This window comes from Rosa rugosa, chromosome 2 (assembly GCF_958449725.1).
Source record: "Rosa rugosa chromosome 2, drRosRugo1.1, whole genome shotgun sequence".
Lineage (NCBI taxonomy): Eukaryota > Viridiplantae > Streptophyta > Magnoliopsida > Rosales > Rosaceae > Rosa > Rosa rugosa.
This window is the reverse complement of record NC_084821.1, coordinates 48,121,714-48,192,487: the sequence shown is the minus strand read 5'-3', so window position 1 is coordinate 48,192,487 and position 70,774 is coordinate 48,121,714. Positions and strand designations below refer to the sequence as shown.

The 70,774-nt window shown below is 39.3% G+C and overlaps 6 protein-coding genes, 1 non-coding gene and 1 pseudogene across 7 annotated transcripts; 4 read left to right on the top strand and 4 right to left on the bottom strand.

Moving 5' to 3' along the window:
* The first annotated feature begins 13,141 nt into the window (after positions 1-13,141).
* On the top strand, positions 13,142-20,291 carry LOC133734847 (cyclic nucleotide-gated ion channel 4). Its single transcript, XM_062162447.1, has 7 exons — positions 13,142-13,881; positions 15,142-15,354; positions 16,312-16,625; positions 16,754-16,862; positions 17,062-17,298; positions 19,406-19,492; positions 19,573-20,291. The coding sequence occupies exons 1-7, from the start codon at positions 13,282-13,284 to the stop codon at positions 20,092-20,094; spliced, it is 2,082 nt and encodes a 693-aa protein (XP_062018431.1). The 5' UTR covers positions 13,142-13,281; the 3' UTR covers positions 20,095-20,291.
* Positions 20,292-20,746: 455 nt separating this feature from the next.
* Positions 20,747-24,104, top strand: LOC133730894 (F-box/kelch-repeat protein At3g06240-like; annotated as a pseudogene).
* Positions 24,105-28,986: 4,882 nt separating this feature from the next.
* Positions 28,987-29,903, bottom strand: LOC133733792 (uncharacterized). The gene is made up of 2 exons (XM_062161430.1): positions 29,605-29,903; positions 28,987-29,366 (listed from the first exon to the last, which is right to left on the bottom strand). The coding sequence occupies exons 1-2, from the start codon at positions 29,740-29,742 to the stop codon at positions 29,172-29,174; spliced, it is 333 nt and encodes a 110-aa protein (XP_062017414.1). The 5' UTR covers positions 29,743-29,903; the 3' UTR covers positions 28,987-29,171.
* A 7,350-nt stretch (positions 29,904-37,253) lies between these two features.
* LOC133730893 (uncharacterized) lies at positions 37,254-39,717 on the top strand. The gene is made up of 2 exons (XM_062158399.1): positions 37,254-38,331; positions 38,663-39,717. Exons 1-2 carry the CDS (start codon positions 37,254-37,256, stop codon positions 39,715-39,717), a joined length of 2,133 nt encoding a protein of 710 aa, XP_062014383.1.
* A 1,014-nt stretch (positions 39,718-40,731) lies between these two features.
* Positions 40,732-43,563, bottom strand: LOC133730892 (uncharacterized). The gene is made up of 7 exons (XM_062158398.1): positions 43,428-43,563; positions 43,082-43,309; positions 41,864-42,855; positions 41,690-41,780; positions 41,457-41,540; positions 41,078-41,374; positions 40,732-40,986 (listed from the first exon to the last, which is right to left on the bottom strand). The coding sequence occupies exons 2-7, from the start codon at positions 43,262-43,264 to the stop codon at positions 40,732-40,734; spliced, it is 1,902 nt and encodes a 633-aa protein (XP_062014382.1). The 5' UTR covers positions 43,265-43,309; positions 43,428-43,563.
* A 12,885-nt stretch (positions 43,564-56,448) lies between these two features.
* On the top strand, positions 56,449-58,380 carry LOC133734841 (uncharacterized). The gene is made up of 2 exons (XM_062162445.1): positions 56,449-57,204; positions 57,750-58,380. Exons 1-2 carry the CDS (start codon positions 56,731-56,733, stop codon positions 58,104-58,106), a joined length of 831 nt encoding a protein of 276 aa, XP_062018429.1. The 5' UTR covers positions 56,449-56,730; the 3' UTR covers positions 58,107-58,380.
* On the bottom strand, positions 57,560-57,631 carry TRNAQ-CUG (transfer RNA glutamine (anticodon CUG)). Its single transcript has one exon. It is a non-coding gene; the product is annotated as a tRNA-Gln (tRNA).
* Positions 58,381-58,655: 275 nt separating the features above from the next.
* On the bottom strand, positions 58,656-61,024 carry LOC133734840 (vesicle-associated protein 4-1-like). Its single transcript, XM_062162444.1, has 7 exons — positions 60,539-61,024; positions 60,178-60,248; positions 59,877-59,958; positions 59,624-59,742; positions 59,435-59,512; positions 59,233-59,352; positions 58,656-59,138 (listed from the first exon to the last, which is right to left on the bottom strand). Exons 1-7 carry the CDS (start codon positions 60,843-60,845, stop codon positions 59,085-59,087), a joined length of 831 nt encoding a protein of 276 aa, XP_062018428.1. The 5' UTR covers positions 60,846-61,024; the 3' UTR covers positions 58,656-59,084.
* Positions 61,025-70,774: the final 9,750 nt, after the last annotated feature.

The following is a 70,774-nucleotide window of genomic DNA, read 5'->3' as shown; positions in this document are numbered from 1 at the left end:
TTTGATCAGAGACGGGATTGGTTCTTTGTCTCGGAATCAGTTTGTGTGGGAGGAGGTTTTTTTTTTTCGGAGCGAATCGGCATCTTCTAGTTGCCAGAGGTGTGTGGATTTGTTTTGACTCTACAACACTCGTGTTGTAGCAGCGGCGGCGGTTGTGGAAGTAGGTTTGGTGCTCGAGTTGGCAGCCACAGTTTCTTGGCAAGGAAGACCGCCGGATTGATTCGGTGGTAACAGGCTTCAACAGTGACCTCGCAGGAGGTTATGTTCTTGCTAGCTAGTCCGGGTTGCAGGGATGAGGCTGTGGGTTGGGCCTTTGGGCTTCAGTCCATTTTCTCTCTCTCTCTCTCTAGCTTGGGCTGGGTTTGGACTAGGCCTTTGGGGGATATGTTGTAGGAGACCTAGTACGTAGTACGTACATTTTCCTTAGGTCAAAGTTGTTGCTGTTCTTGATGAGGGCAGATCTACACCATGAGAGTCTTAGGCGTCTTTACTTGTCAAGTTTGATTTTTGGTCTGTGGTAGTGTAAGAGAATTTACTTTCTTTTTTCTGCATTTTCTTTTTAGGATTTTAGTCGTTGAATAATTGAGCATTATGATGTATATTGAGCAGTCCTCATTGACAAGAATCTGGTCTGGCCTACTTTGGCTTTGACACCATGAAAGTTCTTGCTATTGTTGGATCCCTCTAGACTGATCTCATATGGTCGTATGATTATATATAAACAGAATACTCTTCCTTTCCCCTTAAAAAAAATAATAATAAAAAGATTATTGTTCGCAACTACTATTATCCTCAGTAAATTAGTCATTCATCAAACAAAGTTCTTTGATCGAGGATAAAAAGCTAGCTACACAAAGCACATTATTGTCCAAATTTTGGAATGCTCTCGCTGCGAGAGCTCCAAACCCTAGCCGCTTTGGCTTAGGGCTCCATCAATGGCGTACGGCGCCGACGTCAAGCAGATCACCCCTTTATGCCTCTCGCTGTCTCTTTACAGCAAGCCAAGGTCGAGTTTATTCGGCCAGTATTCAATCGAAGTTCCCTCTCGCTGAGGGGACATACTCTGGTTTCACCCCCACCGAGTCGCACCGGAATGGATTCAAAGTGGAGGGCGGTTTTGCCTTTGCCGGCCTACCATCTGAGCAGATTTCGAATAGGTTTCGACGGCGAAGAGATGACCCTATGCTTTCTGGAATGCGTCGAGATATTTGGGATCCGGGTCGGCCTCGATGGTTGGGTGCAAGACGCCGAGTGAGGCAGCATATGATGGTTGTTTCCTGGGTTTGGCTGAGGAGAATGGCAACGATGTGGAGTGGTGGCGGAACAGATCGGTGGTTCTTGACCTTGGGCCAGAATCAACATGTTCATGTCGGAGGTCCAAAAACAAGGTGCGGAGGTGGGCTTTGGGTACTCTGGTCAATGGGTGTGGTGAACAATGTCGCTACACACTATAATGGTTGTGCAGCAGTGGACATGGCGATGGTCGGCAAGGCCGGGTTTGCTGGTGCTGCAAGTGGATGGGTGCTCACCCCGTGGTGGGTGCCCAGATTAGTTGGGTGGCCCAAGTCCCAATGGAGGCCCAACCCAAATGGGGTGCAGATTTGGTGGCCCAAAACAAATTGGAAGCCCAAACCAGGAGGGATGCTAAGATCTGTTGGGTTAATGGGTGTAAAGTGGGTGTCCAAAGCATTTTGGAATGTGGGGACCAAACTAATGAACTTAGGTTCTATGGGGTTTCGTATTTGGGATCCCGGAGGATTAATCAAAATTACTACTCTTATGTTTATCATAGGTGCTTCGAGCTTGTATACTATGGGGTTGGTTTTACACCAAGTAAATGAATCTTCTGGAGTACCACAATTGCGTGCATTGGCAAAGGAGTATTCAAGCTATTTTATTTTCTGTGAAACGACTTTACATAGTCATATAGGCTCTTTGAATAATTGAGCAAGATCTATAACAGTGAATGGTACCGGGTGTCCATATGGACCGTTTGTATGTGCTGTTCTGGCCGTTCAATCAATGGAATTCTTTTGAACTCAAAAAAAAAAAAAAAAAGTTCTTTGATCGGAATCATTAGCACAGCTCTCGATCTTTGTTGTTTGTGTAGCAGCGTGCAATTTTCATTGCAGTAGAAATAACGCTATGGCAGCATCCTCCTCATTACTGGGTTGCTACTTGGGTGACCACGTTTGGGATCACCTGGTTTGGGCACGTAACCTCTTCCATTGGGTTGTTTGTTTTGACATTTTTTTTTTTGGTCTATAATGTTTGTCCATCGTTGAATCATTGTTGTATTTCTTTGCGGTTAATAATATTATGATTTGTTTGTCAAAAAATAAATAAATAAAGAGATCCAATATTGTACCAATAATTCAGAATCATGCTGAAGCATTACAATATGAATTGTCCAAAAACCAAAAAAGTTAGAATATGAGCTCGTTGCAGACGATTAAACTCGATTGCCAAGGCATGAACTGCCACAAGCTCAGAAACCACATGTATATTTATAGTCTCAAATTCTCCATTGACATATCTTAATATATATTTACATTTAGAAGATGCTATTGCATAGCTCATACCCATCAATGTGGTCCAAACCAGTGAAACCACATTGGACAGGCAACTGGTTCTCAATTATTCTCATTGATCATCTTCTTGCTTGGTTTTTTAAGTAAAAATCTCAGGACATGCATACAGAAACTCTTAGGACACAAATATGTAGCAAATTGCAGTTTACCACTTTGTGCGACCACTTTTATGACAATTTAGATCTCGACTTCTTACGTACTTATAGTTTTCACATAATTTTATTACTCTAAACTTTTTCAAAGATAACATCTTTGTCAAATTCTTTGTCCATTTTTGTCCACTTTCACTTTATAGATCGTATGCGATGAAATATGTTTTTTTTTTTAATTTATTTATTTATTTATTTATTTTTATGTGACAGAATGTTGGTTTGCCACAGCTAAGGTTTTATAAATATAGAAAATTACATAGTAGCACCTGACCAAATATATAAACACAGAAAACCCACCTTCAATTTGTTTTATACAAATAAGGACACAAGTTCAGGCCCAAAACCAAATGAAGCAGGCCTGGTTTTGAATTTTGATAGAAGATGACTAAAATGCTCAGTTTTTATTATAATTTACGATCATGCCACTGTCATAATCCTTAACGACCAAAACGTAAAATCCCAAAACGCAAAAAGCAAAACGTCCAAACCCAAATCAGAAACCCAGCGGCCAACGCAGTAGTAGCTACGATTCCGTGCTCAGCTTCAATGGAGGCCGATAACCCAAATACCCAGCGGCCAACGCAGTAGCAGCTACGATTCCGTGCTCAGCTTCAATGGAGGTCGATAAGGTAAGCCCTTTTTCTTTCGTGGGTTGGATGTGAAGATTTGAGTTGCAATCTTTGAGTTGGGTTTGGTTTTCAGCTGCATTTGGTAGTTTCAGAGTGAAAATTTGCTTGATTTTGCTCTTTTTCTTTCATGGGTACTTTCAATGGTGTCTAGAGAGCTATTGAATTCATGTATTGGGTTGGTTTCGAGTAGTTGATTAGCTGTTATTTCCTCATTTGATTCGTACCAATGAAATTGATCACGAAACTAGGGTACTGGTGGTAGCAGTATCACCTTTTTTTTAAAAAAAAAAAAAAAATCTTTCTACCTTCTGTTTCTTCTCATTCATATATGGTTGGATACTACTCTTGCCAACGGACCGACCATGAATTGTTGTTGTTAAGTTAGTAGGAATGGCACGGCCAATTGTCAAGTCTGACTCTCGATTAATTGCTATGACATTTGCAACTTGTGCTGGTTCCTTGATTATGATTCATTGTATTGCAGTACTAGTGCACTTGCCCACTCCTTGTAGTTTTATGGATAATATTGTTTGTTCCAGTTAGCATCATGTTATGTGAATATGGTCATTTCTGCTCTATACATCTTCTATTGCAGTTTTGGAACTTACCCCATTTTGGGTTATGGCTTTTTGTTGTTCTGGCTTCTGGTTTTGTTATATCAATGTTCTTATCTTGCAATATGTGAGACCTGAGATACACACACATTGAAAACCTCCTTATGCATAATATGTTTCTTGTTTTGTTTACTAGTAATGCCAATTTCATATCTCAGCTACTTTGCTATTACCTTTAAAAATTCATTGTTTTGATGCTCTATATTATATGTACATGTTTTGTTTAGATTAGTGATATTATTAATCATATTTACTTACGATATGCAGCATTGTCTTATCATATTGCAAAGGTTATGAAACTAGACATCTTGGATCCGTTTCTTTTGTTGGAGATTTTGTTTGAAACCAAACATGGAGCCTAAAATATGATTTTCACTTCTGCGGGATCTCTACTGTTTCACTATCCCATCACTCATAATGTGCATGAGTGAAGTACATATTATTGTTATGTGCTACTATGTGTGCAGTACATATTCCTCATGAATGTATTTGTGAAGTTTATTTGAAGGTTTTGGTCTTTTGTTAATCAAAGGTTATGTAGTTTACTTTGATATACATGAGGAGCAGATTCATGAGTTTAGTATCACTAAGGTTTTGTAGTTTACTTTGATATGATTGGCTACTATCAATGATATGATCTGCTACTGAATTGATCTGCTACTTTATAGTTTATGGTTTATGGTTTATGTTAATGATATGATATTCATTGTTTATGGTTCAAATTCTTCCGTAAGTTCTTGTTTTTATCTTTTAACGAGTGCAGTAGTAGAACACGAGTACGAGGGCAGTAGCAGGATTTGACGAGTACAGTAGCAGGATTGGACGATGATAAGTGCAGTAGCAGAACACAAGTACGAAGGTAGTAGCAGAACTGGATGAGTATGAATGCAGCGAGTGCAGTAGCAGGATTGGACGAGTGCAGTAGCAGGATTAGGCGATGACAAGTACAGTAGCAAAACTAGACGAATATGAGTTCAGCGAATGCAGTAGCAGGATTGGACGAGTGCAGTAGCAGAACTGGACGAGTATGAGTTCAGCGAGTGCAGTAGCAGAACTGGACGAGCATGAGTGCAGTAGCAGAACTGGACGAGTAGGAATGCATTAGCAGAATTGGACGAGTATGAGTGCAGCGAGTGCAGTAGCAGGATTAGGTGATGACGAGTGTAGTAGCAGAACACGAGTACAAGTGCAGTAGCAGAACTAGAAGAGTATGAGTGCAGCGAGTGCAGTAGCAGATTGGACGGGTGCAGTAGCAGGATTAGGCGATGACGAGTGCAGTAGCAGAACTGGACGAGTATGAGTGCAGCGAGTGCAGTAGCAGGATTAGGTGATGATGAGTGCAGTAGCAGAACTGGACACGAGTACAAGTGCAGTAGCAAAACTTGACGAGTATGAGTAGAAGTAATATAAAGGGATTAGAAGTCAAAATAAGTAGTGAAGGGGGAAAAAAGTAACATAAATGGATTATTCTCGGAAAAAAAAAAGTAATATAAAGGGATTAGAAGTCAAAATGAGTAGTTAAGGGTAAAAATGTAAATTAAATCATGACATGTGGCAAGTGGAGAGCAGATTGTCCTTATTTGTAAGATTTAATTCTTATAAAATGATTACAAGTCAAAATAAGTAGTTAAGGGTAAAAAAGTAAATTAACTCATGACATGTGGCAAGTGGAGAGCATATTGTCCTTAAGTGTAAACTTTTGTCCTTAAATGTTCAAAACCAAATGTTGTGGAGTTTTTTGTGTTTTGAAATCCTATCAAGGGGGTATATGTAGTTTGCTATTATAAATATTGGTTGACATAGTTATTGTTGGTACAAGTTTTAGCTCACACGTATTAGGCCAGTTATGCTAGAAATTTGAGAGCAAAACACAAGACTCTTATTAGAGCAAGTTCACCCACTATTCACTACTTTTTAGTGTTAATTTCACCATCTGGGTCACGGGCACAATGTATTTCGTGCCTTGTGTCACCCGGAGTCACTTTCTGGGTCACCATCGTGACCTGCAAAGTGACCTGGTGACCCAGGTCACCATGAAAACTGTGCCCGTGACCCAGATGGTGGAAATTAACATTAAAAAGCAGTGAATAGTGGGTGACCTGGTGACCCAACGGGTGAACTACATATTAGAGCGAGAATTCTATACTTGACAATAGTCAACTATAATTTCCTGATATTTCCACAAATATAGGGCATCAATTACACAAATAATTTTCCGTATACATAGTCATACAATATTATAGGACTCATATAGGAGCACAAGTATATATGTTCATGTGGTCATTCATCCATACGTGTAGTGGGTTATGTAATATTTTTGTTACGATATCCATAAAATTTAGCACGTTCAACTCAAAATAAACTAGTTATTAATATTATGGGACTAATTTTGACATGTACGTGAAACTATATTCTCAACAATAGATAGTGTACGTATAAGCACAGCAGTGAATATTTTTTTTTCTTCTAGCTAATTTTACAAGTGGATGAATGGAAAGCAAAAGCATATGGTAGTAATCAGTAAATAAATATGACATTCAAGTATAAATATCTAGCAAGGAATGCATTGTTTCATGCAAATAAGGGGTGCCATGGAAGCTAGCTAGATCCTATCGGCCGGACATTGATATGCAAATGCCAAAGTGAACAATAGACCACCAAACAATACAAATCTAATTAAGTCCCCGTCCTCCTTTCAATGGACCACATTCATGATTCATCTTTTCATCTCAAAACTCAGAAGAAGTACCAGAGACTCTACTATATATGTCAGTGTCCTTGTCTGGCTCTCTCCTACAGTACTCCACTACTCCTCATCCTCCTTGACGTCTCTCCATCATTTGTGAGTCTCAAAGTTATATGCATTGATCAAGCAACATGACAAGTCACTTCTGTCAATCTTCACGGCTACAAGGGATTGAAAGTACTTTATTTACAGAGAAATTAACTTCTAAATAAGAATGGTCCAAATATTGGGTGTGATTGAATTCTCAATCACATATATTACTACATCACATTCACGGGTAAAGCTATGGTATGTTAACATTTCTCATACATCAACTATTTTTACCACTTTAGGGACTCATGTTACCACTTTAAGGACTAATATTACTATTTTGAGGACTCATATGGTAAACTAAGAAAATTTACCACTTTAAGGACTCATATTACCACTTTGAGGACTAATATTACTATTTTGAGGACTCATGTGGTAACTAAGAAAATTTACCACTTTAAGGACTCATGTTACCACTTTGAGGACTAATATTACTATTTTAAGGACTCATTTTACCACTTTTAAGGCAATTGTATGCATGTCATACGTTAACACATTGTAGAATTTTCTCACATTCACATGTGTTGTATTGAATCTGTTATAAACTCTACTCATAGATGAATGATATGGAACTGAGTTTGTATGTGTGTATTATGGTGGCCTAAAGCTCCTCAACACATTAAATTTTTTTTTTTTTTTGATCAAGACTGAATTTAAATTCATTATATGATAAAATTCATTACATGAAAAGAATTTAATTTAGTGGTCATGTTAAAACCTTGTATCAAAACGATGAAGAGAAGAGTACCACACCCCTTAAGCAACTTAATGTAGATTATCTTCTAAGATTGAGCTAAGTCACACAAGGATAACCCAATCTAGACTTATTAATTATTGTATTTTCAATTTTCGTCACTGTGTTAATAAATTTATTTTATCAATTTGGTCAATGTGTTGTAATATGCGTGTTGCTCGCTTTGTTGAATACCGTAAAATGGTCAAAAATCATGAATTCATGGGGTTAATGCTTTATGTTATTGTAATCAAAAGAGGGAAAATTCTGTAATACATACCCGTATGTCATACACACATTTATAAATGTGACAACAAATTTGTTCTCAGAGTGATAAAGTTGAGTCATGTTTTGTGTAATCTTAGTTTTATTAGTAGCAATTACATCACCTATGACTTTGTTACATGTTTTGAACAAATTCGTTGTCAATGTTGTAATTTTTGTTTAATTATATGTAAATACTAAATAGTGTAAATGAATATGGTAACTTCGTTCTCAATGTTGTAATTTTGATTTATATAAATTGTAATTTTTGTTCAAATAGATGTAAAATGAGTGTATGATAAACATCACAGTACCATAGTTTGTCCCATCAAAAGAGCAAGAGATTGTTGAAGAGAAATACCTTACTACTATACTAAATGCTAGTTGGCAATTTTATAGTTTATTGCACATTCGTAAACAGCAAGAGGTGATTCGTAAACAGCAAGAGATGATATAATTAGGGTTCATTATCGGAAAGAAGTGATATATTGAGGTGAAGTATTGGCATATATCATCTGTGCGAGAGGCATGGCCTGCCCTGGGAATACAGTCGTTGGACGTCCAATTAAGGTCCCAAATTGCTGGCTTCAAAATGTAGCTCTAGCTTCATTATATACATGGAGAATAGATAAGCTCATATTTTTAGGGATCACCCTGTGCCCCAATACTCATGCTCGATCCCTGAAGAGAGAGGCAAGCTAGGGTATGAAATAATTGATGCTTCTCGATCTATTTTACAGGCATGGCAATTATTCTATGTGTCATATGACTGAGTTCCTCAGTTCAGGCAGTGTAAGCAGGTAAGCATCTTTATGATGAAAACAATCAGTTTCTCCGAGAGAGAGAGAGAGAGAGAGAGAGAGAGAGAGAGAGAGAGATCAGTTACGTACGTGACTGAGTTAGAAAACACATATCATGTGATGGGGTTTAGAAATGGGTAGAGTCTGTCCAGGTAGTTAACGTACTGTCCATATATATATATATATATATATATATCATCCAAATCCTCCCCAGTATAGTTAAGAGGTCAGCAATGGATTTTTCGATGGCGAGGGACTGCGAAGCAAAATAAGCAAAACTGATCGAGAAAGGTGATAAATGATAATTGACGAGCAAACAGACAAAAATGAAGAAGCTGCATGGAACCTTGCTTTCTCGAACTTATGTGTGTTGAGTGAATGAGACCCACGCCCTCCTCCGCCTCATATTAGTCTCTTTCTGTGCTTCTTTACCCCACTTCATTTCAACTCTCCTAAGCTTGCTACGCACCTCTACGTCTAATCTTACACTCCTCCATCTCTTTAATTTCCCAAACTACCCTTAAGCCTATTGTTACTATTACTATCAGTGAGGTTAATTTGTCCAACGCTTTCAAACTTCTGAATACAAGCCAAACAAAAATCATTACGATCGTAGACTATGTTTAGAAAATAAAAGGCGCCTAACATATCCAAAGTTGGGAGAATCTCTCCAAAGAAGATTGATGTAGCAGTTTTACAGGAACTTTCACAACTTGTTCCAAAAGGCTACGGATTTAGACGATCAAGTTTGCATCCCAATACCCAGTCTAGAGCCAAGCGTTGCCGTACTGCAAAATCGATGATTGACTAAAGAAGAAGGAATATATACTTTGCTCCCCAATGGATGAGAAGGATTATAATCCATGAAATATTTACATGATGAAAAGAGTATTTAGCCTTAAGCACTCGTAAACAACAAGAGAATAAATTTTTGGGAAAATTTTGCAAACAGTACATCAAGTAAAGGCCACTAATAATTCTTATACATAAAATTCCAAACCAATCATTTCGGTACACGAAATCTGAAACTCGACCCACTATCAGTACACGACGTCAATGACGCCGTTAATTTGACACCAAAATGTCTATTATGCCCTCAGTTTTCTTTTTTTCTGTTCTTTTTTGTTTCCTTCGTTTTTATCTCTTTCTTCTTCCTTCTTCCAGCTCCACGAAACCCACCTCTGTTCTTCATGTGAGAAGAAGCCCGAGCTCACCCACTTCGAAACCCACCTCTGTTCTTTAGTTTTCCTTTCTTTCTTTCTGATTTTTCTTCATCTATTCGATTCCTCCTTCCTCAGATCCCTCTCTCTCTCTCTTTCTTGCTGTGGATCCGGAAGAAGGAAGAAGAAAGAGATAAAAACGAAGGAAAAAAAAAAAAGAACAGAAAAAAAAATTATTAAAAAAAAAAACTGAGGGCATAATAGACATTTTGGTGTCAAATTAACGGCGTCATTGACGTCGTGTACTGATAGTGGGTCGAGTTTCAGATTTCGTGTACTGAAATGATTGGTTTGGAACTTTATTTATAAAAATTATTAGTGGTCTTTACTTGGTGTACTGTTTGTGAAATTTTCCCTAAATTTTTCAAGTAAACATCATCCCCGCTTTCCTTAGTGAGCATGGTTAACCAAGCCTTATCCTATGAGAGCTTTGCCATATCCAATTTCACATTTTTTTTTTCGACCTGAACCTAGATCTCAAATAATATATATATATATATATATATATATATATATATATATATATATATAATATATATATATATATATATATATATATGACGGGCAGTGCGTTCTCAAAGTCAGGCAGACCCTCCTCATTTGGAATTGCGAGTGGGACTTGCTCCCTACATCCTCTGCTTTTGAGGAACTAATATTGTTTAATCTTTAGCTTATTTAATTGATTTAATATATATATATATATATATATATATATATTTTTTTTTTTTTTGAAATTGATATGCATTTTTTTACAAACCACACCATTTTTCATGAGTAATATTTGAATGGACATGGGCATGGAGGGAGGGTGTGGTTTGTAAAAAAATGGGTGCTGATTCCCATGACTTCTAACTAAATTACTATAACTGAATTATTCAAACAGTCAAATTCATTTTACCTTCTTGAACTTTACACTTTTTATCGTTTGTGCCCCCAGACTTCTAATATGATCACATGTGCCCTTATACTCTTAAATATGATCAATCATATCAATTAGGAAACTAATTTATCAATTTCTTCATAAATGGTGTATTTCAAGATCAATTTTTAGCATTAGTAGTGTAAATGTGTATTTTTTGCATGACTGAAGACCAAAAACTAGTTTGAATAGGCAACACTACTATATGAAGAAATTGATATATTAGTTAAGGATTAGCTATAATCGATCAAATTGGAGAGCACAAGGGTATATGCGACCAAATTAGAAGTTTGAGGGCACAAACGATTTTAGGTGTAAAATTAAAAAAGGTTGTAAAATGATTTAAGCTTTTGTTCAAACAACATCTTTAACCATGATCAAGTTTTTTTTTTTTTTTTCTGATGGGTCATGTTCAACTATTTGTGACAACTCATTGTCGTTATTGAAAATATTAAATTGGTATGGTCAATTTCTGCAGATTGACTTGTATAGTGATGATCAACTATTGTTTTCTCGATAACCTAAGTTCGTCTAGCTTCGACGACGGATTTTCATGCAGTGCTCAGTGTCGGCACTTGAGGTCGACGAGTTGGGCTTTGGGTGCCATTGGCTTCCGAGGAGGGACTGCGTGTGGAGAAGATCGATCAGTGGTTTTCTATTGAAGCAGATCGGAGGCTAACGTTTTTTGATCTGCAGAGCAGCATCGCTGGTCGACGAGGGTAGGTTGGCGGCGGTGCAAGTCGAGGTCGACGAAGAGCAGGTCGAGGTCGTACCGGATCGACGCCTAATACAAGATCGTTGGGTGTCCGGATCTGGTTGGGTTCTTTTGACCGGAGTTGTCTGGATTTGGATCTTTGCTGATTAAAGAGAGATGGAGTGGTAGAAAGGCCGACCGCCGGAAGTTCACATGCCGGGGACGGCCTGGCAACATGTTTGGGCTTCTGTTTCAAGAACTCGGATTTGGGCCTGGGCCCAATTTGAGTAAGCAGATTTCAAAGAAGAGCAAGAAGACCAACCTGTTGCCGAGTTTGTTAGCTGCTAGATTTTAATTTTTGCTATTAGACAATTGGATGCAAGTCTTGTTTAGGTAGGGGTAAACTCTATAGGCTTTTCTAAGATGTTTCTAGTTGTGATTTGTACCACAATTGCGTGCCGACAAATTAGACTAGATGAATGATTTTTTCTTTAGGAAGTGAGGTTATTCTTGCTTAGTTAGGCTTGCGTCATGCGAGTGTCCCTTTAGACTTTAATGAGTTTAGTTTGGCTTAGATAGGTTATCCGGTTTTTCAGATTTTCTTATGTAAGTTATGTTAGACTCTGTCCTGTTTTCATGACTTGATTACTAATGCAATCAACTTCTATTCGATAACCTAAGTTCGTTATACTTAAATGATGTATCCAATTCTGAGGACATAATTAACTTTCTTGTCGTTTTAGTTATCTACCATAATTCTTTATGATACTGGAGTAAAACAAAGTTAATGCAAATTAAATGTAATTATTGACGTAGAATTTAGGTCCTAAGAGCATTTTTAGTAATGTTACCTATTTTTGAGTCAAATTTTAGTCAAAGTAGCTAAAAAGTCATTTTAGCTAGTCACTTTAGAAATACGTATGCATTAGTGCTCTCTATTTGAGCTAGGTTTGAATTTATACTATTTTTAAATGAAGATGAAATAGTTTAAATGTATTTATAAATTACATAAAATAACTTAAAAGAAATGTTTTAAATTTTAGAGAGCTTCATCTCGCTTTCTATATTTAGGAGTAAAATAGCTAAAAGTTATAATCTTAGGAGTCTGGTGCAGCTGCTAAAATAGATAAAAAGCTAAACATGCTCTCCAAAATATCTAAGGAGTCAAAATAAAGAGTCTGCTAAAGATGCTCTAACAGTCTGACGTGTGTCTTGTAACTAAAATTTAGAGTACTTTTTGTTTTTGTCATACACATATGACATATCATAACAAAGTGGAAATGTAAGTTCAATAACTCATCCTTTATATTCTTTATAGTGTTCGGAGAGTACAATTTTTTTTTTCCTTTCTGTATTTCCACTTTTTTTTTATAAATGAATCAGGTTCATTGACCCAAATTTGGAACCAGAATTAACTTACACTGCTTAATTAATAATCCAAAATCCAAATAAAGAAGAAAGACATCCACACCTAATATCTTCCTTTAGAAACATGACAATCTTACATTCTGGCTCAATCTGATTCTAGTTTTGGAAGGCATTTGTGAGAACTTGTTTGCCCTTCAGAGTACTGACCTGTCTGGGAAGACACTTGTTCGTACGATTCAGTGAAAGGAATCTTCCATTCCAGAGTGGGATTATAACTGAAGGGCAATCTGGTCCATCCAAACGATTGTCATTTTCCTCTTTCCCCTCTACACCCAACTCATCACTCTTCATCACCACCTCTCCGATTATTGTGTCGTTTATGAAACAATAACACATATCTCTGCTGCACTCCTGCTCGGAATCAAACCTCCTTCAAATTCCCTCGATCACGCAAAAACACCATGCCTATAGAGCAAGAGATTTCTCACTCGTCGCGCATGCACCACTACATGACACAAGACGACGATGACAGCTCTGAGGTAGAAGAGAGAGTATTTGAGGACTACGAAGACGACGACGAAGACGCAGAAGATGAGGATGACAGTGGCAGAGGGAGTAAATTCTGCATGTTCACTGCGTGCGGTGGTGGCTCTGGCCGCAGAAGACCGAGTTGGTCTCTGGGCCAGGTCCTGGACCCGCGAGCCAAGTGGGTTCAGGAATGGAACCGGGTTTTCCTGCTGGTGTGCGCCACCGGGCTCGTGATCGACCCTCTGTTCTTCTACTCTCTGTCAATCAGCGAGAGATGTATGTGTCTGTTTGTGGACGGCTGGTTTGCGATAACGGTGACGGTGCTCCGGTGCATGACGGACGTGTTGCACGTGTGGAACATGTGGCTGCAGCTGAAGACGGCGAAGAGGTACTCCTTCACGGCAATGGTTGGTGGTGGTGAAGGGACAAACAATGGGCTGCGTGACACCAGTCCTCGCTCTGTGGCGATGAGATATTTGAAGGGCAAGAAGGGGTTTTTGTTTGACCTCTTTGTTATTCTGCCTATCCCCCAGGTACGAAAATTAATTAATTTTCTAATTTTATGAGTCGCTTATTGTTAGAGTATTCCAATTCCAGCTTCTTCAGTTATAATTATGAAACAAGCCTTCTCAGACCAAAAACACCTCACGTTCTTCAATATTTATGAAGTGTAGAAAGTTACAAATCATAAGTATTGACGAGATAGAGTTTTTTTTTGTTACAGTTATGAGCTTTTGTAAAAAAGAGAGGATTCGACTCAAAACCTTTCACACTATATAATTACAGAAAAACAACTAAAGCTAATTGAGTATTTTTTTTTTTTTTTTTTTGACTTTATTAAGGGAAAACCAAAGACTTCCTAGGCCATTCGGCCCAAGCTAATTAAGTGTTATTATTGGCTTATTCACTGATCAATTATGGTAAAAATCAATGACAAATGGATGCTGTTATTATCACGAAGATCATGGCTATATTTTCGGTCTTTTGGCATTATTATAGAAATATGGCCGTTTTCTGTTTAAGGTTCTTTATTGTAGGCTTTGAGATGACAGATACATGACTTCACAGTCTTCACTTGTAGAGGAGAAAGGTTGTAACATGTGATAGTGGCATATGTCCTCTCTCAAGACTTCTTTGTATCTAGGGATAGGGGTAATGAGTAGAAGACAACAGGAACCTGCAAGTTTTTTCGTTCTTCTTCTTTCATCTCTCATTCTCTCTCTTTCTTTGTAGATAGGAATAATGTTAAATAGTAGAAGACAGTAATGTATAAAACTGCAGGATATTCTTCTTCTTCTTCTTATTTTTTTATGTGAAAGTTCAAGAAAAAAGAAAAAAAAAATCAAATGTATATAATTACATGTCAATTTCTTGTGGGGCAATAATGAGGCACCTATAGTTCTGGTTCACCATGCCACAATATCTTCGAATGAATGATCCCACCCACCCATATGGTTTTAGTTATACGGACGTCTTTTTCTTATTAAATCATACGACTATTACTAATCAGATAACTTATAGCTATAAAAGTCTTTATTCTTCTTTATTTGTTTCGTCGTTTTTTTCGTAAATGAAAGTCCATTACCTTTCATTAGAGCTTGTCTTTACTTTTTCAATAGAATTACCCAGAAAGAGAACCAGCCAATTTCAAATTTTTGTCGGTGATCATGTTAGAGATACTATTTAAACTTAATTGTATCACGTTTACTAATTACATACATATATTACATTTCGGACTACCATATATAACATATCATTAATTTTTTTTTTTGTCATATATCAAACTTTTGCAGATAGTATTATGGGTAGTGATTCCTGCATTATTGGAGAAGGGATCGGTGACGGTGGTGATGACAGTGTTCTTGATGTTTTTCATTCAATATCTCCCGAAAATCTATCACTCGGTTTGCCTCTTACGCCGAATGCAAAACCTCTCTGGCTACATCTTTGGCACCGTTTGGTGGGGAATAGCCCTCAACTTGATTGCATATTTTGTTGCGGCCCATGTAAGTATCTCCTACTCCTCTTTCAAACTTGGTAAATCCCTCTTTTCAGATACAAAGAAGATTTTGAATTTTAGGAAAAATGTGTATACTGTTCTTCATTGGCAACTTGCAAGAGATAGTTGAATTATTGGAGCTGATCATTCTTTAGGTTCTCGGTAAAGACTAGTTAATTATCTGCAGAAAACCAATGAATATAGAGATTGTCTGTACAAATAGTTACAGCTATTTTACTTTGATTGGTCCACGATATGATCTTATAACTGGTAACTAAAATTTTTAATACTTCGCACTATTTGCCTTCAGTTGAAGGAAGGTACACAGAAACCAATGAAAAGGCGACATAACATACATTATTATATAAAGTGGAATCCAGATCTTAACATTCTGCCTTTATAGATAAAGTGTGGGAATTTTGATGGAACGTAAGTTAAAAGCATTCGGTTTAGGGTTTCAATAGCGCAAGAGTTGTCCAACCCTCACCCGACAATAAAGAGAGAGAGAAAACTAGAAAAGACTACAAGAGGAATCGGCCTAGTCGATCGTGATCCATGTTTCTAGAAACAGTTTCCCTTGCATGATTGCCGATTCAAACAAAGTTATATTTTGAACCTTTTTCAACCAACAATGATGAGATCGGATAACTTCTAGCATGGACCTAGCATCATTTAAAAGTTGAGTGAAAATGTATATCTACTACTTAAAAGTGCTAAGAATATCCCATATATATTGAATGAGTTCATATTCATAATCTGTATAGTAGATGTTTAAAAAGGGTAGTTTCCTAAGTTCTTAACTGATTTATTCTTCACTCTCTCTAATTAGATCTAAAGGGTGATTGTTCAGAAGATGGGAACGTGTCTGTTTTTTTCTTTCTTTCTTTTGGGGTGTGAAATGGAGGCCTGAAAAAGAAAATTACAACAAGATAGAAAATGACGTTGTTTCGATTAATATTTGCAGGCTGCAGGAGCATGTTGGTACTTGTTAGGAATCCAAAGGGCAGAGAAGTGCCTGAAAGAGCAATGCAGGGAAGCAGCTGGTTGTGGAATGAGAATATTATCTTGCAAAGACCCATTTTATTATGGAAAAGAAACCAACTTGAGAGACAGAGCAAGAATAGCATGGGCAAACAACAAGCAAGCAAGGTCTACGTGCTTGGAGAGTCCAGACCATTACGACTATGGAGCCTTTGCATGGACTGTTCAACTTTTCACAAATGACAGCCGCTTGGAAAAGATACTTTTCCCTATCTTTTGGGGCCTAATGACTCTCAGGCACTCATTGCACTCTCTTATCATAGACATACATATTCACCTAGACCCTTGATTTCCTTTCCATCTGCTAGTTTTTTAATTGCATATTAGCTAATTGATCGAATTATATATGTTTGATGTGTCTGCAGCACCTTTGGGAACTTGGAAAGCTCAACGGAATGGTTAGAGGTTGTCTTCAACATAATTGTTTTAACCAGTGGACTCCTTTTGGTCACTATGTTGATAGGAAACATAAAGGTAACCATCCATCACACGCCTTGAACTATTGGTTTCTTCCTCCAAGAGTGAGGCGACAACAGTGGGATGAAATGCCTTAAAGAGGTGTCTTGATCACACGCACTAAACATAACAGCAGACTGTTAATTGGATAGAGAAAAGTCCTTTTATTTCATAATTATATATGTTGCATAAGTTTTTGGATGCTATGTATGTGCAGGTGTTTTTGCATGCAACCACTTCAAAGAAACAAGCAATGCAATTGAAGATGAGAAACATAGAGTGGTGGATGAGGAAGAGGCACTTGCCTATGGGCTTCAGGCAACGGGTGCGCAACTACGAGCGTCAACGATGGGCAGCCATGCGTGGTGTCGATGAATGTGAGATGATCAGGAACCTTCCCGAGGGCCTTAGAAGGGATATCAAGTATCACCTATGCTTGGACTTGGTCAGACAGGTATCCATAATCTTCACAGTAATAAACTAAACTTCACATACTTTAATTACCCAAATAATATATGCTAGGTCCAGGCCAGCCTCCATGGCTAAAGTTGGGCTCATCTGACACAAAACAAGAGAATTTCTCGCGAACAATTCTTAGATTCACTCCTAGGGTGAACTAGCATATTCACCCCCATTGTTGATTAACATACTTTTACTTAATAAATTCATAATCCAACGGTCCATATATTAAATTAGCATTTAAAAAGGGGGGGTTGAAATTTGCACACCCCTAATTGCAAATGGCACACCATTTTAATTTTTTAATATTATTTCATCTCACAATTTTTGACACTTCCTAAAATACCCTAAAATCAGATTTTTTTTTCTTCTTCTTCTCTTTCTACTCTCTCTCTTCTCCTTTTGGGCTCGGAGCTTCAGAGATCGGAAAAATCCAGACCAAAACGTCGACGCGGACGACATCGGTTTCCTCTTCGGACTCCAACCGTCCCAACTCCGACGAATAGGACCAGACTCTGATCACCTGTAGCGTACCAGGAAAGTTGATTTGGACACCTCGAATCCTCTCTTTGCACCCGGCTCCTTCTCTCTCTCGCCTATGCCTCTTCTTCTTCTGGGTTTGTGTCTGTCCGTCTCTGCTTGCACCCATTGTTGCTCTTGGAGTGGCCTCGCTGGCTCACATTGCTGAGTCTCTGTAAAACCATCAGCAGCAGCTTCAGTTCGTCCGGATCGGTGCGGTTAATGTGAAGAGGTTCGGTTCGGGGCCCAACAACAACAACAATCACTCCGGCGAGCTCTCCGGGTCCAGCGAGAACAGTCCTACAAATACCCGGAATAGCTCCAAAACGGGTCATACGAGATCCAATTCCGGCTCTGGCCAGCAGTTAATTTACTAGGGTCAGAGCTCCTCCACCGTGAACTCGTCGCCGAGATCGAATGTTCTGCCCATCGGGAACATATGCCCACCTGGAAAAATCCTCAAGGCGGGTATGGTTCCGAATTGGAGCTCCAGAACCGACCTTTTGGGCTCCGGGACGGGATGTTACGGCCACGGGAGCATAATGTGGGGCGGCGCGGCTGCCAAAAGTGTCGGTGCGGCGGAGGCCGTGAGCTCCAGAACAAGTGGCGGCGGAGAGTTGAAGAGAGGAGTGGGGAGTGTGGATCCAGAAGAGGTGGAGAGCTGGGAATGAGCACTACAAAAGAGGCAATTTTGCAGAGGCTTTGAGCTTTTATGATCGGACAATTGCTTTGTCGCCGGCCAATGCGGCTTACCGGAGCAACCAGGCTGCGACCTTGACAGGTCTACGGCGGCTGGGGGAGGTGGTGAGGGAGTGTGAGGAGGCTGTACATGGAGAAGAAAGAGAGAAGATGGTCATGGTTTTGGAAGAGAGAGAGAGAGAGAGAGGTCGAGAGGACCCAGAGAGGAAGAAAAAAATATATATATATAATTTTAGGGTATTTTAGGAAGTGACAAAAATTGTGAGATGAAATAATATTAAAAAATTGAAAGGGTGTGCCATTTGCAATTAGGGGTGTGCAAATTTCACCCCCCTTTAAAAATCATCTCTGTAAAAAATCAATCGAATCGGAAATCGTTTAATTATCTAATTGAACCAAATAAATGGATGGTTCTAACAACACTTACTACTATTATGATGAACCGTCCATGTATTTCATAAAAATGAATAACTAAAAGGTCTTCAATTTGATTGATTTTTTACAGAGCTAATCTTTGTATTACGTTATACAACATGAATGGTTGGATTATAAATTTATTAAGTAAAAGTATGTTAATTGACAATGAGGGTGAATATGCTAATTCACCCTAGGGGCCGGGTGAACCTAAGAATTGTCCATTTCTCGCTTATTATTTGAGTGTTGAAATTGTATTTATATATAAAATTATTCATTGTTTTAGACTTTTATTTAATATCGACCATTCTAATAAAAGTCCTTCACACTAAAATCAATATTTCTAGCCTTAAATCTCAGTAATTCTAAAATAAAGTCATTTTAGACATAAATACAATATCAATATCACTAGAATTAGTAATGTGCGCATGTTTGTTGCAAATTCCTTAAGATTTTGAAAATTGTTTCAGGTACCATTATTCCAATATATGGATGATCTGGTTCTTGAGAACATTTGTGATCGCGTCAAGTCTCTTATATTCCCAAAAGGAGAAACAGTAAGTTCCAACGCTAATTAAACTTGAAGTTTATCGTATATTTTACTAGTTCAGTAGTTATATTTCTGAGTTTGATATAGATTACAAGAGAGGGAGACCCAGTTCAAAGAATGCTATTTGTAGTAAGGGGGCATCTTCAAAGCAGCCAAGTTCTCAGAGATGGTGTGAAAAGTTGCTGCATGTTAGGCCCTGGAAACTTCAGTGGCGACGAGCTCTTGTCATGGTGTCTCAGAAGGCCCTTCATAGAAAGACTACCACCATCTTCCTCGACACTAATTACTCTCGAAACCACGGAAGCATTCAGCCTTGAAGCAGAGGATGTCAAATACGTGACTCAACATTTTCGGTACACATTTGTGAATGAAAAGGTCAAGAGAAGTGCAAGGTACTACTCACCAGGTTGGAGGACATGGGCTGCTGTGGCAATTCAGTTGGCTTGGAGGAGGTACAAGCATCGCTTAACGCTAACTTCATTGTCGTTTATAAGGCCTCGAAGACCCCTGTCGAGATGTTCATCACTGGGAGAGGATAGGCTGAGACTCTACACAGCTTTGTTGACTTCTCCAAAGCCAAATGATCAAGATGATTTTTTGATTGATTAGCGAGGTAAATCAAGAAATTTGTATGCGTTTGGATATTTGCTAATGTTATCAATGTGTCAGTTGCGGATGAATATATGGAACAAAAGAATCACCATTACATTTGAGTGATTATTAGGTAATAAAGGATTAATGGACTTGTGAGGATGCAAGGGACATTATACTGGAATAATGAATAACATATTAAATCGATGCTTCAATTTAGACAATTTCCATTGTACGATTGGATCCACATGAGAGTCTGAGGACATTGCACTGCCCAAATCCGGCGGCCTGTGTATATTGATTTCCTTGTTCGTCTCATGTTACCTCTTCGATCTTGCTGAGTCCCCCTTTCTGCTCGGTCCCGGAGATATAATATTGAAGTTTAACACAATCCAAAAGGGTATATATGGTTTCGCCAAGAACTTGGGCATCAATAAACAATCTTTTCCTAATATATCAATCCTTACTTTACCAATGTGGATTCACATATATGGCATTATGGCTACAATCTAGCCATTGTTTTCTCAAGAATCATGATCTTGAGTAATCCACTGATAAGGAAGTGAAATGAGTTTGGTTTAAGTTTCTATTTATTTTGTAAAGCTATGGTATATTATCATTTCTCATACATGTCATATTTTATGTAATATTTACTACTTTGAGAACTCATATGGTAACTAGAAAAAAGTCTTCATTAAGGTAAATAATGTTTAGTAAAGTAGATTCTCATATGAGTAATTAAGTCCTAAAAGTGAGTAAATAAGGGCAACTCCAACCAATGGGTGCCATACCAGTATTGGGTTAAAAATGGAACTTTTCATCTCCAACGGGCCAAATAAGGGGGATCCGGTTCTGGAATTATAGGACTCGGCCCTAAACCAAGTCTCATATAAGAGACTTTTTCAGAACCAAGACCTGTATACTGTTCACTGGGGCCACAAGTTGGGCTATGTCATCCCAAGTCAGTGAGAAACGCGCTAGACAAGAAGAAGAAAGTGACGCGCTGGGCTGGAGGGAAGAAAAAGGAACAACGCACGCGTGGTGCGCTGGAGGAAGAAGAAGACTGCAAATCAGCTCCTTCTGTGGGCCCCACCTGACGATTCTGTCTCCTGCCGACCGTTGTGGACTGTGCAACGGTCATGAGATGGACGGCTGTGATCTGTCCATTTTGAATGTGGACGGCTCTGATGTTGTCCTTTTTTTTAATTTTTAATTTTATTTTTATTTTTTACTGTAACGGTTATAATTTTAATCGAAGGAAAAAAATATGGAGATTTGTAGGATTCGGAGATGAGAAGTGTTTGTGAGAGATGAGGATGACAATGACCCCGTATTTATGGACGGTTTGAAATGATATCATCAGATAAGATATGAAACGTGGCGGATAAAGACCCAACCGTAATTTGGACAGCCAATTAGAGGTTGACACGTGGCTCATGAAATCACATCCAAATTCGGTTGTTTGTCATATATGCTGACACAACACGACAAAAATATTTATTATGAATTTAAAAAAAAAAAATTCATTAAATGATAAGAATAATTTTTACATTTTATGATAAAAATTAAAATTAAGATTTTTACCTTATTTAATTAAATTAACATATTTTTAATATAATATTCATAAACATTATACTCATATTCTATTTTAATCAAAAATAGTGAAAATAGCACCTCATTGTTGGAGATGAGATGAGTCCTATATGAATAGTGCAACAAGGGGTTACTAAAATGAGAATAACACCCCCAAATAGAACCAATGGTTGGAGTTGCCCTAAGAACCAAAATTAAACACCCACACCCTAAATCCTCGATATTAGGTCTTTCCCCAAAATTTTAATTATATATATATATATAGGATTTTTCTCAGGTAAGGATGTCCTTAGTTTTTCTTATGGAACGAATTTACTGTTTTCACCCACTTTCCGATCACATTTTCACATCTTAACCGTTCAGTTTTTAGGTCCTAATGTATGGATCACCTCTGCAAAATTTCAGCCAATTTGGTGATCATTAACGCGTCCAAAACTGCAATTTACACGAACGAACCGAATCTGTCGAACCGGAACCGTTCGTTTACATTGTTGTAATTTGCAGTTTTGGATGCCTTAATGATCACCAATTTGGCTGAAATTTTGCAGAGGTGATCTATACATTAGGACCTAAAAACTGAACGGTTAAGATGTGAAAATTTGATCAAAAAGTGGGTGAAAACCGGAAATTCGTATCTAAGAAAAACTAAGGACATCCTTAGTGTAGCCGGACTGTATATATATATATATATATTTAAGAATAAGGGATTAGGCGATATTAGCTCATCGGATGCAGATAATATAGAGAACATGTTTCACCTTCAAACCCGAAGGCGAAGGGTATGTTCCACTCTGGGCCCACCGCCCGTCTGCCTATTCGATTTATTAATAATAAAGAATTACAACTTAGAAATAAACAAATGTGTCATCTGTGACATTAAAGTGAAAAAAAATAAGAATTCAGTATGCAAGGGAATATGGATTATTTGGGTTTTGGTCCATGCTTCCAGCCAAAACTACCGGACTCGACCCGAACTCGTGGTCTGGGTCCATATATGAAATTTAATTGAATTTACATCTTCCTTATCACATTTTTCGATGATTATTGGATTAACTATCATTCTCAAAAAAAAAAAAAAAAAAATTGAGTATCTATGCTAGGTCTAATATTGGGCCAATAGATTAGTTTGTAATGCTTTGTGCTTTGCTAGGCCTTTTTAGGCTCCCTTGTTATCCTGAAAAAAAAAAAAAAAAAATATATAGTGTTGAAAATTGAAATAGACGGTTGAAACGTTCTGAGGTTAAAACGTAAAAAGAAGTCTTAAAATAGGTGTTGGTCGGATTCGGTGAGAATTTGGAATTCAGTTTCAATTAGAAAATAGGAAAAGGCCCGTAAATCCATCCTCTATAAATTCATCATCTGATTTACTCTATTCCTCCATTTTATGGCCTCAATTTTTGGTGGAGAAGATTCAATATTTAGACGAACTTCAATTTATCCAGTTTTTTGATCAGCAGAAGCTACCGGAAGACAGTCTTTCACTGTAAGTCGGATTTCTGAACCCTCCTCTTTCTCTTTGCTAAACACAATCCATTTTCAGTTCTATTAGGTCTTTCTTCTCCTTGGACTATGAAGGTCAAGATACGGTACCCTTAGAGCTTGATTTTCCACTCAAGTACCCTCGCAACCAAGGGACAGTTGATATGTTTGGCTCATGTAATGGTTTGGTCTGCATCATGCCTCAACCACTGACCTTTGTTATATTCAACCCATGCACAGGAGAGTCCTTGAGAATCCCGCATTTCCCTATCTCAAGCCTTCCCCATGTTTCAAATATATATATTTTTTCAACACATAGTTTCGTCTGTGCTCCATCTATCAAGGACTACAAGTTCATCACAATTAATCGACGCGTTGTGTTTGTCTTTTCATTGAAAACCAAATCATGAAAAAGGTTCAAGACTTGCCTTATAGCTATTTAAATATAGATCCAGGGACGCCTCTGAAGTCTGAACGGAGCCATCCACTAGTTATGTAAGGACCCTGGAGGTCACCCTGTCATCGTTGCTCTTGATTTAGCAGAGGAGAAGTTCTTGGAATTGCCTCCACCTGAATCTATCAGAGATTTTCAGGAATATAAAACTGGCGTTTAAAGAGGGTGTCTTTGTTGACTACAGTGGGACGAAGATAATTGGCAGTGCTCTTTTTGGGTTATGGAAGAGTATGGTGTGAAGGAGTCTTGGACTAGGATTTTAATTAGTATTCATCCGTAAAGAAATTTGCGTTTGAGGCCACTATGTTACTGGAATAATTCCAAGGTATTACTCTTGAGAAATTGATCGGAAATACTTTTGGGCAACCCGAAGAATGGAAGTTGTAAAGATTTCTTGGTAAATGGCGCCCTTCGCATGGTTTTTGATTTTGATTTGTATGTGGAGAGCCTAGTCTCTCCAAATTTTTCGAAGAAGAAATGCTTGTGTGTGTATTCGTGTTAAATCAAGATTAGCGCATTGTACTATAGGGTTTTACTACTAGTGATTGACTTTTGAATTCTTGTAACGACTTTTTTTTTTTTTTTTTGAGAATTCTTGTAACGACTTAGAAATATGTTTCCTGCTTATTGAATCTGTTTCGCAACCTCAATTACAGCTTGCCGATGTGGGTTTTTGGCTACGTCTTTGACATGGTCATATACCGGCACCCCCGAGTGGATTAACGAACGATTAATTAGATAGAAACTAATTAATGTCAATCATCCCCTTTGATCAAATCATCAGCTTCTTGAAAAGAGGTAAAGTTATGGTATGTTGACATTTCTCATACATGTTCTATATCATGTAATATTTACCACTTTGAGGACTCATGTTACCACTTTTTTTTTTTTTTTTTTTTGGATATATGGGGACCCAAAGGGCCCAAAAGAAAAAACCACATATGAGAGACTACGGTCCTAAACTTAGGACTTTCACACAAGTCGTCAAGAAGGAGATTGATAACTTGCGGAGGAGGTTGCTCCATGAAATGCACACCCAAATCCTCAGTATGGCTACACTTGGATAGCATGTCAGCAACCATGTTAATTTCCAGGAAAACATGCTTCACTTCATAGCTCACAAACTTCTGCATCAAGTACTGGCAACTATTTATAATGGATTTCAAAGGATGTAGTTCATCCACTTCTTGATTCACTAAAGTGACAAGGATATCAGAGTCACTTTCAATAATGATCTTTTGGCAATGAGCAGTGACAGACATTCTAAGCCCCAATAATTAACCCGAGGCCTCAGCTTGAATAACACTGCCACAACCTAAATTAGCAGTGAACCCAGAAATCCAAGATCCAGAACAATCCCTGAGAACCCCACCAGCACCAATCTTTCCACTCCGCTCTCTTGCGCCATCAATATTCAGCTTGCACCAGTTCAGAGGAGGCATGGTCCAATGCAGCATAATAGTAGTCTTTTGGCCAAGAATTAAATTCTTTGAGGTAGTTGAGCTCCACTCCTTAGTAGCGTCAATGATCAGATTGCTGGGATTAATTGGATAATGAAATTCCTTATCGAAAATAATCTTATTCCTCCACTTCTAGATGTACCAGCAAGCAAAAACAAAGACAATACACCAATTTAACTCTCCATAACAAGTTCTCTTGCATCGAATATTTTTTGCCAACTAGCTCATCCAATCCAGATGCATAGCTCTAGTAATGGTATCCAAACAAATGATCTTATTCCATATAGAGGAGGCATATGCATGAGAACAATCTCTTAACAAGTGCATAATAGTTTCAGGAGCGTTATGGCAAAGAGGGCAAGAAGAGTCAGAGGACATTCTTCTCTTGACTCTTTCCACATTCGTTAACAATTTTCCATGACATATAAGCCAGAAAAAAAATTTCAGCTTGGGAGGAATAACCATTTTCCAAATAAAAGCCCAATTAAAGGGAGTAAAATTCTCATCTTGAAGTAAAGTAAGGTATGCAAATTTAACTGAGAACTTACCAGTCAAAGTAGCACCCCATATGAGCTTATCAGAACCACAACCAACATATCCAGCAGGGATCTTCACAATTTGGCTAATCAGATCATCAGGCAGCACCGATCTTAATAAATCCATGTTCCAGCCATGCTCTTCCAGAAATCCTTTACTTTAGCATGAAAATTAGTGATACTAGAAGGAGCAAAAGTAAGGGTTAAGGGTTTTCCATGAAACCATGTATCAGTCCAAAAATTAACTGAGCTTCCATCACCAATTCTCCATGTTAGACCTTTTTGCAATAATTTGGAGCCAAATATTACGCCACGCCAAGTGCTAGAACACCTAGTAGGGCAAGAATACTGAGGATGGAGAAAGTCGACCTCCTTGACATATTTATGATGGAGAACATCACTCCACAGACCCTTATCACCTTGGAACATTCTCCACCCAATCTTAGCAAGCATAGCCTGATTCATATCCTTACTGCATTTAATTCCTAGGCCACCAAACTCTTTAGGTCTACAGACTAACTCCCAACTAGCAAGGTGAGTTTTCTTCTTACCATCGATCATAATCCCCCCATAAAAAATCTCTATTCAACTTATCAAGGCTGTCACAAATGGACATAGGAATTCTCACAGTTTGCATAGTATAATTTGGAATAGCAGCAAAGACAGATTGAATAAGAGTTAACCTGCCAGCCAAGTTCAACAACTTTCCCTTCCAACCAGCAAGCCGTCCTTGCACTTTATCAACCACAGCTGCATAAGTTTGCTTGGTAATCTTAGTGTGTATCAATGGCACCCCTAGATATTTACCAAGATTAGTAGTCAACACCGAACCACAAATTCGACTAATATTTCTTGCAAGAGACTTGCTTGTATTTGGGGAGCAGAAAAGGACAGACTTGCTAAAGTTAACCTCCTGCCCTGAAATATCACAAAACAAATCTAGGCACCTCTTTAGGATTCTAGCTTGGTCACAGCTTGCCTCAGCAAAAATAATAAGATCATCGGCAAAAAATAAATGGGATATGAGAGGACCAGACCCAGAGGCTCTAACAGGCTTCCACAGACCATCTTCCACTACAGAATTAATTAAGTGAGAAAGCTTCTCCATACAAAGGACAAAGAGATATGGAGACAAGGGATCTCCTTGTCGAATGCCTCTGCTTGCCTTAAATTCATTTGAAAGTTCACCATTTAAACATACCTGAAAACTAGTAGAGGAAACAGAGCTCATAATAAGCTTGATAATACCTTCAGGAAAATGAGCTTCGTATAAAACTGCTTCAATAAAATCCCAGTTAAGCCTATCATAGGCTTTAGATAAATCAATCTTCCATGCCATGAGGCCTTTTTGACCACAAGAATGTTGGTACTTGTGCAGCACCTCTTGAGCAATGATGATATTGTCTGAGATATGTCTTCCTGGTACAAAGCTAACCTGATTGGGATTGATAAGATTTCTTAGAGAAGACCGAATTCTGGATACCACAACTTTAGAAATCACCTTGTAAAGGGTGTTGCACAAGCTAATAGGTCGAAATAAGGACATATCTTGGGGACTCACCACCTTAGGGACAAGTGCGATAAGAGTATGATTGAGGCCTTCAGAAATTTTTCCAGATCTAAAGGCCTGCACAACCAATTGAACAATCTCATCTGCACAAATATTCCAATGTTTCTGATAAAAGATAGCAGGGAAACCATCTGCGCCAGGGGCTTTAAGACCACCTATATTGAAGAGAGCTTCCTTCACTTCAAGGCTAGAAACATCTCTATTCAAACAATTAATATCATTAGTACTCAAAGCAGGAAAAAGATTGGGAATCAAAATTTCAGAATCGCCATGACAATGAAAAGTGAAAAGATTTTCAAAGAAACTAGATGCAATGGATTTCATGGTAGTTAGATCAGTGCATAAAGTGCCATTAATATCAGTGAGCCCCTCAATTCTGTTCCTCCTCCTTCTAACCATCGTAGACATATGAAAAAATCTTGAATTTCTATCTCCATTTTGTAACCATTGAACTATAGACTTTTGTTGCCAATACATTGACTCTTGTTCCCGTAGCATATCGTAATCTCTAATAAGATGTTGCTCCAGCTGAATGAGAAAGGGATTATCACTCCTATCAAGACATTTTTGAATACCAGCAATGCGGGCTAAGAGCCGTCTCTTCCTTCTGAACAAACTACCAAAAACGGTATCATTCCAAGCTTGCAGATCATTAGCCAGCCAACCAATTTTATTCTGGAGACAACCATTGTAGTTCTGCCACTGTTATAACACAAAATTGTTGTAAGCCTCATGGCTCATCCACATAGCTTGAAATCGAAAAGGTCTATTTACACCATGAGAAGCAACAAAAGAAGTAGAAGGCAGAAGAAGTGGGCAATGGTCAGATTTCATTTTAGGTAAATGTTGGATAAAAGCTTCAGGGAAAGCAAGTCTCCACAAGTCATTGCAAAACCCCCGATCAAGCCTCTCTTTTACCCTTTTATCAGTCCAAGTAAACTTCGGACCTTGAAATCCAAGATCAATCATACCATAGCTATCAACCCATCTCTTCATCCCACCAATCTTACCTCTCATAGAACCACAATTTTTATCATCAGTGCAGTATAACTCATTAACATCTCCCATGACAAGCTAGGGAGTCTGACAATTCATAGCGAAATTGGTAAGATAATCCTAGAGTTGGCATCGAATAGAATTAGTAGGACTAACATAAATGGCCGAAAGTACCCAATCTTGAGCTCCTTCAAAAGCAACCTTGACAGTAAGAGACCATGTTACCACTTTGATGACTCATGTAGTAACTACAAAAAAATCCTCATTAAGGTAAATAAGGTCTTAATTCGTTAGAGTAAAGTAGATTCTCATTTGAGTAATTGAGTCCTAAAAGTGGATATCTCAATTTTTCTATTGTTTTTCATTCCCTGCAAAGGGGTGGAGATTATCCTCTATTCTTTCAATGAGTTTCAGGTTGATCGATATGATTACTGTATTTTGAGCACCACAATTGGGTGAATTGGCGAGCAGCACAACCAGTTCTTCTGGAATGAGGATAATCTTCATTAGTTTGTAGTAGTATTGTTTTTCTACTTCCAAGAAGTGAGCTTCAATTATGTAAGGATACAACCACTAAGAAAAATGTTGGTTTGTTCAGCTTTAGGATTTTCTATTTACTTAGAGAGGTTAATGACCACTCCTGTTGATGTTCTGGATGTCCATGATAATGATTGTAACCGTTGAGTATTTTTTTTTTATATGACATTTTTCTTTCAAAAAATTAAGTCTAAAAAGTGATAATTGTATATATGTCATATGTTAACATGTTGTAAAATTTATTCAAAAAGTATCCTATTATTTGCCCAAGTAAAAGCTCCCAAATGGCTGTCACAAACTGTTATGCATTGCTTTGAAACATGAAAAATTGAATTATATTTGACAGGATGGGTGAATCTGGAAGTTCAACCCAGAGATATTTTCTTCAGTTTCATACTTATAGTCTACACTACAAGAGCAGATAGAATACAAGAAATTGTAGAAAAATATTAGTTAAGGAACTTCCAACATCATGCTTTTACTGCCTCTAGGGGAGAACAGTGGTTTGCCTGAGTTTGATCTGGACCTGCAGATCCCTTGAAGAGTAAAACTGCTAGGCTGCCAATGCAAAAGTAGATAAAACAACCGTGACAATGCGTAACAAACGAACCAAAATCTGTTCCTACAATACACTGCCATCCAGGTCCATACGTACTGTCAAAATCCTGCAAATTAATTTAAACAGGGGCAAATCAGAAGCCAGCCATATAACTTATGTAGGCAAGTAACAGAGAAAAAGTGGCTTAGATTTAGAAAATGCTCGGTAATTCTCATATCCGCTTTCTAATGAGTCATTAATTAGCATACAAACAATTCGACCACACACACTAACATCAAGGTACTTTGGTTAAACCTCATATACGCCCTTAAACATTTGAAAGAAGATTAGTACGGAGTAACTACCTTCTTAATGAAGCGGCCTATCTCAGTGGCTTCGGTTACATCGAAGAAATCTAGGGCTTTTGATGCCAAGTCAACTGCATTCTGCTGCATGTTTTGAAGCATATCAGTCTCAACAATCACGGCCTTGCCTTCTAACATGCTTAAAGAGATAAGAGGGTTTACTGAGCTCAATTTTCTTGGATAGAATTATGGAGCAGGTTGAGCTTTTTGGACCAAGTTCTGGATAAATAGAAGGTAGTGGTGCAGCTAGCTTTTTTATATAGATATAATGGGAAAATAGGGTCTTGGACTCTTGGTTATACTGGATCTCTGCCACGTTTACGTTATATGAGTGGCTCGAGCTAATCGATCACTACTTCACTAGTAGTACACAGTGAGAAGCGTATACAGTTGGGCGTGAAATGTAGAGTGCTGGTCCTAATCGATCTAGAACAGGACGGTTTGTTCTCTTCTGGGCATCATCAATGGGTTTCTGACATGTGTCAACCTGCAAGATATGATTGAGTTGTACTGTATGGTTAAATTTTGTCGAGTCCTGCTGTGTCAATAAATAGGGTTCAGTGGTTCAGTACGCACTGTCGACCTTGGAACAGTGTGAATTATATGAGGAGCTAATAAGCATTTCCATATACATGGAAAATTTAAGCATTTTCAGAGATTTCATAGGAAGCTGGCAAATAATTAGATGGAGAAAAATTTCGGCACTTCCCCTGGTGTCGTACCTGTCAAGTACACGGTCCAGGCTGTCTCTTCCTTTTTTTTCTGATTTTCTTCAAGTCGAGGTCCTTGACCTGTGTTGAGGCGGTGGCTTTCTCTCCTCCTCAGACTGCTTTGCTCTAGGACTCGAGATTGCTTTTTTTTTTTCGTTGCCTACATGGATTGGTGGCTGCTAGTGATTGGTGATAAAGTAATCTGAGGTTCACATCCAAAATCAATTGGCAATGGATGAAGTGGCCCAAATCCTTATAAACCCATAGGCAATGTCCCATTTTCCCCATGTCAGATGTATATATATTCTCAACATGCCTCCGCACGTGTGGTGAATTTTCAAGCCATACATGTGGACAACTTTGGGTGACGTGGAGTTCGTGTGGCCGTGAGGCATGCACACGTGAGTAACCCGCTCTAATACCATGATAAAGTAATCTGGGGTTCATATCCAAAACCAATTGGCAATGGATGAAGTGTCCCAAACCCTTATAAACACATAGGCAATGTCCCATTTTTCCTATGTGAGATGTATATATTCTCAACAATTGGAAGATTTGGGATCCAGGGCTTCTGATGGCGTTTTGGAGGTTAGATCTTGGACTAGGAGTGGCTCCGGTAGGGTTTCGGTCAAATTGGGTCACTCTTTATCGCCTTGGATGGCAACATGACTGGTGGCTTTGTCTTTCTTAGAAGGCGATGGAAAGGAACAATGGGGAAGTAATTTCTTCTGAGGCTACATCTTCCCGAGGAGAGGACGCCAGTGCCGTTCTAGCTTGGTTGTTTGAGTATGTGGGCTTCAAGGAAAGTTCTGCGAGTTATTGGGACCTGTGTCGCCTTCAGAGTTGGTGTGGCAGCGAAAAGGCCAACTTTACTGGAGTGGTTGCAAAGGTACACCCAGTTTGGGCTTGGGCTTTTATCTGTTTTCCAGATCTGGATTTGGGCCTAGTTGGGTGGATCAGGGTAGTGGGCCTTGGGCTTATTAAGGTTTAGATCCGAATTTGGGACCCTGGTGGATTTTTTTATTATAAAAATCTAGGATCCAGGACGAGTTATGTTTTGGTACCTAACTTTTTATTTTATTTTTTTATTGGGATCAATACTCGAGAGGAACTGCAGGGATTATTGGTATGAGGTTGTCAGTGAGTCTACTGAAGGATTCTATAGAAATTTTTTTTAGTTAGTATCTTTTTGGTTTACCCCCCTGAGCTTCATTTAATAGGTGGAGTGGTATTGTATGTAGCAGTGTCTCTTTCTGACGGTCTCACTAGGACATCTCACTGTGTAATATTGCTTTTTTCATATTGAATAAAAATGGTTGACCTCATTCTACTCAAAAATAGAGAGCTGGAAAAATAGAGTGGTTGCAGTTTGATGATGCATATCTATGTTTAACCTAATATTTAATCAATATACCTGTTTGAACTTAAATTTGATACACCCTAGATGACAGATAGACTCGAATTCAAAAATATTTTGATGACATGAAGGGTATAAGTTGTGATCGGCATGACATTTGGTTAGTTCTTCACTAAAAAACTTACAGGTAGTTACATTTATTCATCCTAAAGAGCACCTTACATTTGACTATGTCTAGATAGATATAGTACTGATCGAACTAACACATAATTACCTAGCTAGTTGTAATTATACGAATTATCTAGTCAACATAAGAAGACTGAAAATACTTTAGAACTTTTGCAGAGAAGAGATTCCGGAGAATGATTGTGTGCATATTCATTGATAATAGGAAGCTCTTCATATAGAGGATTACAAGTACAGAATCTGAATCATATAAGGAAAACCTAATCAAACATTGATTAGGATATCTAGAAGATTCTACTCTATTACAATTGAAACAAGTAATCAAAATTTGGGCCAGACACATATAATTCGTGTATCCTTAAACACTCCCCCTTGTGTCGCCCTAAAGTCGGTGCTCCTCTCGTTGCCTCGTCAAAAACCTTACCGAGTAATAAAAATCCAGAGGGACAAATATAACCTCGAGCGAAGAAGAAAAAGAGTACAACACACTTACACACCCTTTACATTTTGAGATCAGAACATGTAGACATCTCCCCTTGATATCTGCGTCTCCCCTTAATGACTACGATCATGGGAGTTCAAATAACTTCCGTAGACCAATGCTTTTCACATGTTTCTCGAAAGTGAATTTGGACAATGACTTAGTGAATAAGTCCGCCACATTATCCTCAGATCGAATTTGGTTCACCTTGATCTTGAGGAGAGTTTGTTATTGTTGATTGTAGAAGAACTTAGACTATATATACTCGGTGTTGTCATTATTGATGTAGCTTTGCTTTATTTGTTCAACGCAAGCAGCATTATCCTCATTAAATGCCCGTAGGCTCATGTGTGGAAGACTTCAAACCACTAGTACTTCGAATATGTGTAACTATTAATCTTAATTATATACATTCACGAACTGTTTCGTGAAGAGCTATAATCTCTGCATGATTTGAAGATGTATCAACAATGGTCTATTTTGTAGACCTCCAAGAAATCGCAGTCGCCTCCAAGAAATCACAGTCGTTCCTATGGTGGACACATAACCAGTTTGGAAATGACATTTGTGCGAGTCAGAGATATAACCGGCACCAACAAAACCTTCCAAAACATCATCCATGTTTTGGGGAGGGGACAGAGGTCGCTAACCAGCAGTAGAAGTGGCGGCGGCTGTTAGACCATAATTTACATAGATATGCATTCCCCTAAATATTGAATTTGACTTGTTTTTGAGTCTATTTTAGTTTTCACTAAATCATTTTCTTATTTATTTAGGAATATTGCAAGAGTGAAGGAAACATCAATTTTAGGCTTTGAAGTGGAGAATTGGAGCTAGGAAGAATGATGGTCAAATGTGGAGCAAAATGTTAAATTCCAAATTCCGTGGAACCACCACAAATGGCGGCCCACCACCACTCATGGTCGTGCCATATATTTTCTGGCTATATTCATGGAGGAGCAAGGAGGAGGAGTAATATTGTACCTATTCTATTACATCAATTCATCATCATTGTATCACAACCAAATACCAAACATTTTGGTTCAAAATTAACTCCATCCATTTTCCCTTTTTTCCACACCATCTCAACTCTCTATATTAGTCAAAAGTCCACCATCATCATCACCCAAAAATCTTCCATGTTTTAGGTGTAATCACCATCTTTTCTCCATCATTACCTACCCTAACCTACACCATCACTCCCATACTTTTTTCCCTTGATTTTGATATCTATTACCACTCTCATACTCCACCTCAAGCAAGGCTATGACTATTTTCTTTGCCTTCTAATCACCATTTTCACATCTCTCTCTATCTATTTAAGCACCTCTTCTCACAAGGAAGAAGACATCACTCATACCACCCCATTACATCTTCTTTCTCTCTATCTCCACCACAAAACCTCCGTCTCCACCTCCCAAAATCCAAACCCATATTATCCATACTACTCTATCTCCTCCATCACCACCACCACCATTTCATATCCTCTACCTCCATTAACACCACCACTACTACATCATTTCTTCACTCTCTTTTCTATCATCATTTTCTCCATCCACTCCACCTATTCACACAATACATAATACAAGCTTCACTATCTTTTATCATCAAATCTTTAAGAGCAAGAAGGAGAGGAAAACACCACCACCACCATCACTACCAATACGTGAGCTTGGGGACCATCCGACACACCACTAAACCAACTCTATCCCTTTTATGCTAGATTATATTTTGGTGCTTAATTTGATTATGAAGTTAGTATATGTAATTATGAGTGAGTAGTACTTTGTTGGGGCTAGGGTTGAAAGCCCTGGCCAATCTTTTATGAATTGATGTTTTAATTTATATTTGAAGCTATTTGTGATTTTCATCTTCATATGCTAATTCAAGAAGTGAATGCATTCATTAAAACTTAACTACTTTGAATGTGTTGTGTTTGTCATCTCATGAAAAAATATTTAGGGAGTAGTTAACCTTGAGCATTGATAGCATGATAGCATCCTCTATGTGCATATGAAGGTTGTGAGTTAAAATCACCTAGATCTAGGATTGGTTTGCTTGCATGATTATCTAAACTCAAAGCTTTATGCATTTAGGAACAATGAATTGAGACTTAACCGGTAATAGGATTTGTTTTTAGGTAGTTAATTCTAAACTTATCCGGTTAGAATTGATAACATGAAAGGAGTTTAAGCCTTTATAGTCTTGTCCGGATGCAAAGAGGGTAATTGGGAAATTAGAATAACATCACTTGTATTTGAACTTCAATACTTGCAAGGGAGGTTAGTGGTATACAATCCAACCCCTAACTTCATCCATTATATTCCTAGTTTAGTTTAGAGTAGTTTAGTTTACATTTGAGCATTTAATTTAATTTGGTTCACCACACAATTTCACTACCATCACAATGCACATACTCACTATGAGCCTAGACTTCCTTGTGAATTTAGGTTTATGATTGTACATTTGCATATTCTACCTCTCCTTAGGCTAACACCCTAGCTAGTGAAAGGAATCAAATCCTCGTGGGTTCGACAACCTTTCTTAAATCCCTATAATATTACTTGTACCCCTTATACTTGAGATTTGCTATTTGGCTAACAGCGGTAGCTTTGGTGTATGATGGGTCTGAATTCATCATGTCATCCTTCATCTTCTCTCGATAGGGATAGAACAAGCCCATATCTAATTTACCTCTCAAGTATCGAAAGATATTCTTCACGCCAGTCCAATGGAGTCGTGTTGGCGCAAAGCTATATTTAGCTAACAAGTTCACAACAAATGAGATGTCCAGTCTTGTGCATTGTGGTAAGTACAATAATGCGCTTATTGCACTCAGGTATGACACTTTTGCCTCTAGCATGTCTTCGTCATTATCTTTGGGACGAAATAGATCCTTATTAGGGTCAAGACTATGAACTACCATAGGAGTGCTCGCATAACAGAACCCGAACTAGATTTTACTTTGAAACTCGAAAGGGCTTGCGGGGCTCACCTTAGATAAAGTTTTACAAAAAATTTGGCAGAACTTCCCCTAAAAATGGATTACCCAAAAATAACAAAACCTGGACATAAAGCTTAAATCCACATCACAATATCAACTTATACATTCCAAATATATACATTCCAGGTATACTACATTTTGGATAGTAATTCATCTTAGCACAACCATAACATCCATATTCTCAGGTACTTAACATTCCTCCAGTTTTAGTTTGGTTATCAGAGCAATTTTATGAAATTAAGCCGATATCATACATAAGTAGGTTAAGTAATAACTTACAAGCAAAACGGAAGTGGTGGATCTTATGCCTCGAATTCCTGAATGCATGACCTCTGTAATCTGAAATCTGGGCAGTTGAAAAACCGAAGAGCCCAATTAAGTGAGTGGATGAAAATAAAGTGATTTACTAAAGAAAAATAAAATAAAGTGAATGCTTTCCCATTTTCTGCATCTTTAAATCCGGCATGCAGCACAATTAAATAATCATTCAAATCCATCATTTTAAAATCAACAGCTCTGTGTAAAACATTCGATGATTAGAGGGTACTGCCGACTAGTCATCTCATGCCATCTGAAGGGTACTGTCGACTGGAATCTAGGAGGCGGTGGTTAGAGGGTACTGTTGACTAACCACAAATAGTCAGAGGGTACTGCCAACTAACTACCTCATGCTATCTGGAGGGTACTGTCGATCAGATGACACATCAGAAGGTACTGCCGATCGGGATATTCTGGAAGGTACTGCCGACCAGAATATTGTTTGGAGGGTACTACTGACCAGGTAATGCATGCATGCAACAATACAACAGCCTCCTAATCATGTCACCTTTAAAAACTCAATTTTTCAATAGGGTTTTTGTCCATTTACCCTAATTTTATAGTCAATGTTCCCACTTACCCCAGCAACTTTTTTTAATTCCCCTCTACCCTAAACACTCTAAGGATCTATTTCTTTTTACACAACATTTCTATTTTAATATATTTTTGTTTACCTTTTTACCCTTTTGTTAACGCGACCTAGTCGACCTAGTCTCCCGAGGTAATGAATAGAGAGAAGCTTCTGCTTAGAGAGAGAAGCTCTGGTTCTGGTGCGATAGAGAGAAGCTTCTGCTTAGAGAGAGAAGCTCTGGTTCTGGTGCGATAGAGAGAGAAGCTTCTGCTTAGAGAGAGAAGCTTCGGTTCTGGTGCGATAGAGAGAGAAGCTCGCAATGGAGAGAGAAAGAAGCAATGTCGCTTTGGATTTCAACCATGCTGCAGCTCGGTTTGAAACGATTTCAATTCCGTTTCTTCGAGCTTTTTTATTTTTTTATCCTTGTTTGCTATTCATCTCGATTGAGTCTGAGGCTGATTTTTTGAATCTGAGTTTTGTTTTCCTGTACGTTTTGTTATTTCCGACTTATTGCGTTAATTTTGGTCTGTGTTTCGTGAATTTCATCTTTGATTTGGTTCGATTTGATATTTTTCATGCTTATAAGTTTGTTGTGCTAAGTTTGATATGTTTCGTTGTGCTAAGTTTGTTGTGATTCTGTTTTGAAACGGTTCAATTTATTCTGGTATTGCCAGTCAATATGGGTTTACATAGATGCTTTTCTTCTTTTTTGGATGAATTGTTGTTCACGGTGTTGATAATGATGTGATTTGGTAGCTTCTGACATGATTTTGGTCTTTGTGAACCATATATTGCCCCCCAGTAGACCCATACTGGGGGTCAATAGAGTATTGAAAAAGCCGCTTTTCTTCTGTTTTTGATACTCTTAGTTGTTACTGAAGTTCAGTAGTACGTGTTTATAGTAACTTGTTTCGGTTTTGTAAACAGATTTTATCTGAGGCCCATCTATTGGGGGTCAGTATGTGTCTATTGGGGGGCAATAGTGGTTTTATTTATTATTTTTTTTTTTTATATACAGGAATATGGATGCTTCCTTGGCTGTTAAGTGCACTCATTCTGGACAAAGTTTCATGTTTTGTATTAATCAATATATGAGCTATGCTCATTTGTTTGAATACATTTGTGAACGGTTCAAGTTTTCTGCAACTGATGATATTGAGCTTCATTATTCGCTTCCTGGATGCGCTATTTTTTTTCTTCGCAATGATGATGATTTCAAGATGCTGTTTAGCGGTGCCAAGATTTACAAGTTGGATTGTGTTGATATTATGGTGTTGAAGAATAGTGTAAGTTGCAGCAAAAAAACTTCTGTTTCATTTGAAGATAGCTGCTCTGGTATTGTTGATGAAGATGATTACCTCACTGAGGCATTTAGGACTGAAGTTAAAAAGTCTTACTTGTCAAATGAGTGGGCTAGTTACATTCAATGTGTAGGGCAGAAATTTCGTGGCGGTTCCCCTGAGTTTCGAGACAGGCTCAGAAAGTATGCTATTGAAGTTGGGTTCAGCTTTGTATTTATTAGAAATGACTGGGACAGAATTCATGCAGTTTGTTCCAATTGGGGAACCGAAGGATGTGAGTGGAATGTCCGTGGTTATGTATCCCCTGCAAATGGATGCTTTATTATTGGTGAGTTGGACAATGTCCATTCTTGCAAAGGTGTTCTTCGAAAGCAAAAACATGAGCTTTTGGGATCAAAAATTGTCAAGACATGTATTGAAGAGGACATTAGCTATAACTTATCATTGAAGCCAAGGGAAATTACCAGCAAGTTCAAGTCAGCTTATGGGTTTGATATATCGTACAAGGTTGCTTGGAAAGCAAAGCAGAAGGCTAGGGAAATGATTTATGGTTCTGAGGCTGATTCGTTTAACAAGTTAACATGGTATAGGGATGCTGTATTTGAGACTAACCCGGGATCTTCGTTTGTTTTGGAAGTTGATCCATCGAGCAATCGGTTTCAGAGGCTTTTCCTAGCTTATGCAAGCTGTGTTAAAGGCTTTGAATTCTGCCTTCCCGTCTTGTTTGTCGATGGGACTTTTGGGAAGAGTGTCTACAAGGGGCAGATACTTTGTGCAACCGGAAAGAATGGAAATCATGGTATTTTTCTCATGTCTATGATTTTTTATTGGTATTTTTGTTGAAAATGTGTTGCGGCACGCTCCCTTTGGCGGTGTAGCGGCACGCTGCAATTATGTTTTGACCCCCAATAGAGATATATTGCCCCCCAATACACGTTTATTTTTTTCTGATTTCTCTCCCCTTTTTGTTTCTATTATGTTTATTGTTGTTTTTTTAATTCTTTTTTGTTGAAAATGTGGAGCGGCACGCTCCAGTTGGCGGTGCAGTGGCACGCTGCAATCATGTATTGCCCCCCAATAGACGTCTATTGACCCCCAGTAGACTCACTTTTTTTTCCTGTTTTCTGTAGGTTTCTTTCCTCTTGCAATGTGTGTCTGTGATTCTGAGACTGATGCTAATTGGTCCTTTTTCTTCCAACACTTGAAGAACTTGCTGGAACCTCAAGGTAGAATGATCACTTTTATTAGTGATCGCGGTGTTGGACTGTTGAGTGCTTTCGACAAGATATTTCCTGGTAATCCTCATCTTTTCTGTTACAAGCACTTGGTGCATAACCTCATGACTAAATACAACGGTAAAGGCTCTTCTGTTTTGAAAGATGATGTTAAAAAGAAGTTTTTTGAGTTGGCATATTCATGCACTGAAAAGGAATATCATTTTCATTTAAGAGAGTTGAGAGAAGCTGGTGGTGCTGATATTATAGATCCGTTTCTTGCTGATCTGCCTGTTCAAAACTGGTGCCGTGCATTTTTCCCTGGATGCCGTTATGGAATTATGGCTAATAGTATAGCTGAATCTTTTAATGCTTGGTTTTCTGTTGAGCGGGAGATGCCAGTGTACACTATGCTTGATCAGACTCGGATTAGGGTGATGCAGATGATGGGTGAGAGGAGAGATGAGGCACAGCTTTGGACCTCACAACTTACTCCTGTTATGGAGGGTCGTTTGAAAGAAGGTATGGAGAAAGCTTGCCGTTTCAATGTGCATTACTCCCATACAAATGTTTATGAGGTTAGATCAAAGTATTCTTATGTTGTGGACCTTGGAACTCCTTCGTGCTCCTGTAAAAAATGGGAGATTAACTGCTTCCCTTGCTGCCACGGTCTTGCTGCAATTCAAGCTGCCTCATTGGATGTTTATGCTTTTATAGATAAGCATTTTCATGTTGATTATTGCCAGAAGTGCTATGATTTTCCAATTTATCCAATTTCCAACGTTGATATGGCTTCTTCGGAATCTTCTAGCAGTGGCTTCATACTTCCTCCAAATGCAAAGAGGCCTCCTGGGAGGCCTAGGCTCAAGAGGTTCAAGTCTAGAGGAGAGTGTGAAAAGAAGCTCATTCGTTGCAGTCGATGTGGCAAAATGGGACAGCATAACAAGAAGACCTGCACTGAACCTATTTGAATGTAAATTTGTCAATTGTTTTAGCATTCTGACTGGTTGTATTGGGGGGCAGTACTAGGATACTGGGGGGCAATAGATTATTTTATCGAGGGTTAGTTTAACATTTTTTGCTGTCAAAGATTATTGACATTGATTGGTCCTTCAATTTTATTGCTGACTGATAAATTGATTAAGTTTTTCAAGATCTTGTATTGAGATTTTTTCCGGTTGTTCTATCCATTTTTATTTCATTTTAGCATGTCTGTTTCTGAGTTGCAAGTCTTTCCAATGGGTTGTGAAAGCTAACTGACCCAACAAACGTCTATTGGGGGGCAATAGACATCTATTGCCCCCCAATAGAACCTGAGTTTTGGAGGCTTGAAGTTCAACAAGTGTGGAATTTTTACACCTGCATATTTGCAACGTAGTTTGATGTCCTACTATTTTATTTCTGGCCCTCTATACATGCCTATTGGGGGCCAATAGATGTCTATTGCCCCCCAATAGAACCTGGTTTATGAGGGCTAAATGCACAGGTATGTAATATGGGCCTGTATTTTAAATATTGACCTGTGATATGCTAAACAGTAGAAACTGGAAACAAATTCTTTCAATTTAACAGAAAATATATTGAAAAGCTTTCAAATCATCCCAAAGTAGTATTAATATGGGTCCAAAATTTACATTTTCTAGCTTTGTGCGTTTCCTACAGTAAGTGAAGCTTCTTTATGGTATCTTTCAACACTCCAACCACATTCCTCCATTGCAAACCTCTGAAGAATTGTTTTCCTCATGTCATCGGCTTTCTTCTTGTTCGGTGCCACTCCGTGAACTATGCTTTCCATGAAATAGAGCATAAAAGGCCCACAGTCCCCCCTGTAAATCATGAATTAAACTTAGTGATCCTCAACAAAGTACTTATTGCCCCACAATAGGCATGTATTGGCCCCCAATAGACTGAAAACTTGGCACAAATGTAATAATTAAATTTTCATTTTTCACATCATAAACAAATATTAAAGCATTTTGAAGCACTTACGATGAGGTTTTCTGCTGAGGGCAGTTGAAGTCTTCTACAAGCTCGTAGTCCTGTTCACCTATATGATTATCCAAGATCCACCTTCTGACCTCTTTCTCTCTTTCGGTCATTTCTTCAACCTCAGTGATAAGTTCTCCTTGAGCGTCCTCACCTTTACACTTTTCTCTTGTGTTGTCTTGATCCTGGCTGTCAGTGTCAAATTTTCTGGCTGTCATGTTCACATCACGGATGAACCTCCTTATGTGCTTTACCTGTTTGTGACAGATATATGAAGCATCAATAGACATTCTAAATTTGACCAGAGTTGAAAAATAAACACATTGTTTTGATATTATTACTTACCACCCAGTTTGCGTTGGTGTAGTGGTGATTATCTTTTGTCCATTCCTTCTTTGGAGGCAGCATAGAGTTCATGTGAACAAAGCGTTTTTTCTCATTGTCGATGATAAGCAGTGTGTAGTGCTGGCTGTAGCAATGGTGGATCGGGATGAGCACCTTGGGGTAGCTGAAGTTACTCCACAGTTGTTCAATTAGAAATAACTCTATTTCAATCTCATGGCCTTTGAAGTCGTCTTTCAAAAGGCTCTTTCCTTCTTTCTTGAAGTCTGCCAGTTTCTTTTCATGTTGAATAGCGTAGTACTGTACAGGAAATAGACACATATTAAATCATTCATTCAATTGTTATAGATAGACACGCTGCTATTTTTACTTCATTACTTACCGCTGCTTCAATGTCCAGCAATCCAATTTGAGTCTTCTTTTCTTTCAGTTCATTCTGTAATATTTCAGTGTAAGCCTTGATCACCTGCAATCGTTTAATTTGTTAGTATTATATATGTGAAGTTCATCACCTATATTGCCCCCCAATAGTCACATATTGGGGACCAATATATGCCTATTGGGGGGCAATAGGTGACTATTGGGGACAAAAAAAAACAAAAATTTAAAACTTACACTAATATCCAAATCTTCCTCTTGGATGATAATCTTCATGTCTCTCCTTGTTACCCCTATTATGCCATTTCTACTTGTCCAGTAGGTATATCTGCACAAACAAAAAAATGTGTAGTTATTACATGTCTATAACCCATTAATATTCAAATTTTAATAGTTATGCTATGCACTTACAAATTGTCATCAACCATCTCAAAGAATTGCTGGTAGTGTCTTGCGAGTTCAGGCTTTAAGGTTTTCCAAGTGTGCTTCTCGCAATTCACATCTTTAATTTGAATTGGCTGCTGCACTTGTTTCCCTTTCTGCAGGTTTGATGCCAGCTTCTGTTCGGCTTTCTTTCTCTGCTTTGGCTGTTCTTGTGGAGCAGTCTTTCTTTTCTTTCCGTAAGTCTTCAAGATCTCTGGAGTGTCATACTCAAAATCCTCATCCTTGTCCTTAATTGATGCCTTTCTCTTGTTTTGTTTCACGTTCCTCTCAATAGAATGCATGGCAACCTTTTCCTTCTCTTTCATGTCTTCTGTCTTTGTGGCAGTTTCTTTCTTCTCTGGTTCTGCCATTTCTGCCGAATTAGCTGCTTCGAGAATTGTCGAGACAATTATATCTATTTTTTCTGCTTCTACAGCATTTAGTATCTCCTCCTCATTTAGTATTTCCTCTTCTGGTTTCTTGAAAGATAGAGGAACTGCGTTAACTGGATCACCTCCCCTTGGTTCTTCGTTGACTGGTGTTTGAGGTTGATATTCAGCTTGGCTTCTATCATATTCATACCTCGTTCCATCTTCTTGCTCCGTTGACGCCAGCACCATCTGAAGTTGATTAGCTCTCTGATCACTACTTTTCTCATCTGGTTTCTTCCCATTTGCCTTTGCCAACAATTTGTTCAGAGCTCTGATGTGGTTTTTGTGCGCTCTGTTTTCTTGCATCACTTTAGTCCATTTGTTCTCCATAGACAAAATCTTGTCATCAGCAACCATAATCTTTTCCCAAAGCACCTTAATATGGTTTGCCAAGTTTTCATTTGCTTGTAAGATAGTCTTCATTTTCTCTTCCATTTTCTTTTTGTCACCTTCGTCTTCAATCACTGTATTCATCTCCTTTAGGAGAACTCTCATGTTCCCAGTAACCCTAATGTTCTCTTCTTTCTCTTCCTGACTCGCTTGTGGAACCTGCAACCAATAAAACAACAAAAAAGTCAAAAAAAACTTACCAACATTGGTCCCCAATAGACGTCTATTGGGGGCCAGTAGACACTTTACAAAACCTGTATTGGGGTCCAATAGATATCTATTGCCCCCCAATAGAGACATTATAAACCCAGTATTGGTGTGCCAAGACAGGTCTACTGCCCCGCAATAGACAATTTGTAAATTTCCAATGTACCTGCTAACTTACCCAGTTGGCGAAAGTTGGTGTTTCCTGCTCCTCTTCCATACCCAATAACTTGACGAAGTTATGTTCCAACCACGGCCCTTCTCTTATTAACTCCTCCGGCCAGTCTGGATTCTGGTGGAGCTTCTGCAGGTTGAACAGCTCCTTTATTGACCACCTCACAAATCGCGGTTTTTCATTCTCCATTCCTTGAATCCAGTTTCTGATCTTTGTCTTCTCCAAGAACCAGTACTGTAAAATAAACCATTTTTGTTAGTAAATGAACAACAGACACCCAATTATACTGTATTGGGGGGCAATATACATCTATTGCCCCCCAATACTCAAGAAAATAATGTATTGTACTTACATATATGAGAAGGAGGCAGCCAGAAAGAGTTGACGGATGATCTTTTCAATACCTCTGAAGCCCATCCATCAGAAAATCTAGTACCATCTTTGCCCAATTGAAGCTGTTTATGTTGTCTAGGTCTTCACAAGCGTTGATGAGGTCCCATGTTAAGGTTGTAGATGTCCTGCTGAAGAGGAATGCGTTGAAGAGGTACATGATAATCAGTGCCGCAATTATCTTGGGATTAGCCTTCTTCTTCTTGTTGAGCTCCTTGCCAAGTGCCTTTTCCAGATCAGGTTTGATTACTGTTTCTTTCCTCATATTGACGTCAAATATCGAAGATGCTTTCCGTTCCTCCTTGAGCACCTTCTTGCTTAGATCCCATTCAATACCAGTTGTTGGCAAGTCAAACAATTCATTTATGTCTTCCAATGTTATTTCCATTTCTGTCTCCCCAAACACAAACTTGGCTTTTTTAACATCAAAGTACTTCATTATGATCTCCAAGTCGGCCTCATGTTTGTGTAGCTGAGTTTCAGTGAGCTTCTTCTCGAAAAATGGCCGGATCATCCCCCAAAATGCAGTAGTACTCAAAAAAACCCAAGCCTCTTTTGGGATTTTGTCTCTGTATGTGTCAATCAATCTCCAGAAAGCACTTAGAGTGCATTTCTGTTGCCTGCACTCGATCTTTGCATTTTCTTTTGTATCTTCTTTCTTCTTCATTCCCCCTTTCTTTGGCTTTTTCTCTTTTGTCTTTGACTTTTCCATTTTAATCTTCTTTTTCGTTGTCTGTTCATCCTTGTCATAGTTAGACTGTTGTCTTTTCTTACTCCTTTGACTTCTTGTCTGGACATAGAACCTTTGTGTCGTTTCTCTGTCATCATCTTCTTCTTCTTCTTCTTCTTCTTCTCCTTCTCCTTCTTCTACTACTTCTTCATCTGTTTCTTCTTCTACTTCTTCTTCTGTTTCCGCCTGTTCTTCTGTTTCTTCATCTTCAGAAGAAGTTTCTTCTTCTCTTCTAGATTTCTTCTTATTCTTTAATTCTGTCAGCCTTTGCTGAAGTGTTTTCCGTTTTGTTTCTTCCTTATCTTCTTCAGAGCTGGAACTGACTTGTGGTCGCTTTGTTCTTGCCATTCTGATCATAAACAAAAAAATAAAAAATCATTAATAATGATCAACACCTCAACTATTGAACTTCAGTAAACATCTATTGGCCCCCAATAGGCATGTATTGCCCCCCAATAGGCATGTATTGGCCCCCAGTAGATGATTCTTTTATGGGCAATAGTCATGTAAGGGTCCCCAATAGACATCTACTGCACAGAACAGAAGCTTCTATTGTCCGAATAAACATGTCTACTTCCCCACAACAGACATGTATTGCCCCCCAATAGGCATCTACTTCACCACAACAGAAGCTTTTGTTGTGGGCCAATACATGCATATTGGGGGGCAATACATGCCTATTGGGGCCAAATACATGCCTATTGTGGGGCATATACATGTCCATTATGCAATATACATGTCCATTATGCAATATACATGTATTGGGGGGCAATAGACATGTATTGGCCCCCAATAGGCATCTACTTCACCACAACAAAAGCTTTTGTTGTGGGCCAATACATGCATATTGGGGGGCAATACATGCCTATTGGGGCCAAATACATGCCTATTGTGGGGCATATACATGTCCATTATGCAATATACATGTATTGGGGGGCAATACATGCCTATTGGGGCCAAATACATGCCTATTAGGGGCATATACATGTCAATAGTGACAATAGACATGTCCATTATGCAATATACATGTATTGGGGGGCAATACATGCCTATTGGGGCCAAATAGGCATCTACTTCACCACAACATGAAAAATCGCCAGATTTGAAACCGAAACCCTAGATTTTTCAGATTTTGAAACATGAATAATCCTATTCTTGTCATTTACCCACTTGATTAACCAAACCTAGGCTACGAACAAGTTCAATCTCAACAGAAAGGAAAAGAATATGAAACGGAAAAGAGATTTTCACTCACTTTTCCAACAATACAGAAGCCGGAGAATGTTGAAGCGCCGCCGGAGTTGGTCTAGATAGCAGAGTTGGTGGACGAACTGAGAATCGAGAGCGAGATTCGGAAACCCAGAATCGAGAGCCAGAGGGAGAGCGAGAGCGAGAGGGAGAGCGAGAGACGAATTTTTTTTGAAACTGAAAATGGAAACGGAACCGCCTTAATGAGTTAGGTGGGTTAGTGGGTAAAATTGTCTTTTTCATGCATGTTTGGGTTAGTGGGAACAGTTTTTTTTTGCTGGTGTAAGTGGGCTAAAATTTCCCAATATTGGGGCTGATGGTCACGGACCCTTTTCAATAAACGATAATTTCATAATGAGCCAAATATTTTAAATCTTGAAATAAATCCAGATTTGAAAATCAGTACTGCATGCATAATTTAATTAAAATCAAATGTCCACTTACTGATAAACCTCATAACTATGCCTGTTGCCTGCTAGGATCCTCCTCACTCGAGGGCTCACTACGTCCTATACAAATTGACAGCGTATAAATAATAAAAGGAGAAAAGTTTAAAATCAATAATTAGTTCCACAAAATAAAAATGGGGAGTGAAATTTGCACTCCCCCAATTACATTCCACACTCCCTCTCCCACTTTTAGCTGTGGAAATGTCAAAAATGCCCCCTTCTCTATCCTCTCAAACAGCCACTCTCTTCTAGCGATCTTAGAAGGCTGTGCTTTGAAAAAACAGTCATAGACAGTTCTATCAGGATCCCTTCAAGTGTCTATAAGATGGACTATAATGAAAAAGACAGTCATAGGCTGTGCTTTGAAAAAAGAGTCATAGATAGTTTTGTTTTTTTGTTTCAATCAACTTTTGATTATAATGAAAATGAAAAGAAAAGAAACATAAAAGAGGGGTTCATTACAGGCGTAGAGAGGGTACAACTCATAATGAGATTTAATATTTGTGAGAGAGGGCTTTTCTTTTGATTAAAAGCTTTTGTCACTTCTTTGAAAGTTGAAGTAATTGATGAAACAGTATTGATTGAAACTGTTACCATCCCCAAGCCAATCAGTTTTCTGGGTCATCCTAAATCTGGTACACAGAGAAATGCAAAGCAAGAAATTAATGGGAAAAAGGCAAGAAATCAATGAAGGAAAAGAAAAACTGGCAAATGGGACGCCTGAGAATACCATCCGTTTGGTTCAAGCTCACAGCTCAGGAGCCAAGATCACTTGCTTGAGGATGGAGATGGAGGCCATGCGATTTGTGGACCACCAATGTGCAAAAGAGGCAGATGATATAATTTGGCCGTGGCTGCCTTAACCAATAAATAAGCGTAACCATATGCCAATACAGAAGGAGCTGTGTTCTAGATAGTTTTCTTGTAAGTGCTTTGGGAATTCTTGGTTAGTTCTGGCAGTGTACTGGTGTTTGATTGAGAGGATAGAGAAGGGGGCATTTTTGACATTTCTACAGCTAAAAGTGGGAGAGGGAGTGTGGAATGTAATTGGGGGAGTGCAAATTTCACTCCCCATAAAAATAAGGACTAATTTCAGTTTGCTTCCTCCAACTACTCTAATCATATTAGTCCCTGATCTTTTTTTTTTTAATCAAGATCATCCGTAGACTTCCCAAATGCATCATTCATATCCAATTCTCATAATTCCCTCCAATCGTGATGTCATTTGGTGAGTTGGCACCGATAAGCATGACCCATTTTTCAGCATTAACCTTCACTTTGAATGAAATTCCAAAACAGATTCCCTATATTTTGATTTTTCTCTACTTTAGGGAAAAATAAGCCTCTTTTGCTCCAACAGATTCCCTATAACTATCCCTATTTTAGAGAAAGTGAGGAAAGAGAAAACCAAATTCCCTATATTTACAGCAAACTCTAAAATTTTAAGGAAGAATATGGAGATTTTAGAGGTTGTTGCAAAATAGGGAATCTGTTAGAATTGGAGAAGAAAAAGAGGCTAAAGCTTTGGCTTTTGCTTCCCTATAATACAGAAATTATAGGGAAGCTGTTGGAGTTGCTCTAACCCCTGCAACCACATATTATTCTTCTTCCTCTGATTTTGCTCTCCCCAACAACCCTGTCGACCTCCCCAACGACCAAAACCACCGCCCCCTCAGCTCTCAGTCATTTCACCACTCTCCACAGTTGGAAAACCCCAAAGTAATAAACCCTAGTATGATGACTCTCCACTCCATAGTGATACAGAAGCGCTCCTGAGCACTAACACCCATTTGGGCCGCCACGTCACTATGCCACATCCACGTTAATTGCAGTTCACCTACGGCCACCGCAACGGCATGGCCATCATTGACTCCGACAGGACCCTCATCTGCCTTGGCAACGCAGTCCAATTCATCACCACCATGGCCCAGAGAAAACTCCGCTTCATGTTCGTCAACACCAACTCCCTCTGCTACACTCCATCCACGAATACTCTCTGGCGCACCGGCGGCTTTCTCACCAACAGCCACAGCCCTAAGAAGTTCAGATCCTGCTAGAAGAAGATCGTCTTCGGCCCCACTCTGAAAGAAAGAAGATTTGGCTAAATTGAAATTCATTGATATGCGGCTGTGTACATATACAGGAAGTAATTCCTATCCTCACGTCATCTACTCCTACAATTAAGCTATATTCTAGGGAAGCAATCTACAATTAAGGGATACAAATATTTACAGATTATCATAACTTAATATAGAAGATATTCTCAATCAACTTCCTAACACTCCCCCTCAAGTTGGAGGAGTGTGAATGTCCTGTACTCCCAACTTGCGAATCATAGGAGTAAAAACTTCTTTTCCCAAGGCTTTAGACAAGACATCCGCTAATTGATGTGCTGAGCTCACAAATCTCGTAGCAACGGATCCATCCTGAATTTTATCTCTGATATAATGGCAGTCCATTTCAATATGCCTCGTTCGCTTATGGAAAACAGGGTTGGCTGCAATATGCAGCGCAACTTTATTGTCGCAGTACAAAAAAGCAGGTTCTTGATGCAACAATCCCAAATCTTTGAGCAGATATCGTAGCCAAGTTAACTCACAGCATGCTCCAGTCATAGCATGATACTCAGCTTCGGCTGAAGAGAGAGACACAGTTTTCTGGCGTTTCGACCTCCAAGAAATTAGTGAAGGTCCAAGGAAAACACAATAACCTGTAGTGGACCTTCTAGTAAGTGGACAGCCTGCCCAATCTGAATCACAATAAGCTCTCAACCTGAAATCACTATTTGAAGAAAAGAACAACCCTTGGCCAGGCGCATTTTTGAGATAACGCACAACCCTGAGTGCCGCTTCCATATGAAGCTTCCGAGGTTGATGCATAAACCTGCTTAATACATGAACAGAATATGTGATATCCGGCCTTGAAACCGTAAGATATATCAACCTTCCGACCAATCTTCTATAAGAACTCGGATCCTTGAGCAAGTCACTTTTGTCAGACAATTTTAATCCCCGCTCCATAGGAGTATCAACAGGGGCTGCACCTAACAATCCTGCATCCTTAATGATCTCTAATGCATACTTACGTTGGGAAATAAAAATCCCATTTTTAGAAGCAGAAACCTCAATGCCAAGAAAGTATTTCAAGCTACCAAGATCTTTAAGGCGAAAATGACTATGCAGGAATTTCTTAATTGCAGCAATACTCACAGGATCATTTCCGATAATCAAAATATCATCAACATATATCAAGAGAGCAGTAAAGGACTTGCCTTGCTTTCTGGTGAATAATGAGTAATCAGCTCGTGACTGTACAAAACTGGCAGAACAAATAGCCTCCGAGAACTTTGCAAACCACTGCTGGGATGCCTGTTTTAAACCGTACAATGACTTATGGAGGCGACACACTAAGTTTTCCTCCCCCTGTCGCCGAAGCCCGCGCGGCGGAGACATGTTGATTTCTTCATGCAAATCGCCGTGAAGAAAGGCATTGTTAACATCCAACTGGTGAAGTTGCCATCCACGAGCGGCTGCCAAAGCAAGTAAACAACGAACTGAAATGATCTTGGCGGTGGGGGAAAATGTCTCCTGATAATCCACACCCTCCAATTGAGTGAATCCCTTGGCCACCAAACGTGCTTTGTAGCGCTCGATAGAACCGTCAGAACGGTGTTTAATTTTGTATACCCATCGACAACCGACCGGTTTCTTACCGGGCGGAAGAGTAGTGAGTGTCCAGGTGCCATTGGCTTGGAGAGCCTGCAATTCAGAACGCATCGCGTCTTGCCACTCAGGATGAACGGCGGCCTCTGAATAAGATTGGGGTTCTGTGGTATGACTGATTTGGGCAAGGAATGAACGGTGTGCAGGCTGGTATCGGTGATAGGAGATATAATGAGCCAGTGGATATCGAGTGCCCTTGGTTGGACCTGGAAGCAAGGAAGATGACGGATCGGAGCAAGGATGCGTGACGTGAGAGCAGATATAATCTTGGAACCGCACCGGCGGTCCGGTGGAGCGGCCGGAGCGACGAAGGGGGGCAGGTGGTTCAGGGGAAGGAGCTGGTGGATCGGGTGAAGGGGCGGGCGGGTCAGGCGAAGGAGCTGTTGGATCGGATGGGGGCGCCGGCGATGATGGCGCCGGCAAGGCCTGGGTAGGTTGGGTAGAGGGCGCGATGCTTTCTGGGAAAGTAGGTGATGTGGTCGTGGGATCTGGAGAAGAAGATGAGGGAATAGGAGCAGAGTCAGAATTAGGTGGAATAAAAGGAGTGGGGTCGTGGATTGGTGTGGGTATGGGTCCTGAAGAGTGGGCCAACGAAGGGACAAGGGAAATGGGCTTAACAGAAGCATAAGGGAAGACTTGCTCATGAAAAACGATGTCTCTACTAGTGAAAATTTTTTTGGTGGATAGATTCAACAATTTATAAGCCTTTTGACCAACAGGGTAAACGATGAAAACACATGCCATAGCACGATGATCAAATTTATGAGAAGTATGGACATTGGTAGCAAAAGCCAAGCAACCGAACACACGAAGGTGTGAAAAAGTGGGTGGTTTCAAGTAAAGGCGTTCGTATGGAGTTTTGAAAGAGAGAACGGGTGTAGGTAAGCGATTGATAATGTGCACCGCGGTAAGTGCACATTCTCCCCAAAATTGAGTAGGGAGTTGAGCTTGAAATTTCAAAGCTCGTGCTACTTGTAGAATGTGGTGGTGTTTGCGTTCCACCACCCTATTCTGTTGGGGGGTGTAAACGCAAGAATGTTGGAAAAGAACATGCACCATTATCTTTGAAAAACGATTGGAGTGAAAGAAATTCGCCACCATTGTCACTGCGAAAGACTTTGATGGGAGATGCAAATTGAGTGGATACGTAACTAAAAAAACGCATTAAAAGAGATTGTGTTTCATCTTTGTGCCTCATCAAAAATATCCAAGTAAAGCGTGTGTAATCATCGACAATAGTAAGAAAATAGTGTGCACCAGAAAGTGAAGGATTTTTATAACGACCCCAGATGTCACAATGAATAAGGTCAAATGGTTTTTCAGAGGAAATTGCACTAGTACCAAAAGGTAAACGATGTTGCTTTGCCAGAGGACAGATAGGGCAAGCATTATTAGACTGAATTGTCACATTCAAAAAGTTCTTAGCAATAAAACTTAAACGAGAATGGGAAACATGGCCTAAACGGTTGTGCCAGAGGTCGGTAGATGAGATGGTGAGGTTGCACGCTGGTTGAGTGTGTGAGGATGAATGAGGGTTGTTTGTGGTTTTCTTCGTCGCTAATGCCACTAAGTAGTATAGCCCATCACGCTGCTTACCCAAACCAATCATCTTCCTCGTATCCAGATCCTGCAAAATACACCAATAAGGAAAAAAAGTCACTGAGCAATTGAGACCTCTGGTCAGACGACTAACTGACATTAAATCCACTTTGAATGTGGGCACACATAATACATCATGCAAATAATATATAGAGCTCAGCGGTAATGATCCATTTGCAACAATGTTTGCCTTTTCTCCACTTGGTAACAATACTGGAGGTAATGAGCTATTTTTATCCTTACGCAAGAATAACTGTGGAGATGAAGAGATATGATCTGTCGCGCCGCTGTCGATGATCCAGCAGCTAGAAGAGATTTTAGACAAACCTGGTTTGGTTACTGCCGCATTTGCTTGAGAAATTGTATTTCCGTCTTTGTCCTTGAGAAGAGAGAAAAGCTGCTGTATTTGAGCCTCAGAAATTTCAGTTGTCACCACCGACTTTCCTTCATCTTGGCTTGAACCCTCAGAAACTTGATTGGCTGCAGCATTCTTGAAACGGTTCGATTTAGAGTTAGAACCCGATCTTGCTTTTGGGTGACCCGGAGGATATCCGTTCAGTTGATAACATCTCTCAATAAAATGACCCATCTCTCCACAATAGGTGCAGTGAGGCCGCCCTCTGAAAGAACCTGAGCGACGCTTATCTTGGTCAAAACTTCGCATGTCCTGTGGATTGTTGTAGGTACGATATGTTCTTCCAATTTCGGTTGAAGCAGTGGAATTGTTGGGCCTGTTGCTTCGTACAGCCATGGCAGCACTTGAGTTGGTCTCTGTAATCGCATTGGTGGCACTAAGGAGTCTTTGTTTTTCTTCTTGACAAACTGAGGAATAGGCTTGGCGGACTGAAGGGAGAGGATTCATCAATAGTATTTCTCCCCGAGTAGCAGTGTAAGATTCATTTAGACCCATTAGAAACTGCATCAACTTTTGTCGATCTTGTTGTGCTCCACATGAACAAGATGACGCATCAGTATAGGAAGCCAACTCATCCCATAGACTCTTCAGCTTGGTGTAATAGGACGAAATAGACAATTGTTCTTGCCGGTGATAAGCAATCTCTCGATGTATTTCAAAGATGCGAGGAGCATTACTTTGAGAGAAGCGCTCACGAAGATCCTCCCAAACCTCACGAGCGGTGGTGTAGTAGATGACACTGTCAGAAATTTCCGGAGTAATCGAGTTGATGATCCAAGAATGAATCATATCATTGCATCGAGACCAAGTCGCATAATCATCAGGATACTTGTCTGCTGAGGGAGGTTTGATGACACCATTGACAAAGCCAAGCTTGTTCTTGGCGTTTAGGGCTATTGTCATGGCTCTCAACCATGAGGAGTAATTATCTCCATTGAGTGGTTTGGAGACCAATACCAAACCGGGATGATCTGAATGATGAAGGTACAAGGGATTTGAGATATCAGCTTTGGATGAATCTGATCCTTCTCCCATGATTTAGGAGATTGAAGAATGAAGTTTTGCTGCACGAGAATGAAAAGCACAGCGGCAAGAGAGAGTCAGGATTTTACTCCTGCTCTGATACCATGAAAGAAAGAAGATTTGGCTAAATTGAAATTCATTGATATGCGGCTGTGTACATATACAGGAAGTAATTCCTATCCTCACGTCATCTACTCCTACAATTAAGCTATATTCTAGGGAAGCAATCTACAATTAAGGGATACAAATATTTACACATTATCATAACTTAATATAGAAGATATGCTCAATCAACTTCCTAACACACTCAGCTGTCGGAGATTGCCTTGTCGTCTTCAACTCCAAGCGGAAGTCCTCGGTGATTCTAGAGGCTTATAGGTTGCAGATTCCAATTGTTTGGCTTGTGCACTCTGACATGGCTATCGAGCATTACAACAAGATCACATATCTGATTCCATGTAATTCCTGCAGTTTGTGTACTTGTTTTGCAATTTGATCACCAAGACGTTCATGCTTCAGCAGAAGAAGAGCGACGCCGTTTGTTTGAAATTGACACGAGGTTTGTTGGTGTTTTTTTTGCCTACCAGGTGTTTGATGTTTTGCTTGAGTGAAATTGATGTGTGTGTTCTGTAGAAGTAATCACATTTTAAAGGAACTTGTTGTGACTCAGGTGATGTAGTTTTGGCGGAGCTGAAAGAGAAGTTCAATGAAGCCGCGAGGAGAAAAGACGTCAAGGGTTTGCGGGGGAAGAGCTTATGGCCGAGTATCTGAGAGGGGATGAGGATGTGGAAGAGAGATTTTATCAGGAAGAAAAAATGTCCATTTTCCCCTTCTTGCAGTCTTTCTGACCTTCATGCTTGTCAGTGCCAACTCACCAAATGACGTCACGATTGGAGGGAATTATGAGAATTGGATACGAATAATGCATTTGGGAAGTCTAGGGATAATCTTGATTAAAAAAAAGATCAGGGACTAACATGATTTTTACCCTAAAGTTAGAGGAGGCAATAAACTGAAATTAGTCCAAAAAAATAAACTCAATTTACTATAATTTTCCCTAAACCCGGCTCTTCCAATTTAGGATTCTTAATACTTGAAATCCAAGATTCCCATCGATTTAACGATTCCCAATCCTCTTTTAACATTCTCCAATCCTATAAGGATAACGACAAAATTCAACTTCACAACAACAAATACAAATAACCAATAATCTCAATCTTAGCACTGTTCGATCAATATCTAAAAATGAATTTTCATGAAACCAAGGGTAGCCAACAACTCCTAATCACAAGGTATGATTTATAAGCTAAAACAAAGAATTTCAAATGGCTGCATGTGCCTCCATGAGTCACTACCAGTGGCGGGCCGCAGCACCAACACCCAAATCCGGCCACACCACCTACATCAAATTAATCCTCACAACATACACAACAACTTTTGTACCTGCAACAACAACCAATTCAAGACCAATTGCCGGAAATCAGCTCGAAAGCAAATCCGGCGAAACCCCACTGCACAGTTTCAATTCCTCCTCATCCGGATGAGTTGAGCTGCAAGATGGGTAGAAAAATGATCAGTGCCTCCCAAGCATCAAAACCCACCAAGGTTTCCGGCCGGAAACAGCAAGAAATTGGAGATCGAACCGGAAAATCCGGTGCTCACCGATCTGAAATCTCTCTTCGATTCTCTCAATCCAAGGCTTCCTAGCTTATAATTCTTCCAGAAATCCAAAGAGGAGGAAGAGAGGAGTCGGTGGTCACCGGCGACGAGCTCATAGGAGGTCCGACGGCGGAGAACCCATCGGATCTTGTTTTCGGGTGAAAATGAAAGAAATGGGTCGCGTTTTTTGGTATATTCGTATATGATTGGCTGAAATGGAAACCTTTTTCCTTTCCAAAAGTAGAAACCCCATATATATAAACAAAGACCCGGAATAGTAACTTAGGTTTTTCGATCATAACTTTTCCGTACGAACTCTGATTTGGGCAAACTACGTGTCAACGTACTTGGTAACGTATTCTACAACTTCCACAAGAAATTTTTCTAAATTATCAGGTCAAAGAAAAAGTCAACTCTTTGTCCCCTAAACGGTAAAACAGAAACCCATGAAGTAAAATCGTCTTTTACTAACTGTAAACTAGTAATGAGTTAAATTTTGGTACGGGATATAACATCACAGACCATCTTTATCTTCATTAAAGCGCCTAAGCATCATTTAGAAATAAGCTGATTGGTGAATCAGGATACCATCAACACGGTGCTCAAGTTCCAACCTAAGGCAGAACCATGTTCTCCCAAGATCTTTTATCTCAAACTCGAATTTCAAGTGTTCAGTTGTTTCCCTTAACTCTTTAAGGACTCCAATGATGTTCATGTCATCAACATAAATAGCAACAATTGCAAATTCGAAAGTTGTTTTCTTTATGAAAACACACAGGCATAGTTCGTTGTTGACATATCCATTCCCAATCAATTAGGCACTTAGACAGATGTACCACTTCCGTCCGGATTGTTTCAATCCATATAGTGAGCGTTTCAATCTTATTGCAAACGCACTCCTTGGTCTAGAGTCACTAGGGTAATTGAAGTCTATCAGGAACCTTCATAAATATATATTTCCGTATCTTGATCCCCGTAAAGATACGCTGTGACTACATCCATAAGTTACATGTTCAGTTTTTTGGAAACTACCAAACTCACAAGGTAGCGGAAAGTTATGACATCCATTACGGAAGAATATGTCTCCTCGTAGTCGACTCCAGAGCTTTGAGAGAAGCCTTGCGCCAAAAGGCGAGTCTACAATCTAGTTTTTCTCATCAAGTTTTTTATTTTATTATTATTATTTTAATTTGAATACTATCCTTTAAGCTTTAACCCAATGTTGAGAAATGTTCATACATTTTCAGAACTAGGCAAGAGTTTGGAGGTGCTAGGTAAAATGAACTTTTTGAAAAAAAAGGAATGATCTCCTTAGCGAAAATGGGAAAGTAAGATTTGGCATGTAGGTAAATTAGAATTTTCGTAAAAGTAGGATCCGTTTCGGGCAAAAAGGACAAGGTAAGAAATCACATGTAGGTAAAACGGAATTGTTGCAGATCGAGTAGATTTTTATTAACTAAAACGGTAAAGTGAGATTTCACACTTAGGTGTGGTAGAACTTGTTAAAAATTTCACTCTTTCAGAGCCTTTGCTAAATACTAGATAAAAGTTTAGACTTATGGCTCATCTTGTTTATTGTTTAGTCAGATGAGACCCGCTAATCATTGACTAGGTGGATACACATTTTGCAACAGATAGAACTACCAAAACCAACGACATTACATGCAAAGCACCATTTTCCATAGGAAGCAACACACTTGTCGTCGGAATTTGCCGTCCAAAACTGTGAAGAAGACCTGAATGGTCAAAACCGACATCAAAAACAAGATCTGTTTCTCTTTTCAACAACATCAGCTGGCCTCAACTCCCATTGAAATTTCGCCTACACCAAGTGGTCTAAAACTTCCCCATTGTTTAAGTCACCAAGAACAAAAAGAAAGGTCACTAAAACCCCATAAGAAAACCAACAATACAACTCAACGTTGCCGGAAGGTTAGTGTGGCAGCTGTGCTTTAAGCCAACGCTAAAACGACACCTTTCCCATTTAGTTTCCTTTCCTGCCTTTCCAGCTAAATCAGGTGCAAAACTGACATCCAGCCCAACCCTGACAATCAACGTGTCACCCAAAAACCCTTTCCTTGTCGGCAACGCAACGTTTTGTTCTCCCAAACCAAACCAAACCACCCCATCTGTCACCTTCCACCTCCCAACAATATTCTTCGCCACCTTTCCCTCTCCACCACCCACACCTTCCTCCCCATTTCTCATTTCCACATTACACATATCCGTCTCTTGTTTTCCATAACAAAACCAAAATCACATTTTCGTTGCATCTCTCCTTATATTCCAATCCCTCACCAAACTCTCCCACCCTACATTCACTCCCTAAGTTTGTCTAGCTTCTCTCCCACCGTCTTTCGAGCTAAATCATCATCACCGCCGCCGCGGCCTTCCCCATTTAGGCGACGAGACGCATTACAATGGGGCGTCGTCTCTTCGCCTGCTTTGGAAAAGGCCTCTCCTCTTCCCCCTCCTCCTCGGCCGCGCATGAGAAACACACGTCAGCGGCTACAGCTGACGTGTCGGCCGAGGAGCAGAGGAAGAGCGGGCCGGTGCTGGTGGAGCTGTTTTCGTCGCAGGGCTGCACCACCTCGCCGGTGGCGGAGCTGCTTCTGTCGAGGCTTGGGAGGGGGGATTTCAACGGGAGTGACGTGCCTCCAGTGGTGGTGCTGGCGTACCACGTGGACTACTGGGACTACATGGGGTGGAAGGACCCGTACGGTTCGAGCCAGTGGACCGTTCGGCAAAAGGCTTATATTGAGGCCTTGAGGTTGGACACCATGTTCACGCCTCAGGTGGTGGTTCAAGGTACGGCTCAATGTGTTGGCAACGATGAGAATGATTTGCTAACCTCCATCAAGCAGGCACCCAGATATGCTGCACCCACATTCCAGGTAGTTATGCTTCCTCTCTTATTCTGTTACATTTTAGCTTCTCCTTTTTTTTTTCGTTATCAGAAAAATAAGTTTCAGGATTACATATTTAATGGACTTAGGTAATATTTTGTTTTTACTCAGGCAAAGTGAGCCATTGAGGGCTTTTTTTTTTTTTTTTTTTCGTTATCAGAAAAATAAGTTTCAGGATTACATATTTAATGGACTTAGGTAATTTTTTGTTTTTACTCATGCAAAGTGAGCCGGTCTCACAGATGGAGATCCACACGCCTAGATTACATGAAGTAAATGTGAATGTGATCACCTGGGTAAAATTTTGTCGGATCTAATACAAACAAAACATAAAAGAAAAAAAAGGTCCCACCGAGATTTGAACTCGGGTTACTGGATTCAGAGTCCAATGTCCTGACCACTAGACCATGGGACCGCTTTGTTGTTCGATTACAAACTTACTATATTAGAACTTTTAGAGAAAATTTACCAACATTTTGTTTAATCAGACGAAGAAATGATTGCTGAAAACTTTGTTTTCTGTGGATGAGCAGGCAACTTTCGAAAGACCGTCCCCAGACTCGTTGCAAGTATCTCTAACAGGAGCTTTAAGGACAAAGGTGGATAGCAATGCCGCCAATGTGATGGTGGCGCTCTATGAAAGTGGGCTAGTCACTGACTGCCCCTCGGGAGAGAACAAAGGACGCGTCCTGTCCAACGACTATGTTGTTCGAAGACTCGAAAAGCTCTGCACAGTTAAGGACGTCCCAGCCAAGAAGACCATTTCAGGGACTATTACCTTCCCATTATGGCAAAGTTTCAATGCCACAAAATGTGGGATGGTCGTCTTCATTCAAAACAGCTCGCATCAAATTTTTGGTTCTCAGAAGTTTCAGCTGCCGGATAATTGAGAAGAATTCACACAGATTGAAATGCTCGTCTTTTCTTTGCTTTTGTGCTCAGGCAATTTGCCAACCGGCCAAGATCTCTGGCCATTATGTACAGGTTATGTACAGGATGTGTTGATAGTAGGGTGTACTGGTTTGTTTTCCTTTTTAATTGTTAGAATATGGGAGAGAAATTTGCATTCGTGATGTACGCATTCTTTTCAGATTCAAAGTTCGAGTGTTTGAATCAATATTTCTTTGTTTGAGTATTTGAGAGATTAAGATGCACTTTTCTGTCTGATTCTCTCTTCAAATGCTTTGCTTTACTACAGTGCCTAATTGATATGCCCTGTGAATGGAGTTGGGTGTAGTTGAGATGAGAGTTCCTTTCACCCTTTTTGAAAATGAGTATTGTAGTATCAATTGGATTTAGGATATGATTGCTACCAGTCCAACCTCATTCCAGAGTTAATACAGCATTCAAATAACACCTATCCACACTGGTAAGTTGAGCATGAAAGCAAATATGCCAAATGGACACCAAAAATGAAATTCAAGATGAGAAAAGCTCTATGGAGATCAAAGGGAAGCTTGTAGCATTGTAGATTTATAGTACTGGCCACGATTAAAAACCAGTAGCTAATATGAAGCAAAAAAATGACAGCGTCGAATACGGCACACAAAATATGGTACTTGCATGAAAACCAATCTAAGTTCTTACTACTGAAATTCAAAGAATGAAAGGGCACCTCAAACATCAGAATATACAAAAACGCTGATACGTAGAGTCATTCACCCATTTCATCCCAGGACAAAACTCATTATGTACAAGAGAACATATTATTTCTCAGCTACCATAACTAAAAATGGCTATTACTTCTCCACCTTCCTCTACCACTTAGCTAAAGATTGATGAGCAGAAAGAATGCAATGTTACACCACAAGAAAATCTCATCAAAGCCAAATTAACTTGCAACAAAAGCTACTAATCAGGGTTTACGCTTAACCTGCTGCTTCAACCTGTTGCCGAGCCAGGTATTTCTCCCTTCGCTCCTTCTGAAAAGAACAACCCAAGACACTTTAGAGAAAGAGAACATGAAAAGTTTAGCTCATTCTACTGACATATACAGATCAGAGGTAATAGTTATACCCATTCATCTATTACAAGGCCCTCCCCAACATCACGAGGACCTGAATCTGCGGGAGGTTTCTTACGCACTTCGAGTGCAGCCTCAGCTTCAGCCAACTGCCTCTTCAGTTTTTCTAGAGCCTGAAACAACAGTGTCATCATTAGAATATTCTCAATAAAAAGAAAACACAAGTACTATTAAACAAGTCAGATTTCAACTTACAGGAGTAGGGTGCTCTGCATCTAAAAATACAACCCGCAAAATTCGCTCAACTGCTACTTGATCCTTTTGCTCATCAAACTGTATCAACAAAGGATCAATTGGAAACTGGCGGTCAAATTTCCCGAAAGTGTATGCACGGACAATTAACAAGCCACAGAGAGCATAAAGAGGGAAGAGCACTATATTTACCAGCTCAGGAGCATAGTCCGTTTCAGCTTTCACCTTCAGACTCATAATTTTGAACTTAACCTTGGTCTTCTGATCCACATTTTTCTCATTGCTGTCAGGTTGTTCCACAAACCTAAACACTGTCATCAACATACCCATAATCAAAACAAGAAAATGGAAGCCATACAAATTTCATATTAACCATCACTAGAACATCAATACGAATATACGATACATAACATTTGTAACATTGGAGCAACTGCAAGGCCATTACCAGTAGCAATTATGCTCTCTCCTGGAGCAAGAATACCACCCGGAGGACGCATGTAACAGCTTTTCGGTGCAGTAGTTTGAAACTGTTGCAGCAGAGTCATTGAAGATTTTTAATTTAAAAAAAAAAAAAAAAACAGAAAAACAATTCAAAAATTGCAACATATAACAAATACAATGCATCCTAAATCCTTGCTTAAAAATTGCAAGTGACCAAAATTATCTTAATATAACAAAAATGAAAAATGTAAACGAGCATAGCTTACAGGGACTAAAAAGGAATAAAATAATAAATTAGGAAATACCTTGAAAGCTACATGAGACTTGCTACTGTTCTTCAACCGAATTGCGCTCTTCACTTGTTTCCCAGGTTCATCTTCAAAATTTAAGACATCGAAACACAAATCATCAGTGCTAAACAAAAAAAAAAAAAAATTCGCTTTTCTAAGTAAACTTTGAAGCCAAAAAAATCAAAAGTCATAAAATAAGTGCTTTTGGGAAGCACTTTATAAAAACGCAGGTCGAGTAACCAAAAGTCAAAACGTAAATTGAAAATTAAAAAACGAAAATCAAGAATGTTCACAGCTTAAGATAACGTCACAGAAAAGCGGTTAAAAATTATAAAAAAGTCAACAGAGGCGTTGAACTTGAGAAACGACGACGTACAGGGGAAGTAGAGTTTGCTGGCAGGGTCGAGCCGGAGCCGGCGCCGAGGCGGGAGCAGCGATCTCGCGACGGACGACACCGTTTTGGGCTTCGACTTCGATCCGTCGACGCCGCTCTGTAGGATCTGAGTCGAAGAGGAAGACGACGACGTTTGGGACCCTGACTGCCAGAACGGACAGAGAGAGAAGAGGTTGCCGTCGGAGTGGGACTTGTGCCGGTGGTGATGGTGCTGGCTGCTGCTCTGGCTGTGGTGGTGGTGGTGGTGGGAGTGGCTGTAGTCGTGGTGGTGGTGGCGCTGGTGGTCCATGCTTAAATTCTTCGCCGGAATCTGACACGTGGCGGCTTTACACCATTGAAATCGAGCTCTACAACAAACTCGGTGATTGAATTTCTCTTCTTCTTCTTCTTCTTCTTCTTCTTGTTCTCTTCTCCCTCAGAATTTTCTTCAGGGTGGTTGCAACTTGTGAGTTGCCAGGGTGTGAAGGACATAAATCTGTTGAGAGGTTGTGTTCTGGTGCCTCTCATTTTCTTGCACCTGGACATGCGTCAGCTTTCTATTCGGTGTTTGCTTCTTTGCACTGCTTTTGAGGCGGCCACGTGGAGGGGGATTTCCCGTCCGATTTCACGGTGAGACATAATCCGATCAGTGGTCAGTTCAGTTGTGAGTTGTGACTGACTTTTCCCGATCGTGTACAACGTGTCGTTGTTTTTACAATTCTGTGGTCGAAAGCGACGTGTCGTTGGAGTGAAATTATTTATGGTAATACGTGTCTCTAACTACATTACTTAATTAGTCTTCCTTTCATTATTTAATCGAATTATGCTAGTAATGAAATTCCTAGATACGGCGGCTTGTATACAACAACTCTCTCTCATAGTAATCAATAATGTGGGTCTTACAATAATGAGTCTCAGTTTTGTGTTAGAGTATAATGGAATTTTTCGTGCTAGGATAGAGTAATAATTTGTGGTCTAAGACCACTATGTATCCGTAATTTTGACTATTAAAAATGCTTCTCTATGTATGTAAAGGCCAAAAAAAAAAAAAAAAAAAAAAGGAACAATAAGTCATCATCAAAACAAGACCATATGAACCAATTAGATTGTTAGAGACTATAGACATACGATAGTCTGAGACTATTGAATAATTTCTTGTTATAATATAAAATTCGTAATTCTAAATTTCACTTTAAAGTTATTAAAAAGATAATGTGGGATATATGTTGAATATTTAATTCAGCGTATTAGTGGATCATGGGGACTTTTAAGCCTCGTTAATTTGATGGAAATCATTAGTATATTTCGGTTGGGGTGGGTATGGTTCTTAATGATAGTTTGCAAGTGGGTGTGGTTTTTTGTGGAGGGATTTAAGAGTGGACGAAATTTGGTGGTGGTTTTGCACACAGCATTAAGGGACTAACAGATTTGTGGCTAAGGTTGTCGGTGAGTATTTAGTGTGGAGGGTTAGGAATTGATTAGGTGAATTATGACATTTGTTGTGGGATCAATTGAGTAGTTGTGTGGAATAAATTATAGTTGAGTAGGGCTCGCAAGCTTATGATGACCTCTTTTTGGTATTTTTGGGGTACTGATATGAATTATAAGGTTTGGTAGAGCCAAAGCAATTCCGACCTAAAAGTTGAGGCACTACAAAAGTACAAATAAGCTTCTATGGCCACCCAAATCTTGTGGCACACCTAATACTAGAACAATACACAACAATGCAAATCAACACATCAGAACCGAAACACAACCGTGGAACTTATAGGCTAATCTCCGTTGGAAGGAACCCGTGAATTAAGTATAGGAATAGGAACCGTGGAACATTCGGATGGGATCACCAAAACCGGAGAATAAATTTGTGGAGATGATCCACAACGAAGTGCCAACAGAAACCACTATATACGACGAGGGTCGATAAAGGATGTCAATAGAGTCATTCTCGACAAAGGACACTACTAAAGAAAATTCATGAAGGATAAATAAGATCAATAAGAGCAACTCCAACAGCTTGCCTATAATTTCTGTATTATAGGAAAGCAAAAGTCAAAGTTTTAGCCTATTTTTATTCTCCAACTCCAACAGATTCCTATTTTATGCAATCTATATCTCCATAATTCTTCCTTAAATTTTAGAGATTGTTGTAAATTTAGAGAATTTGGTTTTCTCTTTCCTCACTATCCCTAAAATGAGGATAGTTATAAGGAATCTGTTTGAGTAAAATAGGCTAATTTTTCTCTAAAATGGAGAAAAATCAAAATATGAAGAAACTGTTGGAGTTGCTCTAAGCCGAATCTAAAATTTATAGGGCCTTGATGACATTGATATTGAGATCATCATTTGAAAGTTTCAACCACTTTATTTATGTGTCACCTCATAGATTCCAATGAATCCAATTGTGAACATGTACTTTATATTACTATATTGTATGTAAATGATCGTTTAAGAACCACCTGCTAATGATCTCTATCTCATGTAGAAACACTATATAAAGGGTAATAGAATGATATATATATATATATATACAGATCCTATCCAGAGCGGAGCTCCGCTTTGAAATTAACGTGTGAAGTTCGAGTTTTTGGTCACTTTTCGGTCGCAGATCCACATCTCGACCGTTCAGTTTTTATATACTAGTGTATAGATCATCTCTGCAAATTTTCAGCCAAATTGATGATCGTTAAGGTATCTAACTCGCTTAAACCAATGGACGGACTAAATCTGTCAACCTGAACCGTACTAGCTTTAAGGGACTTATCAATGCCTTAACGATCATCATTTTGGCTGAAAATTTGCAGAGATGATCTATACACTAGTACCTAAAAACTGAACGGTCGAGATGTGGATGTGCGACCGAAAAGTGACCAAAAACTCGAACTTCACACCGTTAATTTCAAAGCGGAGCTCCGCTCTGGATATATATATATATATATATATATATTTAAGAGGTTTTCACAAGCCTTAAGTGATGGCTACTAGCAAATCAAGACACACCAAATTTGTTAGAACATAAGTGAACTGAATTCCACCATATATCAAACATAAATTAATTGTTATTATAATGTAAGGATCATTATCTGTTGAGACATGAAATATTTGTCAAACGTTAATATTTGTTTATGACCTCCATGCCGTATATATATATGTAAGGTTATGATGCATGTATCTTGAAATGTATCTTTGTACGTAGACATAAAAATCTAGAGATAGATTCCCATAACGGTAACTAGTTTTATTCTTGTCATTTTAATAGAAATCAACATTTTTCTTGTTTTACCTAGAAAGTTAGGCCTTGATTAAGCGAGACCTGAAAGCAAATTCAAAACCTTTTCTAAATTAACACATATAATAACCTGGTGATGGCATTCCCAGAACCGATTGCATTTACGTACAACTTGAGAAATTAATGCACACCTTTGTCTTTAAGAAGTAGGTATACAGGTATAGTCCTCTGTTTAGTTGATTAAGCGAGACCTGAAAGCAAATTCAAAACCTTTTCTAAATTAACACATATAATAACCTGGTGATGGCATTCCCAGAACCGATTGCATTTACGTACAACTTGAGAAATTAATGCACACCTTTGTCTTTAAGAAGTAGGTATACAGGTATAGTCCTCTGTTTAGTCAATGTTCAATGTGTTCGTTCTTTCGGACAAGCACCCGCAAATCCATCTCAAGTATCATGCAAGTACTACGAAGTAAATAAGGAGATATGGTAAATAAGATACATGTATATATTATAGTGGCACCACCTGTCATTCTAGACTAATTAAGAACATGAAAAAAGAGAGAAGCAACTAATTAGCTGCATAAATTGGCCTGGCTTTCTGAAGATTCATCATTCATCATCAAAAAGATACAAAAATGAAAAGCACCGGCCCTCAACGGCTCAACCCTCAGCATCACCAAAATAGAGATTGGTATATATGTATTCGACTAATTAATTGGGTCCCCAGCAAATCAAGTGCACCAGATTTTCAGCCTTCTCTATTCTTCTTCTCTCATCATCAACGGTCTTTCTCTGTGGCTGGTGATTCACACTACCCCCAAACATACGCAACGTCGTTTTGGCCTGATTATTACCAGTTGATGATGATGACGACTCTGCTGCGGCAAAACCATTCATCTTCTGCGGCATCATCGACTTCAATTCCATCTCAAACTTGCACACCTGCCTCTGTTTACCGCCCATTTTTCTATCTCCGATATGATCAAGAACACAAAGCGGCTGATATAAAAGAAGAAAGATATAAAGATTGTGACTCGTCTGAGCTGGTGTACTTTAGTATTGCTGAGTGAAGCATGCCTGCGTGGTTCACAAATATATAGGAGGAATTATTAACTGGGGTGGGAAAATCTTCTGGAAGGTTGTGCGAAAGTGAAACTAGGAACTGGAATCGAATCGGCAGATTTAGATCCCAGGTTTCTGGTAATGGTTTCTGAAATCAGCTGCTTTCTCTGGTTTCCGAGATGCTTTTAGCACGTGGTTAGGGGAGACTTTCAAGTCTTTAACCAAAAGGGTTATTCACAACTGCTTGACGTCAAGTTCATGTCGTCTAATGATGACCTAAAGAAAACAAGTTTATGTCGTGTAAAAGTATTAAAACAAATTACTGTTAGTTGGGCTTCTGCCAATGCCTGCCTCGAGTAATTGGGGCAAACGGTCGATCATAAAGTTCTGGGCCAGGGGGTCCTGCCTTCCCCCCTCCCAAATACTCTTTGCCAAAAAAAATAAAAAATACTCGAACAAAATATCCAATAATTTATCGGATTTGTGGTTTTTGGGTCCGTGGTTTTGAGGCACTACAGATAAGTTTCTACCAAATACTAGAACACTACATAACAATGCAAATGAACACATCAGAACTGAAGCACAACTGTCGAAGTTAGAGGCTAAGCTCCGTCGGAAGGAGCTCGTGAAATATAGGAATAGGGGAGTATGAACACTTGGACGAGAGCACCACAACTGGAAAATAAATTTGCAGAAATGATCAACAACGAAGTGGCAACAGAAAACCATGCGAAGAGGGTGTTGAGGATGTCAATGTAAGAACAAAGTTGAACATGAATACAATTCTCTTTCGATATGACAACGTGTTATACCTTGCAGCATGAGTTATCTGAGATGAACTATGATTCCTAGTCTTTGTATAATTGTGTTTGTGATAAGAATCACACAAACATAAGAAGAAGTCCAAATAACTTGGTAACCAAGTAAATATCATCAGATAAACATATAGTATAGCAGTTTGAATAGAATACATTAGCCTCTTATGGGGAGGACTCTAATTGATCTGTTCACTATATAAACAAGGTCCCTGTCACCTCTCTTGGGACGAGCGCGCATTCAGGTAATCTAGCCCCATAGATAGTTGCGAGTTATTGAGAGAATCACAGAAGCTCTTGTTATTCCAGAAATTCTTGTTCTTCAGCAATGACCTCCTTTTCATCACAAGTTGGTATTGGTCTTCAGCCTGCAAGACGTCCACAAATTGTTCTCTTTATGCACTTGTATCATGATTGATGTGTTATCCTTGTTTTGTGTGTCTGTTGTGTTTATCTAATATGCAATTGTATGATCTTCAGGTTTTATCTTTAAGTTAACAGTCAATGCTAGCATAAGCCTCATAGGACATGCCATTTTCTGTAACTTTTGCTCCAAAAGATATGGATAACCGTATCTAAAACTCATTAGATATGGTGAAATCATATAATGAAAAAGGGTATTCTTTATTGCAAACTCCACTAACCAAAAAGTACGCTTATGTGTTTAAAAAAAAAAACACGCTTTTGATTTTGGTGTCCCTTTTTTTATTTAGGGAAAATTTTACAAACAGTACACCAAATAAAGACCACTAATAATTCTTATACATAAAGTTCCAAACCAATCATTTCTGTACACGAAATCTGAAACTCGACCCACTATCAATACACGACGTCAATGACGCCATTAATTTGACACCAAAATGTCTATTATGCCCTCATTTTTTTTTTTAATAATTTTTTTTTTCTGTTCTTTTTTTTTTTTCCTTCGTTTTTTATCTCTTTCTTCTTCCTTCTTCCGGATCCACAGCAAGAAAGAGAGAGAGAGAGAGGGATTTGAGGAAGGAGGAATCGAATAGATGAAGAAAAATCAGAAAGAAAGAAAGGAAAACTAAAGAATAGAGGTGGGTTTCGAAGTGGGTGAGCTCGGGCTTCTTCTCGCATGAAGAACAGAGGTGGGTTTCGTGGAGCTGGAAGAAGGAAGAAAAAAGAGATAAAAACGAAGGAAAAAAAACAAGAAGAGAAAAAAAAAAATCTGAGGGCATAATAGACATTTTGGTGTCAAATTAACGGCGTCATTGACGTCGTGTACTGATAGTGGGTCGAGTTTCAGATTTCGTGTACCGAAATGATTGGTTTGGAAATGTTTGGACCCAAAATGAGCATTTTGGCCTAATAAGGCACGTCTTGGAGAAATTGAGCCAATGTCAGTGGCTCAAGCTATATATTGTCGACAAGTTCGAAATATATATTTAGAGGCTAAATAAAGCCTACTATGGAAGCATGGAAGCATGAAAAGTCAACTTTAGCACATTTTCCTACTTCGGCTAGAAGAAACCGAGTTAAACAAGGAAGGAGGGACGACAGACTAACCAAACGAAATTGAAATGAGCTAAAACTGTCCAGATTAAATCTAGACATCCCAAGGATCATTTCTTATGAAGAGTGCCAGAGCTAGTTTTGAGTGGAAGGCCTTCAAACAATCAGTCCAATCTTTTGCAGAATCAAAACTGGAAAACTGGACCTGTAAGAGGTCCAGCAGCGTTTCCGGCCCAACCACTATATCAAAAGCTCTGAAATTTGACCAGGATGATCTACACTCATAGTGGAACATTTGTTATGAAGAAGTCACGGTCAAAATATGAATGCTTAATGGAGATATAATTGAAGGAATAAAGGAGCCGAAAGTGCTTCCTTATCTCCAATTATGCCTCCTTATCTCCTTATCTCCGAAATTCATCATTTTTTATCTCCAATTATGCTTCCTTATCTCCAAAATTCATCATTTCTTATCTCCAATTAATGCTCCACTGTCATTTGTTTAATGCTAAACACTTTGGCATGGTAGCCTATAAATAGAGGTTACAATGAAACACTTAGAGACACAATTCACTCATCAATACATCTCTAAGATGATCTAAGTCTCTCTAGAGCAAACCTCTCTAAGAGCAACTCCTCTCCTTCTCTTTCTCTTATCGGTGATCACACTCCTAGTCCTAGTCTTCTCAGAAGCCGACTTTCAGTGCCACCAAACCCTCTGTCAACGTACTTCGGTCCTAGTCTCCTCGGGAGCCGATTGTAGTACCACGACCACAACGGTTACGGAACCAGCCAAGAAAGGGTAACGCCCTCGCAAACCAGCTAAGCTAAAGTCACGCTTTAGCAAGTTCTCTCTACTTCCCAGTGGTTCTCGCTCTGCTCGATCTACAACATCGAGTATCGATTGTGATTTTCAAGAAGATTAGTAAAAGTCCTCACCACGAGGCATAAAGAATCCCACGACGAGGTTGGTGCTCTCCTCGTCTACAATTGCTTGAAAGAAGTCAGGTCAAGGGACACCCCCGACGACCGCTGGCACGCCCGCGCAGAAAAGAGACTGTTGACCAGCTGCAACAAAATTGGAGCCAAAGATTTTGGCACGCCCAGTGGGACTACACCAGAGTCTTTTTGTGTTCACCATCATTGGGATGCCAGAGGAAAATCTTTACCAAAAGAAATTGCTGAAGTCATGCCTGTTTTTCTTAAGAAGAAGAAGTGCAAATTCCTAAACTTCTCAAAGCGCAAAGCCTCCAGTTACAAGCCGCATAAAACTGATGGTGACGCTGCTGCTGCAGATGACGAGGCGACGATAGAAGGCTATGTGCCCATTCCCATTCCAGAGAATGCGAGCATAGAAGAGCGGCTTGATATCCTTCAAAAGAATTCTACCGCATACCATGAGAATCTGAGAAAAGCCCTCGCGGAGGACCGTCGACGGCTCGATGAGTTCACGATTTTGGTCAAGAGGCTCGAGTTGGGGGCACAACAAACACAAGGCGAATTAGAACGTCAAGAACCTGCTCGCGAAGAGGTCGTTTCTGAGACTAACTTGCCTATAGGTGGCAATCAACCTAAGGGCCTCACTGGTGAGTCACAGCTTTACACAGAGGCTGTGCATGGAAAAGGTCATCAACAAGATTGTTCTTCTGACAATACAATTGTCTCTGAACAAATATCTGATTTCTCCACCTGATCAAGCCAAATACGTGGCTACTGATCAGATGCATGGGGGGCAAGATATGACCCATGATCATCCCTTTGATCAAGAGAAGTTGGCGACAGTTGGCGACAAAGCCGATCTTGGGACACCGTCATCTCCTAAATTGCAATTGAAGATCATGCCTCGTCAACCAACAAAGATACTTGGGGGGAAAGATTACCCCTCTCACAAGCCAAATTCCTCCAAATTCTTCAACGAGAAGTATCTTTGTTCTTTTCCTACAAGCTCTCACAGGAGGGATTTTTACCCTACAAATTTTGATACATCGGAGCTTGGAATGAAGCATAGAGGGCCTCCCCCGTGGTCTTCGATCTAGAGGTTAGCCAAACGTGTCGCTGCTAGCTCCTTGCTTTGTTGTTAATTTCCTGTCAGTTTTCAGTTTTTTACCTTTTGTTTTCATAGTTTAAAAAAAAAAAAAAAGTAAAAAAGTTGAATTTGGTAAGGTGTTGTGAATCATAACGGAATAGGTGAAGTCTCTTTTGTTAATATTGGCCTAAACTCCTTATTGGTGCCTAGTTCAGGTCCCTTAAGGTTAAGGGCGGCTTTTATTAACACTTGTTGAACTGTCTTCACACTTATGACCTTTCTCATCTTAGTAAGTATAGCCTATGTGAAATGGTGTCTAGAAAGAGGACAACGTTCATGACAGGTTCTTGAATCCAGAAGTGCGTGCAAATGGGCCTAAACCACTATGTGGGAGTAGCTCATGCCAAAATGGATTCTGCCTCTCTTGTTCGCCCTCCCCCACCTGGCCATTTCAGTAGGTTGCCCAAAGGATTTGAAAGAAAGTTTGTGTCTAGGCGACTATACTTGGGCCGCATGTCTAAACCTTGATTCACATTGTCTTATTGAATTCAGCTACTTATCAAAACAAAAAATTAGTGCGATCCAAAAATTACTGAGGAGTCAAAACACTGAGGGATTAATTTATTAGCCAGTCTCTTCGCATAAGCCTTCATGGGCAATTCTAGTGTTCCTACACTCGCGAAGCCCATTCATGAAGGCCTGTTTTTGAGGCCCATAATCATTTATTTACTATGCCTAGCAACACTAAGGGGTAACACTATACAATACTAAGCCCATTTAGCCTAGCAACACTTCAATAGAAATTGTTTGTTTATATTCATATTTCGGTTTTTGTTTATCTTTGTTCTTTATTTCGTTGGTTGTTTGTTTATTATTAGAGTCAAAATGAATTTTGGGTAAATATCTTCTTCATCGGGCGCATCCAATGGGATGTGATGTCTAAGGTCTAGTTTGGATACGAGAAGTGCTGACAAAGGGTCTTGTCCCCTGTCAATCAAGTGAGCTGAGCTCCGCCAAAATCGTTCCTCTCTTCACCTGGTCATGTTCCAAAGGAGTTGCAGAAAAGAGAAGAGAAATATCCCTAAGTCCAAAACGTTTTTTCTTGTATGTTGCGTCACTTTATGTGTTGTTCTTGTTTTTGTTTTGAGTCTTAGGATGCCCTTTCAACTGTCTGTGATGAGTTTATATCTCCAAAATTATGGCTAAAATTAAAAAAAATTTAAAAAGTCATAAATACAACTCTTAGGGGGCAATTCTAAGTGTTCCTACACTCGCGAAGCTACTAAGCCGAGTCAGCGGCTTTAGAAACTTTTTCCAGCTTTGCCCTCGCAGGAAAGGCTGAGCTCAAGGGAAATGTAAGAGCCACCACCGTGACCGCCACCTCCATCGGAAGTAGTCTTCATGTTGCCAAAGATGTCCTCACCATGCATGGGGAACAGAGGAAGGGTTTCAATCTCCATGTTCATAGATCCATAACCACCATAGTTCCCCATCTGCCCGTTAAAAGCAATCACACCAGCTGAAGAAGCAGAAGCAGATGCAGAAGATCCGAAGTTAATATACTGATCCTCAGGTTTCCAATTGGTACCATTACCATTACCAACAAGCCCTGATCTTTGCATGGGC

Bases quoted from the DNA above. Each gene is read 5' to 3' on its own strand.
- LOC133733792 (XM_062161430.1), bottom strand. From the start codon at position 29,742: ATGTTAGAAGGCAAGGCCGTGATTGTTGAGACTGATATGCTTCAAAAC. The intron at 29,367-29,604 runs GTAGTTACTCCG...ATTAATTTGCAG, and splicing joins TAGGCCGCTTCATTAAGAAG to GATTTTGACAGTACGTATGG.
- LOC133734847 (XM_062162447.1), top strand. From the start codon at position 13,282: ATGCCTATAGAGCAAGAGATTTCTCACTCGTCGCGCATGCACCACTAC. The intron at 13,882-15,141 runs GTACGAAAATTA...AAACTTTTGCAG, and splicing joins TTATTCTGCCTATCCCCCAG to ATAGTATTATGGGTAGTGAT. The intron at 19,493-19,572 runs GTAAGTTCCAAC...AGTTTGATATAG, and splicing joins TATTCCCAAAAGGAGAAACA to ATTACAAGAGAGGGAGACCC.
- LOC133734840 (XM_062162444.1), bottom strand. From the start codon at position 60,845: ATGGACCACCAGCGCCACCACCACCACGACTACAGCCACTCCCACCAC. The intron at 59,513-59,623 runs GTAAATATAGTG...TTGTTGATACAG, and splicing joins CGGACTATGCTCCTGAGCTG to TTTGATGAGCAAAAGGATCA. The intron at 59,353-59,434 runs GTAAGTTGAAAT...CTGTTGTTTCAG, and splicing joins ATGCAGAGCACCCTACTCCT to GCTCTAGAAAAACTGAAGAG.
- LOC133730893 (XM_062158399.1), top strand. From the start codon at position 37,254: ATGGATGCTTCCTTGGCTGTTAAGTGCACTCATTCTGGACAAAGTTTC. The intron at 38,332-38,662 runs GTATTTTTCTCA...TGTTTTCTGTAG, and splicing joins CGGAAAGAATGGAAATCATG to GTTTCTTTCCTCTTGCAATG.
- LOC133734841 (XM_062162445.1), top strand. From the start codon at position 56,731: ATGGGGCGTCGTCTCTTCGCCTGCTTTGGAAAAGGCCTCTCCTCTTCC. The intron at 57,205-57,749 runs GTAGTTATGCTT...GTGGATGAGCAG, and splicing joins ATGCTGCACCCACATTCCAG to GCAACTTTCGAAAGACCGTC.
- LOC133730892 (XM_062158398.1), bottom strand. From the start codon at position 43,264: ATGGAGAATGAAAAACCGCGATTTGTGAGGTGGTCAATAAAGGAGCTG. The intron at 42,856-43,081 runs GTAAGTTAGCAG...TATTGGTTGCAG, and splicing joins CACCAACTTTCGCCAACTGG to GTTCCACAAGCGAGTCAGGA. The intron at 41,541-41,689 runs GTAAGTTTTAAA...AAACGATTGCAG, and splicing joins AGGAAGATTTGGATATTAGT to GTGATCAAGGCTTACACTGA.